Genomic DNA, 72,089 nt, shown 5'->3' with positions numbered 1-72,089 from the left:
TATTATAATTTTCATATGAATACAACTGAGGAGCTCATCTGGTCCATCGTTATTATACCCCACACCACATTTATATGAATTTTATATGTAATGTGGCATTCCCGCCATCTCTATGTCGATTTAGACCTGTTCTCTTGTCTGTCCATCTGCTGAAATAGATATCACAATAGTGAAGATAGAGCTTTGAAAATTTGCACATACATTGTTATTACTGTTAGAATGTTTGGTACAAAAAATATTGGTCTATGGCTTGGTATAGCCCCGCTTATAATTGTACCTCTCAATATTCGGTTTTTTGCAGCTTTTGGGTACGTTTTCAATCTAATCTACTGTAATAAGGTATTTTGGGGTCCTAGAAAATATTCTTATTAAAAATATTCAGTGCTGGTCCACTTTGAGTTCTAATAGTTTCAATATAAGCCCTAGTTTTGGTATATCTCCCATATAACGGTACCCCCCAGTAGTTTGGAGGTTTTGGGCAAGTGTTTCTATCTAATCAGCAGTACTTACTTACTTAGCTGGCTTACTTACAGAACGGTTGTTCCATAAGTCGAGTTTAAAAAAGATTTCCAAGCGCGTCGGTCTTGTGCGCAAGTCCACCAATTTGGAAGCCCACGTTCCAAGATGTTGTTTTCTACTTGGTCTTTCCATCTAATTCGTGGCCTTCCTTTTCTACGGGAACCATCAATAGGCTCGTTTTTATATGCGTTTTGAGCTGGGGCATTTTCATTCATCCGCACAACATGGCCTAGCCACCGTAGTCGCTGCAGCTCAATACGACTGACTATGTCGATGTCCGCGTATAAATTGTAAAGTTCGTGGTTCATTCGACGCAGATATTCACCGTAGACGCAGATCGGCCCGTAGATCTTTCGGAGTATTTTTCTCGCAAACACCCCAAGAGCTGCCTCATCTGCTTGCGCAAGTACCCATGCTTCTGATCCATATAATAGCACGGGTAGTATCAGCGTCTTGTAAAGTGTGAGTTTGGTCTGGCGGGAGATGGCATTGTTTCTAAAATGCTTACTTAGACCATAGTAGCATCTGTTGGCCATCACAATCCTTCTCCGAATTTCAAAGCTGATGTCATTCGTTATATTTATGTGGGTAACAAGGTATATAAAGTCTTTAACTACCTCGAAGCTGTAGTTCTCAAGTTCCGCAGTTGGCCCGGGAAAAAATCAAATCGACAAAATCAATCCATACACATGCGTTTCTGCAACCTATGCTAAATTTCATTTCATTCGTGCAGATTTAGAGTACAATGCGTACTTTGTCCCATGGTACGCAGACGACTTTAAATGTGCCCGAATGAAATTAAATTTATCATAGGTTGCAAAAGGACATGAATATGTTCCTTCATATTGTAAGGATACATATGTACAACATACCCCAAGTGGTGAAGGGTATCATATAGTCGGCCCAGTCCGACTTTACTATTTTCCTTACTGGTTAATATCGGGTTCTTTTATTTTTGGGTATGTTGAATTTCGGGGACGAACTTAATCACATATTTACATGTTTTTACTGTCTTTTGCTAGCTAATACAAGTGCCTGTGATAATCTGTTCCTCAGTGGGGACTAGGATATATAAATATGTGTGTATTTATGTTAAAACGTATGTACGCAGCTAATCACGCACTATAATAAATACAATGTAAAAAAACAAATACGTTTTGCATAACTTAATTTTAAATGTATATTTACCTAACCAATTATGAAGTGGTGATAGTCGCGATAGGGTAATAACATTATACCCATCACGATTGTGGTTATACGCTAGTGGTAAATTTACAAATAAAAAATGTTAGGCAGGTAGTAAAGTCGGACGGGCCCGACTATCTATGGGTATATTCAACAGATGTAATCTAACAGGCTTTGCATTTTTGAAGAACTATTGACACGAAATTAGTTGAACAAAAATATGTGTCCTTTACAGAAATGTGACCCGAATTAGATCAATCCATAAACATGTCATTCTGCAACCTAAACTAAATTTTTCATTTGGACATATATAGAGTCGTTTGTTTAGAATAGGTCAAAATTATATAAATCGATTTATAGGAAATTTCAATTGGATATCCGTTCATTATTTGAAGCCAAACTAACACGAAGTCAGTTTAAAGTATATTTGGGCTATATCTGCAGATCTAAAAATCGTAATTACGTCAAATTGTGTCTCAATCGGCCGTATTATTGGGTTTTGCTGCACTATTTACTTAAAATCGGACGAAAATATATATGGGAGCTATATCTAAATCTAAACCGATTTCAACAAAACTAGACACACGTTAGGCTATTCGAACTTCGGTACGTTATGCAACATTTTGTGGCAATCGGACTAACTTTGGATCTTTGGTGCACCATTTAGTTACGTATGAATCTATATATGCGAGCTACATCTAAATCTGAACTGATATCAACAAAACTGGACACGCGAACATCTTATACCCTCCACCCTTCCATTAAAGAATCCTTTAAGAAAATTATCTATAAACCTATCTTTTGTGTGTATTTTCCGAGCTATTGTCGTATGTTACAAGCTATCCATAAAACCTAAATGTAAAAGGGTAACCCTGTAATAGTAAATAAAATATAATTATATTTAATCACATATTAAATAAAAACAATAAATAAATCGAGACTCAGGATAGATACCGCATAAATTTATCACAATTGCTCAGTACTTGTTGATATTTCGCAAATACCAGAAGTGCCATCGGAATAAAACGCAATGTTAGTAACGGAAGTCAATCATTGGTCAACAGTTATTAATATTATATGTAAGTAGAAAATAAAATAAGTTTCTGGTGTTAGCAAAACAGAGAATGTAATATTTACTATGGTTATATAATAAAAAACCTGTGAGCGGAGCAGTATAGTCGGACGGGGCCGACCATACGATACCCTACACAACTAACACGGAACTCCATTTTTCTGAGGATGTTTATTCCGAACCTGGGCAATATTTCGTGATATTTCCCCCCTCTTGCCCGATTAGAGGTAAACAGCACCTCTTCCTCACACTGACATATTTTCCGAATATTACGAGTATTCAGTACAGCTATTGTCCAGATTCCCTTCACCGTTGGTTGTGTTGTGATGTTCGGCTTTCATTTGTGGTCTATAGATCGACTCGAAAATAACACAAAAAATTAAGTTTTCGGCCCACTTCATTTCAAAATTATTATCTGGTCATTACCGAAAATTAAAGGCGTTGTCTTCGACCATACCTGAAACCTCATGGAACATTTCAAAGCGACCAGCGCTATAGTTCCGCTCTCAAGAGTGATAATGGGTTACTAAATAATATACGAATACAGAGATAACTGTAAATATTTATGTGTAACTCTCACATCCGAGCACACACAACAATATAATTGGTGTCAATTTAAAGGTCAACGATTCCTCTTGTATATATTATCAACTTCTGGGGTCTATGTCCTCCACTCAAAAATATATACGCCATAGAATACAAATATTGTAATTTTTCAAACAAAAGTCGGGGTCCATTTGACCCGCTAAATATTGACCAAGCTTTTTCAAAACAGGCATGATTATTCTTTAGCCCGATTCCGTTCTCCATGCAAAATTTCGCCATGTTCGGGCCATAATTGCGGCCCCTGGAGAGACCAGAAAAACGGACAAAAATTAAGTATTTGGTCCATTTCACCCTCTAAAAATTAACCAATCCTTACCAAAAACAATAGGGGTCTTCATTGGCCAGAACCCATCCTTCATGCAAAACTTCGTGAAGATTGGACCATAACTGTGGCCTGTATCGCGTTTATAAATTATAATGGACAGGCAGACGGACGGACGGACACACATGTCTAGATCGACTCAGCTAGTCGAGATATGACGATCGGTATACTTAATGGTGGGTCTAGGACCAATATTTCGCGGCGTTACAAACTTTTGGTGCTGCACAAAGCTATAATATCCTGACATCATAGTTGTGTAGGGTATAAAAATCTCAATCTCTCATTCTTAATAGAACCAAGGGTGGGTATATGGTTCACAATTTCACGACGTTAGTCATCTGCTAAATTTCTATTAAATCACACAAACATTTTGACTTCGTAAAATCGTACGAAACTATATATGGGAGCTATATCTAAATCTGAAATATATTTTATCCAATTTCTATTGGGTCCGCCCACTAACAGCTACATAAATAAACTATACCATGTTTCACATTTCCATCCGAATTTGTAATGTGACCATTAACTAGTAACTTTGTTTTTATCTCTTCATAGTGCATACATATTTTTCGGACTTAACTACCACCTGTATATTAAGGCATAAAGATTTCGACCTGCATTTGCCATATGTGTTAAATTTTAATGCCAATCTCTTTATAAATCCATGGAATCTTAAAGAATCCTTTTCTAAGGATATATACAATTTCACGGAACAAGATGATCAATATAGAGCTGATGGTATTTATTATGATGACTGGGTAAAGAAATATGTGGCAGCTATAGCTCATACAAATTGTGAGGTAAGTTATATCCTTAAATATTAAATATTATATACCCTTCACCAATATGGGTATATTTAAAAGATATATCCTAACAGAAGGGTCATTGACGTGAAATTGGATGAACTAAAATATGTGACCTTTATCTAAATGTGAATCGACATAGATCATAAACTAATTTAGACTAATTTATGCACGTTTTGTTCCTAATGGACATATTTTGGGTCCTTATTAAAATCGGACGAACCTATATGGGAGCTATATCTAAATATCGACGCAGCAACGTACAAAATGAAAAATTCGCGGTTGTAAACATAAATTTACAGTGGAAAAATTCAATTCGGGGGGGGGGGGCGGTCCACCCGAGCTCCCCCCCTGCGTACGTCCCTGTATCGACGGATTTCAAAGAAACTTGACACACGCTTGGTTAAACTATTTTAAGTACCTTGTGCACAATTTTGTGTCAAACGGCCCACCATTTATTTCAAATCGGAAGAAAATAAATATGGGGTAAAATATATATAATCCGAACTGATTTCAGCAAATCTTGATACATGTTATGTTACACAAACTTTAGTACGTTGTGCAAATTGTGCGGCAATCTGCCTAACTTTGTTTCTTAAAATTGGACAAATTTCAGGAAACTTTACACACATCATTCTAGCCTCAAGTCAGTACGCTAAGTCAAATTTCGTGGAAATCGAAAGATATATAGGGACTTTGGTACACCATTTACTCGAAATCGGACAAAAAATATATATGGGAGCTATATCTAAATCTGAACCGAAAATTTTGCACACATCATTCTGGACTAAATTCAGCACGCTATGCCAAATTTCGTGCAAGTAGGAAGATATATAGGGACTTTGGTGCAACATTTACATTAAATCGGACGAAAATATATATGGGAGCGATATCGAAATCTGAACCGATTTTCAAGAAATTTTACACATATCATTCTAGACTCAATTCAGTACGCTATGCCAAATTTCGTGCAAGTCGGAAGATATATAGGGACGTTGAAGATATTAGGGACGTTGGTACACCATTTACATAAAATCGGACGAAAATATATATATATATATATATATATGGGAGCTATATCTAAATTGGAACCTATTTTCACGAAATTTTACACACATCATTCTAGACTCAATTCAGTACGCTATGCCAAATTTCGTGCAAGTCGGAAGATATATAGGGACTTTGGTACGCCATTTACTTCAAATCGGACGAAAATATACATAGGAGCTATATCTAAATCGAAACCCGATTTTCAAGAAATTTTACACTCATCATTCTAGACTCAAGACAGTACGCTGTTCCACATTTCGTGGAAATTGAAAGAAATATAGGGATTTTGGTGAAGCATTTACATTAAATCGGTTGAACATATATATGGGAGCTTTATCTAAATCTGAACCGATTTTCAACAAATTTTACATACATCAATCTAGACTCAATTCAGTACGATATGCCAAATTTCGTGCAAGTCGGAAGATATATAGGGATTTTCGTACACCATTTTCATGAAATAGGACGAAAATATATATGGGAGCTATATCTAAATCTGAAGCGATTTGCAAGAAATTTTACACATATCATTCTGGACTTAATTCAGCACACTATGCCAAATTTCGTGCAAGTCGGAAGATATATAGGGACTTTGGTACACCATTTACATGAAATCGGACGAATATATATATATATATATATATATATATGGGAGCATTATTTATATCGAAACCGATTTTCACGAAATTTTACACAAATCATTCTAGACTCAAGGCAGTACGCTATGCCAAATTTCGTGGAAATCGAATGGTATATAGGGACTTTGGTGAACCATTTACATTAAATCGGTCGAACATATATATGGGAGCTATATCTAAATCTGAACCGATTTTCAAAAAATTTTACACACATCATTCTAGACTCAATTCAGTACGATGTGCCAAATTTCGTGCAAGTTGGAAGATATATAGGAACTTTGGTACACCATTTACATAAAATCGGACGAAAATATATATGGGAGCTATATCTAAATCTGAACCGATTTTCAGGAAATTTTACACACATCATTCTAGACTCAAGACAATACGCTATGCCAAATTTCGTGGAAATTGAAAGATATATAGGGACCTTGGTACACCGTTTACTTGAAATCGGACGAAAATATATATGGGAGCTATATCGAAATCTGAACCGATTTTCAAGAAATTTTACACATATCATTTTAGACTCAATTCAGCACGCTATGCCAAATTTCGTGCAAGTCGGAAGATACATAGGGACTTTGGTACACCATTTACATGAAATCGGACGAAGATATATATATGGGAGCTATTTCTTGAAAATCGGAACCGATTTTCAAGAAATTTTACACACATTATTCTAGACTCAAGACAATACGCTATGCCAAATTAAATCGGTCGAACATATACACGGGAGCTATATCTAAATCTGAACCGATTTTCAAAAAATTTTACACACATCATTCTAGACTCAATTCAGTACGATATGCAAATTTCGTGCAAGTCAGTACGCTATGCCAAATTTCGTGGAAATCGAAAGATATATAGGGACTTTAGTGCAACATTTACATTAAATCGGTCGAAAAGTATATCGAAATCTGAACCGATTTTCAAGAAATTTTACACATATTTTTCTAGACTCAATTCAGTACGCTATGCCAAATTTCGTGCAAGTCGGAAGATATATAGGGAATTTGGTACACCATTTACTTGAAATCGGACGAAAATATATATGGGAGCTATATCTAAATCTGAACCGATTTTCGAAAAATTTTACACACATCATTCTAGACTCAATTCAGTACGATATGCGAAATTTCGCAAATCGAAAGATATTTAGGGACTTTGGCATACCATTTACCTAAAATCGGGCGAAACTACTTATGGGGGCTATATCTAAATCTTAACCGATTTGCACGAAACTTATCACATGTCATTCTAGACTTAATTCACTACGCTATGCCAAAATTGGAGCAAATCGAATGATTTTCAGGCACTTTGGTGCACCATTTACCTAAAATCGGGCGAAACTATATATGGGAGCTATATCTAAATCTTAACCGATTTGCAAGAAATTTTACACACATCATTCCAGACTCAATCCAGTACGGAATGCCAAATTTCGTGCAAATCGAAGGACATATAGGGACTTTGCTACACCATTTACATTAAATCGGGTGAAACTATATATGGGAGCTATATCTAAATCTGAACCGATTTTCTCCAATTTCAATAGGGTTCGTCCTTGGGCCAAATAAGTGATCTGTGCCAAATTTCATCCAAGTCGGATCATAAATGCGACCTGTACTTTGCTAACAAATATACATGGACAGACAGACGGACGGGCGGACATGCATAGATCGACATTTGTGCCTATATCGGACGAAAATATATATGGGAGCTATATCAAAATCTGAACCGATTGGTGCCTATATCGGACATTGTTGCCTTTATCGGACGAAAATATATATGGGAGCTATATCAAAATCTGAACCGATTTTTCCCACTTTCTATAGGGTTCTTCCTTGGGCCAAATATGCCAAATTTCATCCAATTCGGATCATAAATGCGACTTTGTTTACAATTTAACATGGACAGACAGACGGACGGACGGACATGTATAAATCGACTTAGAAAGTAATTCTATGCATATACTCAAAAGGAACCATGTGTCTGTCTCGTTTCTTTTTGCCTGTTACAAACATATGCACAAAGACACAATACCCTGTGCCACAGTGTGTTGAAGTGTATAAAAAAAACTGATTTTCCGGAGATATTATCAACCTCAATTAAAACGAATTTTAGTAAACAGGGTCGTGGTCGTAACTCACTCATAGTCTTTAAAAAATATATCATCTCTTTATATCTTATTCAATTTCAATCATTCAGGGCTTTGTCGTTTTTCAAGATGATATCCCACGATTTACGGCAACATATCGTAAGGCCAGTGTATATTCTATTTGGAGATCAGAGAATCCAAAATTTCTATTTGCCTACACAAAAGAAACTCAAACCGAAGAATATTTTCAGGATTTTTTATTGAAAAGTAAGTACCAGCACTCACTAATCTATACGAAAATCATATCAAACAAATTTAACTTTCAGATGCCCCCAATATTGTTGTTATTGAATCGGAATATCGAAATTCCTCGCAATTTTATATAAAAGTAAATAAATTTGTTGGTTCTTTGTTCAAAAATCCCCATGAACTATTGGAAATTAGCAAGTTTGATGCTCTAACAAGGACCTTTGAACCAAATGTAAGTTTATATCCCCGAAATAAATTACAAAATCTACATGGACGTGAAGTAATTGTTGGTGCATTCGATTATCGTCCGTTTATTGTCGTGGAATATAATCGTACACCGGAATATTATGATCATGCTGAGGATAATCCACGGCATTTGGCCCACATTGATGGTACAGAAATGCGTATTCTTCACACCTTCTGTGAACTATATAATTGTAGTGTTCAGATGGATACAAGTAAGTTGAACAATATTTTTGACAGTCCCTACCATAATTGGGTCATACCGCTTGCTAAAACTCAGAATCAATGTAAAATTCTTAATGTGAAAATTTTTGGTGAAGGGTATAAATAGCCTCGAAATGATTGTTGTTTTTATTACTTGTTTATTTTTCACAGCCGAAAAAGAGGAATGGGGATTTGTATATCCGAACTATACAGCGGATGGACAGCTTGGTAGGCTTATAGATGGAAAAATACATATGGCCATGGGTGCCATGTTTTTATGGTAGGTAATATAACCAGTAAGGAAAATTGATTTTAGTACGTATTGTTTCTATCAGCCATATATTCGGTCTCTTGTTATATAGGGGAGACTGGGGCACCTTCGGCACTTTTTTTTTAGAGCTCTATATCTCAGTACATATTCAACATATATAAAAACTATATGGCTGATTATTGTCCTCTGACACTTAATTATGAAAAATAGTACCAAAAAGATATATAAAAATAGTATTAGTTAAAAAATTTTACAGTTTTGTAAAAAAAGTCAAATTCGCCGAATGTGCCCCAACCCGGGGTAGCTTCGGCATTTGATGGGGCACATTCGGCACCATAGTCATAGCCGGGTAATTGTCATCGCTATCAGTCTGGTTGAAATTCTGATTATCTAAAGGCTCTATTTGGTTTTGATACGCCACACAATGTTTGAATTATAGGGCTTTATTTTCTAGCGGCGGACGTTTACATCTCAAGGTCGCACACACCATCAGAAATAGGGGTTTTCTATCGCATTTTCGTCAATATAAGCACGTTTGATCTTTTATATGCAATTTCGAGCCATATTAAAGGATTAGTTTTAAAGACAAACTCAAAAACATTTTAAGGAAATAATATTGCACAACCTGTATATGGCCGAATGTGCCCCAATTTAAAATGCCGAATGTGCCCCGAATGTACTTTTTATAGTTTTTTTCATTTTTTTCGATCAGTTTTGTAAAAATATTATATTTTTAAATATTTCTATAATAATACACATCGTAGTTAACCACTTTTTAATAATATTGTCTTAAAAATTTAAAAAGTTTTATACACGAAATACTTACGAAATGGAATTGAAATATTACAGAAACATCTATAAAAATACAAAAACCTATGTATCTAAATAAGCTTATTAGCTAGAAATTTCAAACTTTGTGTAAGTTATTTATTTCGATATTCGATACCTATGTATCGAAACTAGTGATGTACGGTGAGAGCTTCATATCGAAAACGCGATTGCCGAAGGTGCCCCGATGCCGAAGGTGCCCCAGTCTCCCCTATATAGGGATTTTGGTGCACCATTTACATTAAATCGGACGAAAATATATATGGGAGCTATATTTCAATCTGAACCAATTTTAACGAAACTTGGCACACATCACTCCACCCTCAATTCAGTACGTTATGCCAAATTTCGTGCAAATCGAAAGATATATAGGAGATTTGGTGCACCATTTACATTAAATCGGGCGGAAATATATAATATGTTTTTATTTACTTTGCAATTGAAGCCAAATTACAAATTTGGAAATTCGTACCAGAACGGTACGAAAAGTACTAAAAAGTACTTAATGTGATACCATTTGTATTTGGCGAACCGGTGGAACTAGAACTCTGAAATTTGGTTTGGTGGTCGTTGATGGAGTGTAGGATACATATACCAAAGGGTTTTTGGAAATTCGAACTATAACTATCCGAAAAGTACTAAAAATGTACTAAATTTGGTACAATTCTGTAGCATGTGAACGGATAGCGTTAAAAACTTTAAATTTGGAGTGTGAATTAAGGTTGAGATGTAGGGTCCATTTAAGGAGATGGTTTTGAATGAAACGGCTGAAGCTAGAATCTTGACATTTTGGGTGAGTGCCACTCTTGGTCCAAAGGTGACAGATAAGGCTGGGTTTTTGGAAATTCGTACTAGAACCGTACGAAAAGTACTAAATATGGTATCATTTGTATTTGGCGAACCAGTAGAGCTAGAAATTTGGATTGAGGGTCACTGATGGAGTGTAGAATAGATGTAGCAAAGAATTTTTTGGACATTCGAACTATAAGTATCGGAAAAGTACAGAAATGTACTAAATTTTGTAGAATTTCGTAGCATGTGAATGGATTGAGCTAAAACCTTGAAATTTGGAATGCAAATTAAGGTTGAGAATTAGGGTCGATATGAGGAGAGTTTAGAAAGCGTGTACTCATGTGTACGAAAAGTACTATATGGTACTATATTTGGTACAAATTTGATTTGGAGGTACAAATCGAGCTGGAATCCTGGAATTTGAAATTAAAATTACCGTCGGAGTGTAGGATTGGGATATGAACGTAGTTTTGGAAATTAGTTACTTATGTGTACGAAAAGTACTAAATCGTACTATAATCGGTACAGTTTGGATTTGGGTGATCCTATAGAGCGGGAACAATGAAATTTGGAGTCAGGATCACTGTAGTGGTATGGAATTGGGGTCAGGATTCAGTTTACGAAAATACTTATGGGTACTAAATGGTACTAAATTTGGTACAATTTGAATTTTAGGTAAACCAATAGAGCTAGAATTTGAAAATTTGGAGCCAGGATCACTGTTGATGTGTAAGATTGAGATATGTAGGAAGTTTTAGAAATTTGTACTAATGTGAACTAAATTTGGTACAAATTTAATTGTGAGTGAAACGATACAGTTGGAATCCTGAAACTTGGATTTAGGATCACTATGTGTGTGTAGGTTTGTGGTAAGAAGGAGGTTTTAGAAATTAGTACTACTGTGCACTAAATTTGGTACAATTTAAATTGTGGGTGAACTGATAGAGTTGGAATCCTGAAACTTGGATTTAGGATCACTGTGGGGGTGTTGGTTTTGGTTAAGTTGGAAGTTTTTGAAATTCGTACTACTATTTACTAAATTTGGTACAATTTGTATTGTGAGTGAACCAATAGAGTTTGAATCCTGAAACATGGGTGGGGGTATGTAGGAAGTTTTGGAAATTTGAACTAATGTGTACCAAATTTGGTACAATTTGAATTGTGGGTGAACCGACAGAGTTGGAAATCTGAAACTTGATTTTAGGTTCACTGTGGGGTGAAGGTTTGGGTTAAGTAGGAAGTTTTGAAAATTCTTACTACTGCGTACTAAATATAATACAATTTGAATTGTGGGTGAACCGGTAGGGTTGAAATCCTGAAATTTGAAATTTTTGTGGCGGAGTATGCAGGAAGTTTTGTTGGATGATGGAGGTGGGTACTTATGGAAATGATATTGGTAAAATTTGGATCTGGGTGAACCTTTAGTGCTTGATTCTTGAAATTTGGTACTCAAATTAAACATATGGTCGATATTAATGTCTGGATTGTTTAGTTTTTCTGACATATTCTGTTTTCTGTGAAAATAAAATAATATGTTAATACATGCTTAAGTATTTCCCACATTCGCTAACGAAGTAGCGGGCATATGCTAGTTATAAATAAATGATGTTAACACTAATAAAACATTATAAATGTAATTCTGCAGATGCATTTTAAAAACTTCGTGACATCATGGCTACTCAAATTTTTATTTATATATTTTAATTAACTAAATTTTATTACAGGTATTCAGCATATAAATCTATCGATCAAACAACATTTTTGGGTAGATCTGGTGTAACATGTCTAGTTCCTGCGCCGACTCGTAAAACCCGATGGACGCTACCGATTACTCCATTTCAATACACCCTGTGGTTGGGTGTAATGTTCTGCTTGTGCTGGGAAACGTTGGCATTGTTTGTGGCAAGAATGTTTGAAGAGCGCATTGTGGCACATCGGGAAAACCTCTCAAAATGGTCTAGTATACAATTTGCGTATACAACCACACTGAAATTATTTATATCGCAGAGTTCCAGATATAAGGTAATCTCACATACGGTAAGGACCATTCTCTTCGCCTGTTATATGATTGATATTATTGTGACGAGTATTTATGCCGGAGGACTATCGGCCATATTAACATTAGCGGAGTAAGTGGAAGGGTATACAAAATAACAATTACATATTCCATTATTGCAATTTTTTCCCAGTCTTGATGAAGCAGCCGATTCTGTGGAACGTTTATACAGCCACAATCTTACATGGACCGGAACTTCGTATGCTTGGCTTACCTCAATAGCCGATGAAGGAGAAAATAATGTACGATCACAATATTACAATATAAAATATAACATAACCTATATAAATTCAATAAATTCCTTACAGCCTTTATTTCGCCGCCTCCTGGACAATTTCCGTATAAGCAACATGGATGAAATGCGCCGTAAAGCCAAAACAGAAAATATGGGTTTTGTCCTGGAACGCATGGCTTTTGGTCATTTCGGTAATAGTCATTTTATAACACCCGAAGCTCTGCAACATCTTAAGCTAATGGTTGATGATATCTATTACTCGTATACTGTGGCCATGGTACCACGTATGTGGCCTCATCTACCCAAATATAATGATTTCATTTTGGCCTGGCATTCATCGGGTCTTTCGAAATATTGGGAATGGAAAATTGTCGCCCAATATATGAAAGGCAGTGACCAGGATCAGGTACAGGCTTCAATGTACAGTTCAGCGGATACGGGAGCAGTTCCGTTGGATATTGATAATTTTGCTGGTTTAATCGTTATATGGATTGTGGGTATATTGTTGAGTATTGTGGCATTTATTGGGGAATGGCTATGCTATTGGTTGAATAAGAAGTACATGAAAGCATAAGGACATGTTAAAGGTTACTCTTGAAATTTTGAAGTTGATTCGATATAAACATATTTTTGCCAAATTATTACACGTTGACCCCTATGCTTTACACCAGAAAATATAAAGAAGTTTTATATAAAGGTGTTCCTCACAATGCATATGTTATAGTTTATAGAGGTAGAAATCCTTAAAGAAAATATCACATAAATTTTATTTCTTGGAAAATATAATAAAACATAAGTCCTTAGTGCACCTTTTTGAAAAATAATTGTTTTATTTCCCACCCTATTTTTGATACATATTCTTTTGTGGTCGCATTTTCCACCGAAGTAGCTATAATTTGGTATTACGGTGGAGGCTGCCTTAAATATATGAAAAACCAGTAAGGAAAGTAGTAAAGTCGGACTGGGCCGACTATATGATACCCTTCACCACTATATGTATATATGTATCGTAACAGTTACATGTCATGTCAACCTATGCTAAATTTAATTTCAATCAGATTTAAGGAAATCGATTTATAGCAAACATGATATACGCAATTCAGTATACCGCACTATAATCTCAATCAGACACCCGTTCGAAATATATATGGTACGTTGTGCAAAATTTCGTGTCAATCGGACAAACATTAGGAGTTTGGTGCACCATTTACCTAAAATCGGACTAAAATATATATGTGGGACCTATACCTAAATTCTAACCGATATTCTCGAAACTTAACACACCTCATTCTAGAATCAATTTAACACGCTATGCCAACTATGGTGGAAATCGAAAGATATATAGGGAGTTTGGTGCAACATTTACATTAAATCGGACGAAAGTATATGTGAGCTATATTAAAATCTGACCCGATTTTCTCTAAACTTTACACACATCATTCTAGGCTTAATTCAGTACTCTATGCCAAATTTCGTGCAAATCGAGATATATATAGGGACTTTGGTGCACCATTTACATAAAATCTGCAAAACTATATATGGGAGCTATATCTAAATCTGACCCGATTTTCTCGACACTTAACACACATCATTCTAGGTTTAATTCAGTACTCTATGACAAATTTCGTACAAATCGATATATATATATATATACATATATGGGAAATCACAAAATTCTTTTAAAATTCCATTAAAAAAATTTTGAAAAATTTTTTTGCGAGCACATTTATGATTTTTGGTACATAGGTTAAGAAAAATATGCTGATCCGAAATCTGTTCGCGTTCACCAATTCGGATGCTGCGCACAAAAGTTATAGCGGTTTTAAATCTTGTATTTCAAATATAAATTAAATGGATTCCTATTCGTTGTAATTCGCAAATTTCTTCACAAATGCTTAAACACCATTGTTTTCTTTGCATACTAGTCAAATCACACTGAAATACGGTTTAATAGTCGCGGAAAACAAATAGAAACATGAAGATATCGGAAAATAAAATAAATTAATTTTTGAATTAAAACAAATTTTTTTTTAATTTTCGATTTTTTTAGTATGGTTAAGAGGATACGGTTTTGCCTTAATCTTCTAAAATATAAGACGCTTTCTTCTGCAAATTCTTTTAGATGATTGTTAAATATCGGTAGATTCATCTGATAGGAGTTTCGACGTCATTAATGGCTTAATATATTGCACTTACAATACCTAAAAATGATCAATATTGAAAAGCTTGCAATTCGCGAATTAGTTGAAATCAGTTCATGCGCATGCGATTTTCGTATAAACCGAATCAATATCTTTCAATAATTATTAATTTTTCGATGTTTAATTTAGCGGTCAAAGTGTGCCACTCGATGCACTTTCCTATGCAAAAACCCTAAAAATGGCTAAAAATCACGCAACGTGCATACGATTTTTATGCGCATCCGATTTCAGTAATCTCTTATGAAAATACACAAAAGGACACCTATTTTAAAAGGATCGGTTAAAAACCGCGGATGTGCCTCCACAATCAATTTTTGATAAAATACGCATATTATTCGCGTATCGATGTAATTTTGACCTATTTCCACACAGATTCGCGAATTTGACAATACAAGCATAAATGCATGTAAAATGATTCGAAGAAAACCGCGATTATTTACGCGAATTTGTCAAAATAAGTTTTTGCAGTTTTTCCCACATTCAAGGTACCTATATCCGCCGTTTTATTGGACGGAATTGAACATGGATGGGCTCATTAGATCCGGCACGTAAGAAAACTAAAATCACGCGGGGTTCCACGGAATTTGAATAGACCTTCTTAAATTAGGACTCAAAAAATATGTTTTTTATAAAAATTTACGCACCAAATTTCCGTCTTAGGAACCCAATTGCAAAGAAGCAACAGTGAGCACATTCATGAGATATACACTAAACGAAGCAGAATCACGAGTTCTACAATCCTATAATTAGTTTATTCTATTATCTGGATGCGCATCCTAATTATAAGAAAAATTCAAAAAACACGGAAAATCCGGCTTCAAAATGTCAGCATCCATTTTGGGTGGATCCAGTGATTATATCGAAAAATCATACATTAGAACCATATTGTCCATGGGGTATTCTGCAACTTAGTCACTGATCACATGTGCGTGCGTTGTGTAGTTTAGCCACAAATCGGGAACGAACACAAAAAAACTCGTTGGCTTCAACACATTTTCACCCATTTTTTTACATTACCACCATCACAGCTTCCACCCAACTTATTATTTATTACCAATATTTTAAGATTTTGACAAGAACACTTCATTTTATAGAATTGAATTTAAATTATATGCAATATGTTCATATTTCGCGAGTTATAACCTTACAAACCTCAGCTTCAAGGAATTTAAAAGATTTTTGTAATTTCCCATATATAGGGGCTTTGGTACTCCATTTACATTACCATCATTACCACCATTTACCGATTTTCACGAAACTAAGCACACATTGTTCTGGACCTAATTCAGTAGTCTGTATTAAATTTCGTGCAAATCGAGAGATATATAGGGACCTTGGTGCCTATATCGGACGAAAATATATATATGGGAGCTATATCTAAATCTGAACCTATTTTCACCAATTTCAATAGGGTTCGTCCTTGGGCCAAATAAGTGACTTGTGCCAAATTTCATCTAAATCTGCTATAAACATATACACAAAGGCAATACCCTGTACGACAGTGTGGTGGAGGGTATAAAAAGAGGACTACCAGTAAAATGGAGCGAATATTAATAATATAATATAAATACCATATACGACTACAAAAAACCAAATTACAAATATTTTGCTATAAAAACGCGTTCAAGAACCCGAAAATACCGAAAATTGAGGGGTAGCCTTATATAGGGGCTACCCGAAAAAATGGACCTATATTTATAAATAATAGTGGAGAGATTTACTACCTAATAAGAACTCGACGTACTAAATTACAGTCAATTCGGTCGAAAAATACGATCAGAACCCCCAAAATACCAAAAATTTGGGGGTACCGTTATATGGGGACTACCAGAAAAACTGGACCTATATTTATAATATTTAGTGGAGTAATTTGGTACCCAATAATAACCCAATGTACAAAGTTTCAGAGAATTCAGTTATAAAACGAGCCCAAGAACCCCAAAATACCGAAAATCGGGGGGTACCCTTATATGGGAGCTATGCCTAAACGTGGAACGATTTTCTCCAATTTCAATAGGGTTCGTCCTTGGACCAATTAAGTGACCTGTGCCAAATTTCATCCAAATCGGATCATAAATGCGACCTGCACTTTGTTAACAAAAATACATGGACGGACGGACAGACGGAGGAGTTTACAGACGGAGGAGTTTCTAAATTAAATCAGGTCAGGAAAGCTCTAAGGTCGAACAAGAGATGCTCACATGTACAATATCCTGTATATAAAACAGGCATTGCCTCTTTGGAGGACCATTGAAATGTAATCGAACGAAATTAAATATATGATCTGCAAATTAAATTAACCCCGTACATAATAGTATATAGCTTTTTCAGAACAATGAACAATTGCATGTCAATCGGGCAGACTTGGGTTAGTTGGTATACAATTTGTATGAAATCAAACAGAATCGTGTATGGGAGCTATATGTAAGTCTGGGCCTATTTGAGCAGCCGTGGTATACACCATCTGGCTTGTTGCAACACAGTGTGCTGTTTAAAACTTTGCTTGATCAGAGAATCGCTTATTATATGGTGCACAATTCTAGGTCAATTTGGTACGTTGCGCACAAATTCGTCACAATCGGACAGACTTAATTTTTTTGGTACTATTTAGGATAAAAATATTTATGGAAGCTATATTTATATCTGAACCTATTTCAACAAAACTTCACAGACATCATGCTGAACTTAGTTCAGTACGCTGTGGAAAAATATGTCTGAATTGGACAAATCTTTAGAGTTTTGTGTACAATTTATAAAAAATCGAACGAAAATATATATGGGAGCTATATCTAAATCTGTACTGATTTAAGCAAAACTTCGCATACGACAATCTGTACTTAATTAAGTACATTGTGCAAAAATTTGTCTTAATGGCGACTTGGGTGAACTACTGTGGAATCGGAAACCCCTATATGGGAGTAATATCTATATCTGTTCGTTCTTGGGGCAAATGAGTATGATAATAAATGCGACCTGTGCATAAATCGACTCAGAAAGTGATTATATGCCTATTGTCAAGAAAGTGATGTGTGTTAAATTTCGTGTACATTGGTTCAGATTTAGATATAGATCCCATATATATTTTCGTCCGATTTAATGTAAATGGTGCACCCAACTCCCTACATATCTTTCGATTTGCACGAAATTTGGCAGAGCATAATGAATTAGGTCTAGTATCCTGAAATCGGTTCGGATTTAGATAAAGCTTCTTTATCTGACCAAATGAAAAATTTAGTATCGGTTGCAGAAAGACATTTTACTGGTCCTTTAAAAATGCAACGTCTGTTAGGATTCATATGTTGAATATACCCAAAGTGGTGACCATAGTTCTACATAGCGTGTTGACAAATAATTTGATTGCTTAATTTTTTAAAAAAGTTGACCTTATTTTCGGTCCCCATTATTAAGATTTTCCTTTTTTCTTGCAGAATCGTAATCAGCGTCCCATAATCCTTACATGTGATATTTGCTCTTTTAAAAAATCCTCTGCTCTAATTATGGCCAAAAATGGAATATCTGATCCATAGTGTATGGGTCTATGTCGTTTCCTTTTGATTGTTACCGGCATATGCACGTAGACATAATAACCTGTAACACAGTGTGGTGAAGGGTATGCAAATTAAATTTTAGTTTTCTATTTAATTCGAACCTACACTGAATGCAGAATGTAAAAAATCTCAACAAATCTTGAAGATATAGCCGATTTAACGTGTAAGCATAAAATGACGGCAAAAGTCCTTCTCAAACTTTAAACGCGTTTTTCTCGAAACAATATTTTTACAAATAACGGGCACAATAACTCAAAAACTATAATAAAATCCGTTCAAAATTTTAACACTTTAGTCGGTACGTATATAGTTATCACATGTTGAAAGATAAATGCAATCGGTGAAGATCTTATATTCTAATTCACGTTCGCAATCGAAAACCAGTAAGGAAAGTTGAAAAGTCGGACAGGGCCGACTATATGATACCCTTCACCACTTTGAATACATATACGAGATGTTAATATCTACAATATCCTGTAGATAGAATAGACATAGAATCTTTGGAGGACCATTGAGATGGAACCAGGCGAAATTAAATGTGCTATCTAGATAGATATATGGACCAATTGAAACCAGTAAGGAAAGTAGTAAAGTCGGACGGGGCCGACTATATGATACCCTTCACCACTTTGAGTATATTCAACAGATGAATCCTAACAGAAGTCACATTTTTAAAGGACCAGTAAAATGAAATTGGAACCATAAACACGTCATTCTGCAACCGATACTAAATTGTTCATTTGGTCAGATATAGAAGCTATATCTAAATCTGAACCGATTTCAGGAAACTTAACACACATCATTCTAGACCTAATTTGTTACGCTGGGCCAAATTTCGTGCAAATCGAAAGATATATAGGGACTTTGGTGCACCATTTACATTAAATCTAACGAAAGTATATGTGGGAGCTATATATAAATCTGAACCGATTTTCAGGAAAACTACACACATCATTCTAGACCTAATTTGCTACGCTGTGCCAAATTTCGTACTTAAATCGACTCAAAAAGTGATTCTATGCATATTCTCAAAAGGAACCATGGGTCTATCTCGATTATTTTTGCATGTTACAAACATATGCACAAAAACATACTACCCTGTACCAGAAAATAGAAGTTGGTTTAAGAACCTCAAAACCTGGGGGCTACCAGAAAAAATTGACCAATATTTATAATTTATAGTGGAGAGATGTGCTACCTAATAAGAACTCGACGTACTAAATTACAGTCAATTTGGTCGAAAAATCCGATCAGAACCCCCAAAATACCAAACATTTTGGGGTACCGTTATATGGGGACTACCAGAAAACTGGACCTATATTTATAATTTTTAGTGGAGTAATTTGGTACCCAATAAGAACCCAATGTACAAAATTTCAGCGAATTCAGTTATAAAACGAGCCCAAAAACCCGAAAATACCGAAAATTGGGGGTGCCCTTATATGGGGGCTTTCCGAAAAAATGGACCTTTATTTATAATGTTTGGTAGGGAGATTTGCTACCCAATAAGAACACAAAGTACCAAATTTCAGCGAATTCGGTCGAAAAATGCGATCACAACCCCCAAAATACCGAAAATTGGGGGTAATCTTATATGGGGGCTATCCGAAAAAATGGACCTTTATTTATAATTTTTGGTAGGGAGATTTTCTACCCAATAAGAACTCAAAGTACCAAATTTCTGCGAATTCAGTTTAAAAACGCGCTCAAGAACCTCAAAATACCGAAAATTTGGGGGTACCCTTATATGGGGGCTATGCGAAAAAATGAACCGTTATTTATAATTTTTGCTAGGGAGATTTGCTACCCAATAAGAACACAAAGTACCAAATTTCAGCGAATTCGGTCGGAAAATGCGATCAAAACCCCCAAAATACCGAAAATTGGGGGTAATCTTATATGGGGGCTATCCGAAAAAATTGACCTTTATTTATAATTTTTGGTAGGGAGATTTGCTACCCAATAAGAACTCAATGTACCAAATTTCAGCGAATTCAGTTAAAAAACGCGCTCAAGAACCTCAAAATACCGAAAATTTTGGGGTACCCTTATATGGGAGCTATGCCTAAACGTGGACCGATTTTTTCCAATTTCAATAGGGTTCGTCCTTGGGCCAATTAAGTGACCTGTGCCAAATTTCATCCAAATCGGATCATAAATGCGACCTGTACTTTGTTAACAAAAATACATGGACAGAACGGACAGACGGACGGACGGACGGACAGACGGACATGCATAAATCGACTCAGAAAGTGATTCTATGCATATTCTCAAAAGGAACCATGGGTCTATCTCGATTATTTTTGCCTGTTACAAACATATGCACAAAGACATAATACCCTGTACCACAGTGTGGTGAAGGGTATAACCAGTAAGGAAAGTCGGACTGGGCCGACTATATGATACCCTTCATCACTTTGGGTATATTGTACATATCGACGCCTCCGAACCATAGTATGCTAAGTCGATTTAGCATGTTTTAAAGTTCTTTACGTTTTTAGATACTACGGTCCTTAATTTAAATTCACTGAAATTTTGGTAATCATCGGCCAATCCAAACCCAAGTTATGAGCAAAAATGTACTTAGCATGGCACGTACGATTAAGGAAATTTCCATACTTTGAAAGCTTCTACTGAAAAACTCACTTTTCAGACTTAGCATACTATGGTTCGGAGGCGTCGATACGTATCCTAACAATATCATGTCTATGTTCCCTTTTTATCCAACCTATCCTAACTTTAATTTCATTCGAGCAGATTTAGAGCCGTCTGTGTAATATGGGGAAAATTTATGGAAAACTATTGATAGCAAAATTGATACACGCTATTCGGTACGTACGCTTTCTAGACTTAATTCAGTACGCTATGCCAAATTTTGTGCAAATCGATATATATATATATATATATATATATATTGGAACCTTGGTGCACCATTTACATAAAATTTTACGATATGTCGAAATCTAAACCGATTTTCCCGAAACTCTCCACTCATCATTCTAAACTCAAGTCAGTACGCTATGCCACATTTCGTGCAAATCGAAGGATACAAAGGGACTTTGGTGCCCTATTTACCGAAAATCGGACGAATATATATGGGAACTATATCTAAATCTGAACCGATTTCCACAAAATTTGATACACTTCGTTTTATACATAATTCAGTATGCTGTCCCAACTTTCGTGGAAATCGAGGGATATATAGGGACGTTGGTGCATAATTTACATAAAATCGGACGAACATATATATGGGAGCTATATCGAATTCTCGACCGATTTTCCCGAAACTCGCCATTCATCATTCTAGAGCCAATTTAATAGCCAAATTTTGTGCAAATCGAAGCATATAAAGGGACCTTGGTGCACTATTTACCTAAAATCGGACGAACATATACATGGGAGCTATACCCAAATCTGAGCCGATTTTCAGGAAACCTAACACACATCATTCTACACCTATTTCATTACGCTGTGCCAAATTTCGTGCAAATTAAAGATATATAGGGACTTTGGTACACCATTTACCTTAAATCGGACGAAAATATATATGGGAACTATATCCAAATCTGAGCCGATTTTTACGAAACTTCACCCACATCATTCTAGACCTAATTCATTACGCTGTACCAAAATTTCGTGCAAATCGAAAGATATATAGGGACTTTGGTACACCATTTACCTTAAATCGGAAATATACATATGAGCTATATCCAAATCTGAACCGATTTTCAGGAAACTTGACACACATAATTCTAGACCTAATTCATTAAGCTGTGCCCAATTTCGTACAAATCAAAAGATATATAAGGACTTTGGTACGCCATTTACCTTAAATCGGACGAAAATATATATGGGAGCTATATCCATATCTGAACCGATTTTCACGAAATTTAGCGCACGTCATTCTAGACTTAATTCAATACGCTATTCCAAAGTTCGTGCACATCAAATGATTTTTAGGGAATTTGGTACACCATTTACCTAAAATCGGGCGAAACTATATATGATAGCTATATCTAAATCTGAACCGATTTCCACGAAACTTAGCACACATCATTCTAGACCTAATTCAGTAGGCTATACCAAATTTCGTGCAAATCGAACGATATATAGGAACTTTGGTGCATCATGTACCTTAAATCGGGCGAAACTATATATGGGAGCTATATCTAAATCTGAACCGATTTTCACGAAACTTAGCACACGTCATTCTAGACTTAATTCAATACGCTATTCCAAAGTTCGTGCACATCAAATGATTTTTAGGGAATTTGGTACACCATTTACCTAAAATCGGGCGAAACTATATATGATAGCTATATCTAAATCTGAACCGATTTCCACGAAACTTAGCACACATCATTCTAGACCTAATTCAGTAGGCTATACCAAATTTCGTGCAAATCGAACGATATATAGGAACTTTGGTGCATCATGTACCTTAAATCGGGGGAAACTATATATGGGAGCTATATCTAAATCTGAACCGATTTCCACGAAACTTAGCACACGTCATTCTAGACTTAATTCAATACGCTATTCCAAAGTTCGTGCAAATCAAATGATTTTTAGGGACCTACAATCGGGCGAAACTATATATGAGAGCTATATCTAAATCTGAACCGATTTCCACGAAACTTAGCACACATCATTCTAGACCTAATTCAGTAGGCTATACCAAATTTCGTGCAAATCGAAAGATATATAGGAACTTTGGTGCATCATGTACCTTAAATCGGGCGAAACTATATAAGGGAGCTATATCTAAATCTGAACCGATTTTCACGAAATTTAGCGCACGTCATTCTAGACTTAATTCAATACGCTATTCCAAAGTTCGTGCAAATCAAATGATTTTTAGGGACTTTGGTACACCATTCACCTTAAATCGGACGAAAATATGTATGAGAGCTATATCCAAATCTGAACCGATTTTCAGGAAAATTAACCCACATCATTCTAGACCAAATTCAGTAGGCTGTACCAAATTTCGTGCAAATCGAAAGATATATAGGAACTTTGGTGCATCATGTACCTTAAATTTAGCACACGTCATTCTAGACTTAACTCAATACGCTATTCCAATGTTCATACAAATCAAATGATTTTTAGGGACTTTCGTACACCATTTACCTAAAATCGGGCGAAACTATATATGGGAGCTATATCTTAATCTGAACCGATTTCCACGAAACTTAGCACACGTCATTGCAGACCTAATTCAGTAGGCTATACCAAATTTCGTGCAAATCGAAAGTGATATAGGAACTTTGGTGCATCATGTACCTTAACGATTTTCACGAAACTTAGCACACGTCATTCTAGACTTAATTCAATACGCTATTGCAAATTTCGTGCAAATCGAATGATATATAGGTGCTTTGGTGCACCATTTACATAAAAACGATCGAAAATATATATGGGAGCTATATCTAAATCTGAACCGATTTTCAAGAAATTGTACACACATTGTTCTAGACTTAATTTAGTACACTACGCCGAATTTCGTGCAAATCGAAAGCTATTTAGATACTTAGGTGGACGATTTACCTTAAATCGGATGAAAATATATATGGGAGCTATTCCTAAATCTGAACCGATTTCCCAATTTCAATAGGGTTCGTCCTTGGGCCGAATGAATGAGCTGTGCCAAATTTCATCCAATTCGAATAATAAATGCGACCTGTACTTTGTTTACAATTTAACATGGACATAAATCGACGTAGAAAGTGGTTCTATGCATATTCTCAAAAGGAACCATGTGTCTATCTCGTTTCGTTTTACCTGTTACAAACATATGCACAAAGACATAATACCCTGTACCACAGTGTGGTGAAGGGTATAAAAAAACATCAATAAAAGTATGTCAATTAATTTTCTTATGCATTAATAGCCTGTTAACGATAAGTTATTTATTTGTGACAGAAAGCAAATCTGATTCGAGTGACTACAATTCGTCCGCTTAGTTACAAAGTTACAAGACTTCAATGTAATTTGCGTAAACATTAATATCATTAACTCAAGTTTCGGGTTAACCACCTTATAACGGTATCCTCAATATTCCGCATTTTGGTGTGGATGTAATTTTATCAATCTATATTCAGCCTCCCTATGAAAAATTATTATTATTGACTCAAATTTCGTGGTAGACCATATATTACGGTAAACCCCAATATTCGGAATTTTGGGGATGTTTTGCATGGGTACTTGTTGTAATTTAGTATTTCATTTTCGCACTGGAAGACCCCTAATTCAGATTCGTGGAATTGAAAATCTCCCTATTGAAATTTATCTTTACGGCTTTAATTTTCCAGGTCCCATATAGTATACTTATATTTCAAACTACGAGAAACGGCCACTGCCTTTTGTATTAGATTTTTATACCCTCCACCATAGTATGGAGAGTATATAAATTTTGTCATTCCGTTTGTAACTCATCGAAATATTAATTTCCGACCCTATAAAGTATATATATTCTTGATCAGGGTAAAATTCTAAGACGATCTAGCCATGTCCGTTCGTATGTCCGTCCGTCAGTCTGTGGTAATCACGCTATCTTCTGAAGGAATTGAGATAGGGTGCTGAAATTTGGCATAGGGTTGTCTTTTGTCTGCAGGCAGGTCAAGTTCCAAGATGGGATATATCGGTCCACGTTTAAGCATAGCTCCCATAAACGTACCCCTCAATTTTCGGTATTTTGGGGTTCTTGAGCGCGTTTTTGAACCGAATTCATTGAAATTTAGTACATTAGGTTCCTGTTGGGTACTAAATGTCTACACAAAAAATTATAAATATAGGACCACTTTTGCTGGTAGCCCCCATATAACGGTACCTCCTAATTTTCAGTTTTTTTGGGGGGTTTTGATCATATTTTTCCACCGAATTGTCTGTAATTTAGTATTTTGAGTTCTTAAAAGGTTCCAAATATCTCCACAAAAAATTATGAGCATAGGTCCATTTTTTCGGGTAGCACCCATATAAGGGTACCCCCAATTTTCGGTATTTTGGGGTTCTTGAGGGCGTTTTTCAACCGAATTCGCTGAAATTTGGTACATTGGGTTCTTAATGGGTACCAAATATCTCCACTAAAAATTATAAATATAAGTCCATTTTTTCTGGTAGCTCCCATATAATGGTACCCCCAAATTTCGGTATTTTGAGGTTCTTGAGCGCGTTTTTCAACCGAATTCACTGAAATTTGGCCATAGCCGTATATGGTAACAAATCTCGCAACCATAAATAATACCCCTTTTAGGGGTAGTCCCCAAAAGGGGTATTAATAATCAACCCCTTTTAGGGGTAGTCCCCATATAACCCCATTTTCTATATTAAAATAATTATCTGATTTTTTCACGTTTTGGGTTTGGTTCTAACACTCTGCTGTAATCATTTCACCTGTGAAGGATATCGAGATAAAAAAACTAGAACGTATGGTTCGATAATGAACCATATGTGAACTATAGCCCGCATTTTGTCTTAGCCGTAGCCCCTGTGATACCAGAAGGCATGAACCGATATTCTCCAAATTCGGACTTGAACTAAGTTTGGAAGAAGTAATACGACGAGATGAAATCAAATTTTTCTGAAACGGATTTGGTCCAAAGAAACATGGGGTCTAGACCCAATATTTCGATGAGGCACATTTTCACCGTGTGAAAGTGTATACACACTAATTAGCCATAAAGCTGAGGGTATAATTTTCTATTAAAAATTATTGTTTACATAATCGGTTTGTAAAAATGTCGGTATAGGACCATTTTTTGGTATGTTCCCTTTATTTTCATTTCAAGTGCCTGCCAGTATATCCATGATGGAGGGTATCCAAAGTTCGGCCCGGCTGAACTTAACGCTTTTTCACTTGTTATCAATAGTCCTACACAGAATAGGAGATAAAAGAGGTTTAATTATTTCAGATGTTCAAAACTAATTCAGGGCTACATTATATTAGTCGGTGGTCCTGACAACGGAGCATATCACATTTGTATATGGAAATTGTGACTCAAATATCACCTATTTCCATTTTCTACATGTACTATTTCGCCTGATTCATTTTTTTTGTCATATTTTTTATTAGATGTCAAAGTACCTTTAACTAGAAGCCACTTTCTAAAAATTGTCCCATTATACCCCAGGAGCATTTCCATATAATATAGTATATTTGTGGGAATTTCCTACTGTAATCTTCCATATTTAAATGGTCACAGATAACTATTTTCTTGTTTTGTAAATAAAAATTATTTAATTATATTATTAAAATAAAATAACATGAGTAAATTATATAGTCATATAAGCTCTATTATAGTCATCACTCTTCTTGGTAATTTCTTAGAATTCCGCAAAAGTGTGCCAGTACTGTGAGTAACTTTAAAAAAGCGAAACACCATGATAACTACGGAGAGTAGTTATTGGTCAAGTGTTATTAATTTCATTTGTAAGTTGGCTGATAAATCAATAATACACATTTACTAATAAATCTAAGTCGTAATATCTGGAATTATTTCTTTTAAAAAAGTGCATTCCTATTTTGCGGATTTGACTACAACTTGTATTTTGAGCCATAAAGATTTCGATATAACTTGGTCATCGTCAGTCGAAAATTTTAATGTATTTTTACAAATAAATCCCTGGACTTTGAACGGATCCTTTTCAAAGGATATATACAATTTTGAGGAACAAGATAAGCGATATAGTGAGGATGGTATCTATTATGATGATTGGACTAAAAAATATGTGGCAGCTATAGCACAGGCAAATTGTGAGGTTGGGATAAACTTTTTTTTATAATTTGGAAAAATATTCTGACTGTTCAACTTTAGGGTTTTGTGGCATTTCAAGATGACATACCCAGATTTGCGGAGACTTATCGCATGGCCAGTGTATATTCCATATGGCGTTCATATGGATCGAAATTTCTATTTATTTACACGAAGGAGAAATCAGAGGGAGGATTATTTTCAAGATTTGTTATTTAAAAGTAAGTATACCCTAAAAATATTTCCTCAGACTTCTATTAATTGTAAAAACTCCCTTTAGATGCCGTCAACATTTTAGTCATTGAATCGGATTATAAAAATTCCTCACAGTTCAACATAAAAACAAATAAATTTGTTGGTTCGTTTTTCGAAAAACCCCACGAATTACTGCAGATGACCCAATTCGATGCTTTGACCGGAAGATTTGAACCGAATGTGGATTTATCTTTGAAAAATAAATTACAAAATTTACAAGGACGTGAAATTATTGTAGGGGCCTTCGATTATCGCCCCTTTATGGTTGTAGATTTTCATAGCGTACCCGAAAACTATGATCATGCCGAGGATAATCTACGACATTTGGTCCATATTGATGGTACAGAAATGCGTATTGTTCATACATTTTGTGAACTATACAATTGTAGTGTTCAGGTGGATACATGTAAGTTGAGATCCGCTAATTTGTATACTCTTCACCACACTGTGGTACAGGGTATTATGTCTTTGTGCATATGTTTGTAACAGGCAAAAATAATCGAGATATACCCATGGTTCCTTTTTAGAATATACATAGAATCACTTTCTAAGTCGATTTATGCATGTCCGTCCGTCTGTACGTCCGTCTGTCTGTCCATGTTAAATTGTAAACAAAGTACAGGTCGCATTTATAATCCGAATTGGATGAAATTTGGCATAGGTCACTTATTCGGCCCAAGGACGAACCCTATTGAAATTGGGAAAAACCGGTTCAGATTTAGATATAGCTCCCATATATATATTTAATGGAATGATCTCTGCCAAGTTTCGGAAAAATCGGTCCAGATTTAGATATAGCTCCCATATATAGTTTCGTCCGATTTCATGTAAATGGTGCACCAAAGTCCCTATATATCTTTCGATTTGCACGAAATTTGGTACAGCCTAATCACTTAGGTCTAGAACGACGTCTGCCAAGTTTCATGAAAATCGGTCCTGATTTAGATATATCTCCCATATATAGTTTCGTCCGAATGGTGCCCTAAAGTCCCTATATATTTTTCGATTTGCACGAAATTTGGTACAGCCTAATTATTTAGGTTTAGAATGATGTCTGCCAAGTTTCGTGAAAATCGGTCCAGATTTAGATAGATATAGCCCTTTTTATTATAGATTGATTTTTAGTAATTGACGCACCATATATACTTTCGCCCGATTTCAAGTAAATTCCTCCTCATGTTAGTCAGATTAACATCAAAGTTTGCACATCGTACAAAATTCAGCATAAAATTATATAGTTGCGTTTTCTAGAATTACACACATAGCCCAACGGATGACCTATTTACATTTGTTTGAAGTCGATTTACATACTTTATGGATAGATCTAGGTAGATTCACATTTAGATAAATATCACATATTTTATTTCATCCAATTTCATGCTAATAGTCCTGTTTAATATACCCATAGTGGTGAAGGGTATCATATAGTCGGCCCCGTCCGACTTTACTTCTTTCCTTACTGGTTTTATTTTCAAAAAATTCAGTGTTGATAAATTTATTTTATTTCCTCTGTTTTGAAAGCTGAAAAATCGGAATGGGGTATGGTATACCCAAACTATACAGCCGATGGTCTACTTGGTCTGATTGTTGAGGGAAAAACCCATATGGGCATGGGGGCATTTTTTCAATGGTAAGTTATAATCTTACCGGTCGTGGAAACAATTATGGATATCTGCCCATAGCAATAAGACATCCTTTTCTATTTCAGGTACATAGCCTACAGAAGCATCGAACAGACAACATTTCTGGGTAGATCTGGTGTAACATGTTTGGTGCCTGTACCGACTCGTGTCACAACATGGGCTTTGCCTATTAGCCCCTTTACCTATACCCTGTGGTTGGCGGTAGCATTTTGTTTATTTTTGGAAGCATTTGCATTATTTTTGGCTAGACTTTTCGAGGAGAGGCAAATTATGCAACTGGAAGACGGGACTATATGGTCGAGCATTGAATTTGGCTATACAACAACACTAAAGCTATTTATATCACAAGGTTCTGATTATGTGGTTAATTCACATACGGTCAGGATGGTACTCTTCGCCTGCTATATGATTGATATTATTGTGACGAGTATTTATGCCGGGGGTCTATCGGCCATATTGACATTGCCGGAGTAAGAAAATAGGAAACTAACAACAAAGAGATATATTTTATTTCAGGTCATTGTTTTATTTATAGCCTTGAAGAGGCTGCCGATTCTGTGGAACGTATGTATAGCCACAACCTGACATGGACGGCAACATCCTATGATTGGGTGGCCTCAATTGCCGATGAAGAAACTGGTGTCGTTGATGTTGGTTTCGAATATGGAAATTTAGAACTTAATTCCAAATAATATTAAGTATTTCCTTCCAGCCCCTGATGCAACGCCTTGTAAACAATTATATCATCAGCAGCCGTGAAGAAATGCGCCGCAAAGCTCAAACCGATAATATAGGTTTTGCTTTGGAACGTATGGCATTTGGACATTTTGGCAACGGTCACTTTATTACCCCCGAATCTTTAGATCGTCTGAAGCTCATGGTTGATGATATCTATTATGTATTTACCGTGGCCATGGTGCCACGTATGTGGGCCCATCTACCCAAATATAATGATTTAATATTGGCTCGGCATTCATCGGGTTTTTCGAAATATTGGGAATGGAAAATCGTCGCCGACTATATGAATGCCAATGAACAGAATCAAGTGCAGGCATCTATGTTTACACAATTGGATGTGGGACCCGTCAAATTGGATATGAAAAATTTTGCGGGGCTTATTGTACCATGGATTATAGGGATAATTATAAGTATAATGGCTTTTATTGGGGAATGGATTCATTATTGGTGGTGTAAGAGAAGACTAGGTGGTGGTGTAATTCACGCCGATGAATTGATATAATTTTCAATAACTTAAATATATAGAAGAACTGTGTTTTTGCACATTAGAAGTAGAGAAGTTATTTCAATAATTTTTAATTCGTCGATAAAATACAATAATAAATTACGGATATTGCACGATTAAAATAAATACATTTATTAATATAACATATTTTTAATATAAAACTAACATAAGGGAGAAGGAGCCAAAATATTGGAATCTGCCAGAATATGTTATTTGGGTGGCGTAAGGGATGATAGATAACAAGCAGTGGCTCTGGTTGGCTTTAACATGGTGAAGTCCAGGTTTATCTTGAATTAAAAATTCTCAATTGTGGACACTGACTGAGTTCACCTTATGAAATATAAAGAAGTGAAAAAAGCGTTAAGTTCGGACGGGTCGAACTTTGGATACCCTCCGCCATAGGTATACTGAAAGTTACTTAAAATGAAAATATAGGGAACATGGCAAAAAGTGGACCTATACCGACAGTTCTACAAACCGAATAACAATCATGTACACCAAATTAAAATTTCAACGATTTTTAATCGATATTTTTCATAAAATCTGAAAACCCCAAAACGTGGACCGATATTGATTACGAGAGTGAATCATGTGTATAAAATCCTCAAACTACTGAGGGGGACCAAAATTGATTACATAGCTAGGAATTAGCTATCATTATATGAGGGACTATGCCTAATTAATGACCGAAATAGCTCGATTTCGAACCCAATATTTTAGTTTCGTATCTCAATTCTTTCCTTCAGGAGGTATCATTGCATGGGGAAGATGCCTAAATGCTGGCCGATACATTTCATTATCCTACGGTTCGAGTTTTTTTTTTCATTTTTATCACGATATCCTTAGATGGCGGAATGATTACAACATAGTGATTACAACAGACAGACGGACATTCTAAAATCGTCATAAAATTTTACTCTGATCAAGAATATATATACTTTATAGGGTCGGGAATGATTATTTCCGAAAAACAAAACTAATATACCCTCCATACTATGGTGGAGGGTATAAAAAAATGGGTTGAGGCGTCGGGTTAGTTGCCCACACTCGGAAAAAAATTAATACTATGAAAGAGCACGAAAACGAAAAAACCCTTATGTTGACGACCCCCGCAAACGTATAAAGCACCACGATCTGCCAATCTGCACTTGGAATGTGCGCACGTTGTACAGAACAGTTTTGCCTTGGCGGATGTACTCACGGGGTACAAAGCCGATATTATTGCCTTACAGGAAATGCGATGAAAAGGGACTGGCGTAAGTAAATCAGATGATTACGCCCTGGTATATGGCTGCCATGAAACGAGACATGAATTTGGTTGCGAATTTATGGTTAACAGGAGAATAAAAGACCTTGTCTCCAGATTCACTTCAGTAGATGAGCGAATTGCTATAATCCGTATAAAAGCGAAGTTCTTCTACATCAGTCTCATTTGAGCCGACGTCCCGACCGAAGATAAATATGAACAGACCAAAGACATTTTTTACGTCCGTCTAGAAACTGCATATGACCGCTACCCTGGTTATGCCATTAAAGTTCTGCTAGGAAATGTTAATGCAAAAATATCTTTGGCCCCACCGTCGGAAAATTCAGCCTCCATGAAGAAACATCGGACAAGGACATGAGGTTGATTGACTTCGCGGCAGAAAAAAACATGGTAGTTAGCAGCACCAGATTCAAGCATCTCGATATACACAAGGCCACCTGGATTTCTTCTGATCAAGCAACGAGAAATCAAATTGATCATGTTGTGATAGACGGAAGGCATTCATCCAGTGTATTAGACGTTCGATCGATACGAGGAGCGAATGTCGATTCGAACCACTACCTTGTAGCAGCCAAGGTTCGCACTCGTCTTAATGTAGCAGCAAAGGTTCGTCGAAAAGCTGCAAACACAACAGATAGCAGAGGCCTACTCCGCTCAACTTACCCACTTGCTTGACGAAAGCACTCCTTGCCCAATAATAATATAGAAGCCGACTATATGATACCCTTTACCACTTTGGCTATATTCAAGAGATGCATCCTAACAGACCTCGCATTTTTGAAGCACCATTGACATGAAAGTGACTACTATACTACGCTCGGTTCACATATAGACACATATATATGAACCTAGCACTGTTGAAGATATAATCTCCAGTTCATCCCCAATTATTAGTTCATTATTTTGTGCACCCTTTAATTCTTTGGTGCACAATTTACTAAAAATCGGACGAACATATATACGGGACCTATATCTAAATCAGAACCGATTTCAATAAAACTTAGAAAACTTTACGCTATCATAACTTCAGTTAGTTGTGCAAAATTATAAACGATAACTTATTTGTGATAGAAAGCGAATCTGATTCGAGTGATTACCATTCGTCCGAAAAGACTTTCAGATTTAGATATTGCTCCCATTTATAGTTACGTCTGATTTAAGGTAAATGGTGTACAAAAGTCCCTATATATCTTTCCATTTGCATGAAATTTGGTATAGCCTACTGAATTAGGTCTAGAATGATGTATGCTAAGTTTCGTGAAAATCGGTTCAGATTTAGATATAGCTCCCATATATAGTTCCGGATGATTTCAGGTCAATGGTGCACCCAAGTCCCTGAAAATGATTTGATTTGCACGAAATTTGGCATAGCGTATTGAATTAAGTCTAGAATGACTTGTGCTAAGTTTCGTGAAAATCGGTTCAGATTTAGATATAGCTCCCATATATAGTATCGCCCGATTTTATGTAAATGGTTTACCAAAGTCCCTATATATCTTTCGATTTGCACGAAATTTGATATAGTCTATTGAATTAGGTCTAGAATGATGTATGCTAAGTTTCCTGAAAATCGGTTCAGATTTACATATAGGTCCCATATATAGTTGCGGCCGATTTTAGGTAAATGGTGCACCAAAATCCCTGAAAATGATTTGATTTGCACGAATTTTAGCATAGCGTATTGAATTAGGTCTATAATTACTTGTGCCAATTTTCGGTTCAGATTTAGATATAGCTCCCATATATAGTATCGCCCGATTTTAGGTAAATGGTGTACCAAAGTCTCTATATATCTTTCGATTTGCACGAAATTTGGTATAGCCCACTGAATCAGGTCTAGAATGATGTGTGCTAAGTTTCGTGAAAATCGGTTGAGATTTAGATATAGTTTCCATATATAGTTTCGCCCGATTTTAGGTAAATGGTGCACCAAAGTCCCTGCAAATCTTTTGATGGGCAAGAATTTTGGCATACCGTGCTAAATTAAGTCTAGAATGATGTGATGGTTTTAAGTAAATTGTGCACTAAAGATCCATAGCTAGGCCGATTGACACAACGTACTGAAGTTTATATAAATTAAAATCTGGCAGGTTTGCTTGAAATCGGTTCAGATATAGATATAACTTAGCTTCGATATATAATTTCGACTTATTTATGTTGATTGTACACCAAATTATCAATGATCAAAACTTATTCAAGACTACATTATATTAGTCGGTGGTTCTGACAACGGAGCTATCACATTTGTATATGGAAATTGTGACTCAAATATCACTTATTTCCATTTTCTACATATACTATTTCGCTCGATTAATTTTTTTTTTTTTTTTTTTGTCATATTTTTCATTAGATGTCAGAGTACTTTTAACTAGAAGCCACTTTCTAAAATTTGCCCCATTGTACCCCAGGAGCATTTCCATATAATATAGTATATTTCTTCATTGATTGATTATCTAGTGAGAATTAAATGCTCACAGATAACTATTTTCTTGTTTTGTAAATAAAAATTATTTAATTACATTATTAAAATAAAATGACATGAGTAAATTATATAGCTCTATTATAGTCATCACTCTTCTTAGTAATTTCTCTGAATTCCGCAATAATTTGCCAGTACTGTGAGTAACTTTTAAATAGTGAAACATCATGATAACTACGGAGAGTAGTTATTGGCATAGTGTTGTTAATTTAATTTGTAAGTTGGGCGAAAAATCAATAATACCCATTTATTGTTAAATCTTAATAAATTTTGCTGGAACTAAAATTCTTATTTAAGTGCATTCCTATTTTGCGGATTTGACTACAACTTGTATTTTGAGCCATTAAGATTTCGATATAACTTGGCCATCGTCAGTCGAAAATTTTAATGTATTTTTACAAATAAATCCCTGGACCTTAAATGAATCCTTTTCAAAGGATATATACAATTTTGAGGAACAAGATAAGCAATATAGTGAGGATGGTATATATTATGATGATTGGACTAAAAAATATGTGGCAGCTATAGCACAGGCAAATTGTGAGGTTGGGATAAACTTATTTTTTATAATTTGGAAAAATATTCTGACTGTTAAACTTTAGGGTTTTGTGGCATTTCAAGATGACATACCCAGATTTGCTGAAATTTATCGTATGGCCAGTGTATATTCCATATGGCGTTCATATGAATCGAAATTTTTATTTATCTACACGAAGGAGAATCAGAGGGAGGATTATTTTCAAGATTTGTTATTTAAAAGTAGGTATATCCTAAAAATACTTCCTCCGACTTCTATAAATTGCAAAAAACTCCCTTTAGATGCCGTCAACATTTTAGTCATTGAATCGGATTATAAAAATTCCTCGCAATTCAATATAAAAACAAATAAATTTGTTGGCTCCTTTTTCGATAAACCCCACGAATTACTGCAGATGACCCAATTCGATGCTTTGACCGGAAGATTTGAACCGAATGTGGATTTATCTTTGAAAAATAAATTACAAAATTTACAAGGACGTGAAATTATTGTAGGGGCCTTCGATTATCGGCCCTTTATGGTGGTAGATTTTCATAGCGTACCCGAAAACTATGATCATGCCGAGGACAATCCACGACATTTGGTCCATATTGATGGTACTGAAATGCGTATTGTTCATACATTTTGTGAGCTATATAATTGTAGTGTTCAGGTGGATACATGTAGGTTGAGACCCGCTAAATTATTAATTTTCAAAAAATTCAGTGTTGATAATTTAATTTATTTCTTATTTTTTGAAAGCCGAAAAATCTGAATGGGGTATGGTATATCCCAACTATACAGCCGATGGTCTGCTTGGTCTGATTGTTGAGGGAAAAACACATATGGCCATGGGGGCTTTTTTTCAATGGTAAGTTATAATCTTACAGGTCGGGGAAACAATTATGGATATCGGCCCATAGCAATAAGTCATCCTATTCAATTTCAGGTACATAGCCTACAGAAGCATCGAACAGACAACATTTCTGGGTAGATCTGGTATAACATGTTTGGTGCCTGCACCGACTCGTGTCACAACATGGGCTTTGCCTATTAGCCCATTTACATATACCCTGTGGTTGGCTGTAGCAGTTTGTTTATTTGTGGAAGCATTGGCATTATTTTTGGCCAGACTTTTCGAGGAGCGGGAAATTATGCAACTAGAAGACGGAACTATATGGTCGAGCATTGAATTTGGCTATACAACAACACTAAAGCTATTTATATCACAAGGTTCAGATTATGTGGTTGATTCACATACGGTCAGGATGGTATTATTCGCCTGCTATATGATTGATATTATTGTGACGAGTATTTATGCAGGGGGTCTATCGGCCATATTGACATTACCGGAGTAAGAAGCGAGGTAACACCAACGAGAGAAAGGGATTTTATTTCGTGTCTTTGTTATATTTACAGCCTTGAGGAGGCAGCCGATTCTGTGGAACGTATGTATAGTCACAACCTGACATGGACGGCAACATCCTATGATTGGGTGGCATCCATTGCCGATGAAGAAACTGGTGTCGTTGATGTTAGATTTAAATGTGCAATTTTTGAATTTAATTTCAAATAATAAAACTTCTTTCCTTTCAGCCCCTGATGCAAGGCCTTGTAAACAATTACATCATTAGCAGCCGGGAGGAAATGCGCCGCAAGGCTCAAACGGATAATATAGGTTTTGCTTTGGAACGTATGGCTTTTGGACATTTTGGTAATGGCCATTTTATTACACCCGAATCTTTGGACCGTCTGAAGCTAATGGTTGATGATATCTATTATGTATTCACTGTGGCCATGGTGCCACGTATGTGGGCCCATCTACCCAAATATAATGATTTAATATTGGCTTGGCATTCATCGGGATTTTCAAAATACTGGGAATGGAAAATCGTCGCTGACTATATGAATGCCAATGAACAGAATCAAGTGCAGGCATCTATGTTTACACAATTGGATGTGGGACCCGTCAAATTGGATATGAACAATTTTGCCGGTCTAATTGTACCATGGATTATAGGTATAATTATAAGTATAATGGCTTTTATTGGGGAATGGATTCATTATTGGTGGTGTAAGAGAAGCCAAGGTGGTGGTGGTGGTGTAATACACACCGAAGAATTGATATAATTAACAAGATTTTAAATATATATTAGCACAATATTTTTTTGAAAACTAGAAAAAACACGCCTTCAAAAAAAATACATGCTGAAATTCTATAAATAAAATACGGAACTTGCACGATAAATAATGTAATTTTAAAGATCTCTCTTTAGCATTTTAACAGACAAAAAACTGTTGAAGAGCGTTTGTACTTTGGATGGTCATATATGAATACTTCCAGGGTCCAGGCACTATAATTTTGCTTCGGTACCAAAGAAATCTGTATATCTTGGGGAGAGGACGAGGACTAGCTCTGCCACTACTGCCTTTAAGAGGTACAGATTGATCTGCATATCCTAAAGACACTGCTGCTGTTGATTAATTTTGTACGAATGGAAGGCAGGCTCGGATTTACTCCAATCCGTACACAAGAACGTCTGTTCTCCTCCTCTATTCCTCTGACAGACGACTGGTGTGAAGACTGGTGTACTATTTAAGTAATTTTGTACGAATAGAAGGCATGCACGGATTTGCTCCAATCCGACACGAGAACATCTCCTCCTCCTCCTCTTTCCTCCGAGAGACGACCGCCACCTATGTGAAGACTGGGGTACTATTTCTCGAACAACCACTATTTTTCTGCCAATTCTAAAAGATCAGATAGGAACCACACAGACAACGTGCATGGAATTTCGACATCCGGTACACTTGCCTTCTCAAATGTAGTTCAAGGTCACTCTCTGCCTTAAGAAAGAGGCCAAGAGACTCATTATTCCCACAATTGACATCACTGCAGTTGATGCACCAACCTTTAGCAAAATGGTCTTTTAAAACTGACTGATACGCACAGTGGGCGAAAAGGCTTATCTAGCGGCGTTTAATTAATAGCGCTTATGGATTTTGTTTTTTATTTTTTGTAATATTTTTATACCCTTCACCACACTGTGGTACAGGGTATTATGTCATTGTGCATATGTTTGTAACAGACAAAAGGAAACGAGATAGACACATGGTTCCTTTTGAGAATATGCATAGAATCACTTTTTAAGTCGATTTATGCATGTCCGTCCGTCTGTCCGTCTGTTGGTGTTAAATTGTAAACAAAGTACAGGTCGCATTTATAATCCGAATTGGATGAAATTTGGCACAGGTCACCTATTCGGCCCAAGGACGAACCCTATTGAAATTGGAAGAAACCGGTTCAGATTTAGATATAGCTCCCATATATATATATTTAACCGATTTAATGTAAACGGTCCCTATATATTTTTCGATTTCCACGAAATTTGGTACAGCCTAATCATTTAGGTCTAGAATGATGCCTGCCAAGTTTCGTAAAAATCGGTCCAGATTTAGATATAGCTCCCATATATAGTTTCGTCCGATTTCATGTAAATGGTGCCCCAAAGTCCCTATATATCTTTTGAGTTGCACGAAATTTGGCATAACGTACTGAATAAAGCCTAGAGTGATGTCTGCCAAGTTTCGAGAAAATCGGTCCAGATTTAGATATAGCTCCCATATATAGTTTCGTCCGATTTCATGTAAATGGTGCCCCAAATTCCCTATATATCTTTCGATTTGCACGAAATTTGGCATAACGTACTGAATTGAGCCTAGAATGATGTCTACCAACTTTCGAGAAAATCGGTACAGATTTAGATATAGCTCCCATATATAGTTTCGTACGATTTCATGTAAATGGTGCACCACAGTCCCTATATATCCTTCGATTTGCACGAAAATTGGCATAACGTACTTAATTGAGCCTAGAATGATGTCTGCCAAGTTTCATGAAAATCGGTCCTGATTTAGATATATCTCCTATATATAGTTTCGTCCGATTTCATGTAAATGGTGCCCCAAAGTCTCTATATATCTTTCGATGTGCACGAAATTTGGTACAGCCTAATCATTTAGGTTTAGAATGATGTCTGCCAAGTTTCGTGAAAATCGGTCCAGAATTAGATAGATATAGCCCTTTTTATTATAGATTGATTTTTAGTAATTGACGCACCATATATATTTTCGCCCGATTTCAAGTAAATTGGGTATCAAACTCCTCATGTTAGTCAGATTGACATCAAAGTTTGCACATCGTACAAAATTCGGCTTAAAATTTATAGTTGCGTTTTCTAGAAGTACACACATAGCCCAACGGATGGCCTATTTATATTTGTTTGAAGTCGATTTACATACTTTATGGATAGATCTAGGTAGATTCACATTTAGATAAATATCACATATTTTATTTCATCCAACTTCATGCTAATAGTCCTTTTCTTTCTTACGACTTTACTTCTTTCTTAATGGTTTTATTTTCAACAAATTCAGTGTTGATAAATTTATTGTATTTCCTCTGTTTTGAAAGCTGAAAAATCTGAATGGGGTATGGTATACCCAAACTATACAGCCGATGGTCTACTTGGTCTGATTGTTGAGGGAAAAACCCATATGGGCATGGGGGCATTTTTTCAATGGTAAGTTATAATCTTACCGGTCGGGGAAACAATTATGGATATAGGCCCATAACAATAAGTCATAATTTTCTATTTCAGGTACATAGCCTACAGAAGCATCGAACAGACAACATTTCTGGGTAGATCTGGTGTAACATGTTTGGTGCCTGTACCGACTCGTGTCACAACATGGGCTTTGCCTATTAGCCCATTTACCTATACCCTGTGGTTGGCGGTAGCATTTTGTTTATTTTTGGAAGCATTGGCATTATTTTTGGCCAGACTTTTCGAGGAGCGGCAAATTATGCAACTAGAAGACGAGACTATATGGTCGAGTATTGAATTTGGCTATACAACAACACTCAAGCTATTTATATCACAAGGTTCGGATTATGTGGTTGATTCACATACGGTCAGGATGGTACTGTTCGCCTGCTATATGATTGATATTATTGTGACAAGTATTTATGCAGGGGGTCTATCGGCCATATTGACATTGCCGGAGTAAGAAAATAGGAAACTAACAACAAAGAGATAGATTTTATTTCAGGTCATTGTTATATTTACAGCCTTGAGGAGGCTGCCGATTCTGTGGAACGTATGTATAGTCACAACCTGACATGGACGGCAACATCCTATGATTGGGTGGCCTCAATTGCCGATGAAGAAACTGGAGTCGTTGATGTTGGTTTCGAATATGGAAATTTAGAATTTAATTCCAAATAGTATTAAGTATTTCCTTCCAGCCCCTGATGCAACGCCTTGTAAACAATTATATCATCAGCAGCCGTGAAGAAATGCGCCGCAAGGCTCAAACGGAAAATATAGGTTTTGCTGTGGAACGTATGACATTTGGACATTTTGGGAACGGCCACTTTATTACCCCTGAATCTTTGGATCGTTTGAAGCTAATGGTTGATGACATGTTTTATGTATTTACCGTGGCCATGGTGCCACGTATGTGGGCCCATCTACCCAAATATAATGATTTAATATTAGCCTGGCATTCGTCGGGTTTTTCGAAATATTGGGAATGGAAAATCCTCGCCGACTATATGAATGCCAATGAACAGAATCAAGTGCAGGCATCTATGTTTACACAATTGGATGTGGGACCCGTCAAACTGGATATGAACAATTTTGCCGGCCTAATTGTACCATGGATTATAGGTATAATTATCAGTATAATGGCTTTTATTGGGGAATGGATTTATTATTGGTGGTGTAAGAAAGATTAGGTGCGGCTGTAATACACACCGAAAAATTGATATAATTATCACGATTTTAAATATATATTAGCACTATATTTTTGCAGACTAGAAAAAAACACGCCTTTAAAAAATACATGCCGAAATACTATTAATAAAATACGGAACTTGCACGATATGTACCAGAGAAATCTGTATATCTTGGGGAGAGGGCGAGGATTAGCTCTGCCGCTACTGCCTTAAAGTTGTACAGATTGATCTGCATGTCCTACAGATACTGCTGCATTTGAGTAATTCTGTACGAATGGAAGGCAGACAGGGATTTACTCCAATCCGTACACGAGAACATCTCTTCTCCTCTTCTATTCTTCTGAGAGAGAGCTACCCGTGCGAAGACTGGGGTACTGTTTCTCGAACATCCTCTGATCAGTTCCAAAAGAAGAAGTAGGAACCACACAGAGATAATTAAAACGCAGTGGATTTCGACAACCGGCACACTTGACCTATAACTACCCTCCCAAATTTGACTCAAGATCATTCTCTACCTTAAGAAAGTGGTCGGAAGACTCTTTATTCCCACACCCTGCATACCTGCAACCGTTGATGGGTCTTTAGCAAAATGGCATTTAGATACTACCCGAGTTGCAACCAATGACTGATACGTCGGTTTGGATTAGTTTTGCCAATGATGCCCTCTCTTTAATCATCTGAGACCATTTCTAGTGTTGGTGTGGGCTTTGGAGGTCCTTGTGAGTCTTTGAAGGCCAATCAATCCAGTAAATGTTTTTCATAAGAGGTTGCATTAAAGACACAATGTTGAACAATCGGTTTGTAGCAGGCCGCTGTTCCTCTGTAAATCTCATTCTAAGACACAGAAGGTTCAACAGTTTGCATCGATGATGGATTCTTTGCGGCAGGCTGTCGATTCTTTAACCTGTGGAGTTTTGGTCTTTTGAAAATCACGTACATCAAGCACATCTTTTGAGGATCGCGTACATTTTCTCGCCCTTTAGGTGTTTTCTAATTAGAATTCTGGGGAGAAATTAATGACCGTAGTGTCAGCATCGTCATCTTTGTCCGTCATCGAGTTATATCGTTTCATATGCCAACTGAGATTCTTCTCTAACATAGGCGAAATCAACGAGATTTATCCATACGGTTTAGGAGTGATTCGCCTTGTCTAGTAATGTAATTCTACCCAGCTTCTCGCCGAAGAGGCTGAGATTGTATTTTTACATTAATAGAAGAGTTCATGTCACAGTTTTGCATCAGTGTATTTGCTCTTGTGTTATTTGAGAATGCAGGTTCCAAGGCAACCACCACTAATTCAGACGTAAATTTAGATTAAGTTAGCTTCCTCACCATTGGAAGGTCTTGGTAATTAAGTCTAATATTATTTGGGGCAACATTGCACATTCCTTCTCCTGACCACATACCCTTAAGCACTGAAAGGCAATAAGTTGCAAAGTAAGAAAAGAGGAACACATTTGGGGCGCCAATAATCGCCTCTGCTATCCAAGAACCATTGGAATTAGCCATTTCCTCCTATATTCGCTTTTTAGACCCACTGACTCTACACAACAGATATCGGAAGCTTACTCCGTTCAACTTACCCACGACGAAATCACTCCTTGTCCCGATAATATAGAAGCACAATGGCAAAGAATTGCCCACTCCCTACAAAAATGCAGCAAAAGCAACACTTGGGTACCAAAAATCGCCATCAAGAAACCAATTGTAAGATCAGGAGTGTCGGAATGCTACTGATGTGAAAAACTGCAGACAGTAGCTACTGATGTGAAAAACTGCAGACAGTAGCAACACGTAATCCGATGGAGAATTATCGGGAGAAAAGGAGAGACGATATGTGCCAACTATAGAGGACTAAGTATCCTTCCCATCTCATATAAAGTGTTATCAAGCGTGACGTGTGAACGACTGAAGCCAATAGTCAACGACATTATTGGACCACAGCAATGTGACTTCAGACTTGGCTAATCCACCATTGACCAGATTTTCACTCTACGCCAAATCATGGAAAAAACCCACGAAAAACACATCGAAACATTCCACCTATTCGTCGAGTATAAAGCCCTATCTGTTCAGTGGTGCTTAAAGCCATGTCTGCGCTCGGCATTTCTGCAAAATTAATACGGCTATGCAGGATAACTTTAACTGGCACAAGTTCAGCAGTTAGAGTCGGAAAGGACCTCTCGGAGCACGGTAACAGCCACCTTTGTACAAATGGAGAAGGAGTCTGCCAAAGTGGGACTGCAGTAAACGCCGGGAGGACAAAACTGATGACATCAACGCGCAAGACGTCCAGTAGGCTCGTCCCAACTGTGGAACTTGAAAACTACAGCTTCGAGGTAGTGAATGTTGTTATATATAAACATAACTAATAACATCAACTTTGAAATCCGGAGGAGGTGTTGACCAACAGATGCTACTGTGGTCTGAGTAAGCAACTCAAAAGCCAGGGCACCTGTCGTCAGACCAAACTCGCACTCTACAAGACGCTTATATTACCCGTGCTGTTATATGGATCTGAAGCATGGGTACTTGCGGAAGTAGATCAGACAGCTCTTGATTTGTTTGAAAGAAAAATTCTCCGACGGTGAATACCGTTGTCGAATGAACCATGAGCTATACCTTATATTCTCGAACATCAACAGACTGATCGAGCTGCAGCAACTACGTTGGCTATGTCATGTTGTGAGAATAGATGAGGATTCCCCCACTCAAAAGGCGTATATAAGTGAGCCAAGTGATGGTTCACGCAGAAGGGAAAGGCCACAAATCCGATGGGAAGATCAAGTAGACCGGCACGGTTGAAAATCTTTTTTAATATCGGGTTATGGAACAACCGGTCTGTGACAAGCCAGCTAAGTAAGAACGTGATGGGCCCTTAAAAGAAAGTGATCGTTGCCTTTTATTTATACAGGGTATTACAGGGTATTATGCCTTTGTGCATATGTTTGTAACAGGCAAAAGGAAACGAGATAGACACATGGTTCCTTTTGCGAATATGCATAGAATCACTTTTTAAGTCGATTTATGCATGTCCGTCTCGGTTCATATTTAGATATAGCTCTAATATATATATTTTCGTCCGATTTTAGGTAAATAGTGCACCAAAGTCCCTATATATCCTTCGATTTGCACGAAATTTGGCATAGGGTACTAAATTAAGCCTAGAACGATGTGTGTTAAATTTCGTGAAAATCGGTTCAGATTTAGATATAGCTCCCATATATATATTCGTCCGATTTTAGGTAAATAGTGCACCAAAGTCCCTATATATCCTTCGATTTGCACGAAATTTAGCATAACGTACTGAATTGAGCCTAGAATGATGTCTGCCAAGTTTCATGAAAATCGGTCCTGATTTAGATATAGCTCCCATATATAGTTTCGTCCGATTTCATGTAAATGGTGCACCAATGTCGCTATATATCCTTCGATTTGCACGAAATTTGGCACAACGTATTGAATTGAGCCTAGAGTGATGTCTGCCAAGTTTCGAGAAAATCGGTCAAGATTTAGATATAGCTCCCATATATAGTTTCGTCCGATTTCATGTAAGTGGTGCACCAAAGTCCCTATATATCTTTCGATTTGCACGAAATTTGTCATAACGTACTGAATTGAGCCTAGAGTGATGTCTGCCTTGTTTCGCGAAAATCTGTCCAGATTTAGATATAGCTACCTTTTATGATAGATTGATTTTAAGTAATTGACGCACCAAAGAACCAATAGGAACAAAACGTTCTAAAATTAGTATAACCTAACCTGTGTCAAGTTTGTTTGAAATCGCTTAATATTTGGATAGAGCTTCCATATATATATATATATATATATATATATTTTTCGCCGCATTTCAAGTAAATTGGGCATCAAACTCCTCATGTTAGTCAGATTGACATCAGCGCACAACGTACAAAATTGAGCATAGAATTACGTAGTTGCGTTTTCTAGAAGTACAGACATAGCCCAACGGATGACCTATTTATATTTGTTTGAAGTCGATTTACATACTTTATGGATAGATCTAGGTAGATTCACATTTAGATAAATATCACATATTTTATTTCATCCAATTTCATGTTAATAGTCCTGTTTAAAATACCCATAGTGGTGAAGGGTATCATATAGTCGGCCCCGTCCGACTTTACTACTTTCCTTGCTGGTTTTTAAGCTCGGCTTATGGAACAACCGTTCTGTCACAAGCCAGCTAAGTAAGACCGTGATGGCGCTTAAAAGAAAGTGATTTTAACCGAACCGTTTTAAAGAACCGTCGTTGCCTTTTATTTATCCAATCACAATAAAGAACCGTGGTGAGCCTTTATCCAAAGAAATGTGGTTTTAACCGAACCGAAATAAAAAACCGTCGTAGGTTCCTTATTTTAAAGTGTTTTTTTTTACCGAATCGAATCTTTATTCAAAGACAAGTGCTTTTAACTGCAATAAAGAGTCGTCATGAGCCTTTATTGAAAAGTGTTTTAATCTTGAAGAGCTGTCGATGCCTATATCAAAACAGTGTGAAAGATCGTAAGGTTACGGGTCCGTACAGGCCAAAACCTGAACCAGGTCGTCCCAAGAAGCAATATCTTTATTCTGCTTCAAAATCTTCAATAATACTGCATCTTAGTTGTTTTTGGTCAAAGTCAAAGTATTCTACACCAAATTTCACTATTAGTTACAATACACAAGATTTTGTGCACTTTTTTGCAACGTGTATTGTTTTGATTATCCGCACGTGTTTAGCATAGACTGTTGTAAGAATATATATTTAAATACAATTTGTTTGTTCTTTAAATAAATAATACGATTTATAATAAATGTTTTACTAAAATATATCATGTATGCAAATAATTTAACATATTATACTATTATTGGCAACATTTTAAACTCTGCTATTTTAAAATTCCCTTTTATAGCCACCATAAGAAGTAGAACTTGCCAAGAGTACGGTATGATAGTCACGGAAAGCAATCATTGGTCAACCATAATTAATGTTATATGTGAGTAGCAAATAAATCAATAAAATATTGATTTTATATATGTAGTTTAATATTGCAATTATAAATTATATTCCAGAATTTAATTAGTACTAAATTAATTAATATAAAAATATTTAAAAATAATTATTAAAAATAATCTGTATTATTGAAAATATATTTTTTTATTTCAAGTGCAATCATATTTTTCGAATCTAACAACAACATGTATATTGAGACATAAGGATTATGATTTGGCCTCACCATCTACAGGTGTAAATTTTAATGCGTATTTGCATATCAATCCAGGGACTTTGGAAGAATCTTTCGACACGGATATTTACAATTATACGCAGCAGGATGACGATTTTAATCGAAATGGAATTTTTTACGATAATTGGACAAGAAAATTTGTGGCAGCTATTAAGCAAACACATTGTGAGGTTAGTATATATAGCAAAATAAGGTTCGTGTATATGTAAAATAGTAAATATGTTATAAATCTTTTTATACCCTCCACCATGGAATGGAGGGTATATTAGTTTTGATTTTCCGTTTGAAATAATCATTCCCGATCCTATACTTTATTTATTCTTAATCAGCGTAAAATTCTATGACGATTTAAGCATGTCCGTCTGTCAGTCTGTCTGACGTTGTCAATCTAGCGTCTAAACATAATATAAGGGTATTTTGAGGTTCTTGAGCGCGTTTTTCAACGGAATTCGCTTAAATATATTACGTTGAGTTCTTACTAGGTAGCAAATCTCTCCACTAAAAATTATAAATATGGGTCAATTTTTTCGGATTTTGTGGTTTTGACCGCATTTTTCGACCGAATTCGCTGAAATTTAATACTTTAAGTTCTTATTGGTATTTTTTACGGATAGCCCCCATATAAGGGTACCCCTAATTTCCGGTATTTTGGAGTTCTTAGGCTCGTTTTACAACTGAATTCGCTGGGTTCTGATTTGGTACCAAATTACTCCACTAAAAATTATAAATATAGGTCCACTATTTCTGGTAGTCCTCATATAACGGTACCCCCAAATGTTCGGTATTTTGGGAGTTCTGATCGCATTTTTCAACCGAATTGGCAGTAATTTTGTACTTCGAATTCTTATTGGGTAGCAAATCTCTCCACTTAAAATTATAAGTATAGGTCCATTTTTTCAGGTAGCTCCCATATAAGGGTACCCCAATTTTCGGTGTTTTGGAGTTCTTGAAAGCATTTTTCAAGCAAATACTTTGTAATTTGGTTTTTTGTAGGCGCATATGGTAACAAACCCCCCCTCTCAAAAATTATTAATGTTCGCCCCCTTTTAAGGGTAGTCCCCATATTACCCCCTTTTTTATACCCTTCACCACATTGTTGTCTTTGTGCATATGTTTGTAACAGACAAAAGGAATCGAAATAGACCCACGGTTCCTTTTGAGAATATACATAGAATCACTTTCTGAGTCGATTTATGCATGTCCGTCCGTCCGTCTGTTAATGTTAAATTGTAAACAAAGTACAGGTCGCATTTATGATCCGAATTTGATAAAATTTGGCACAGCTCATTTGCTTGGCCTAAGGACGAACCCTATTGAAATTGGGAAAAATCGGTTCAGATTTATATATAGCTCCCATATATATTTTCGTCCGATTTAAGGTAAATGGTGCACCAAAGTCCTTATATATCTTTCGTTTTGCACGAATTTCGGTAAAGGATACTGAATTAGGTCTAGAATGATGTTGCTAAGCTTCGTGAAAAGATCCATAGCTAGGCCGATTGACAAAACGTACTGAACGTAAATTAGTCTCTGGCAAGTAATATAAATTAGTCTCTGTTAGGATACATATGTAGAATATACCCAAATTGGTGAAGGGTATCATACAGTCGGCCCAGTCCGACTTTACTGCTTTCCTTTACTGGTCTCTATGTATATGTATATTTGTAAACAGCAAAATGAAACCAAAGGAAAGTAATCATGGGTCTCACATCCCTTTAAGGATATTCATAGAATCCCTTTCTGAGTCGATTTAGGTATGTCCGTCTGTCCATATAAATGATCCGAATGAAATGAAATTTGCCCAGCTCAGTTATTTGGACGACCCCAATTGAAATATCGATATAAATGTAGCTGCCGTATATAGATTGTTCCGATGCAACAATCGTTCTCTCATGTCACAATGTTTATTCGATTGAGCGAAAATATTGCACCCGTACAGATTGAAAGTTTTATGGAAATCGGCCTAGATATAGTTCCAATATATTTTCGCCTGATTTTATGATATGGTGCACCAAAGACCTAACGCCTGTCCGATTGAGACAAAATTTGGCACAGCATACCGAAATGTTTGTTCAGTTTAATAGAATTGGTTTCGTTCAATTTAATGTAGAGCCTGTGAGTTATTCATAGATACGCTGAAGGGCCAGAGATGCTTAGAGTACGTGGGTACCTACCTTGCGGTCTTACCCCACGGTGCTGTAAACACCAGTTAATACAAAGCGTCAACCAACGCCCCCACACCGAAATGCAGGTACCAATCGATCACACGTATTTGGACGCGATCACCTCCTTGGATGAGGAGTGGAGCCCATCTAAAATTCCTGCCTTTCTATGAGTCAGGCATCCGTTTATAATGCAACTCAACACCGAGCCACAGCTCTATCCGCGATTTGGGTATACCTCCACCTCCAGCACGATGCTCCCCGAAGGGCCAACACCAACAGCCAGGCTAGATCCGCAGACCTAGGGGCCCTGACGTGAGTCTTTTTTAGCCGATTTCATCTAAGAAATATTTGTCCTAGACCCAATTTTAAGAATACTGATCGCCATATCTCGACTAGCTGAGTCGATCTAGACATGTGTGTCAATCCGTCCGTATCGTGTAAACACAATACAGGTCATTGTTATGGAGCAATCGTCATGAAATGTGCAATGAAGCGAAAATGTATTTTTGAAGATTTCTTAGTCCCTCTAGAGGTAATTATTGTATGCAGAACGTCACTTATTTTACACGGGTCTGACCAAAGGCTTAGAACGGCTGTTTAGATGAAGATTTGTTAATATTCCTAAAGAGACCAATATTTTATTTTATGGCGTAAGTATTCACATCGGGACAAGAAGATTTGGAAAATATGCCAGGGTTAGAAAGTGGAGCTTTTGTCTCTAATCGGTCAAGAGGGTGCAAACATAACCAAATGTTAGTCGGACTCAGAATATAGAACCCCATAAAGTTAAATTATCATATTGTCGGCCCCGTCCGACTTTTGCTTCGCTCACTGGTTTTCATCTAAATTGTTCGAAATGGATTCTTCGTTTGACACGAAATCTTCCATAACGTACCAATTATTCTGATCAATAATGTAGAATCTACGAGATTTTCGGTGAATTCTTCGAGGTGTTGCCGTATCATTTAATCATTGTTTCCATATCCTCGTCTCTCTCTTTCTCTCTCTCCCTGCAGGGTTTTGTGGCCTTTCAAGATGACATTCCAAAATTTGCCCGAACTTATCGAAAGGCTAGTGTCTATTCCATATGGAGACCAATACAATCGAAATTTTTATTTGTCTACACAAAGGAGCAACAACGTGAGGACTACTTTCAGGATTTGTTATTTAAAAGTGATTTCTCACATGGAAAAATATCAAACAAATATTCAAAGTCCATTTCTTTCAGATGCCGCAAACATTTTAATCATTGAATCGGAATATAAAAATTCCACTCAATTCAATATAAAAACAAATAAATTTGTTGGTTCTTTGTTTGAAAATCCTCAAGAATTACAGCAAATAACTCAATTCGATGCTCTAACTGGGAAATTTGAACCAAAAGTAGATTTAATTCTTCGCAATAAATTACAAAATTTACAGGGACGTGAAATTATTGTCGGTGCTTTTGATTATCGTCCATTTATGGTGGTGGATTTTCATCGTTTACCTCAATACTATGATAGGGCTGAGGATAATCCACGGCATTTGGCCCATGTTGATGGTACCGAAATGCATATAGTTCATACATTTTGTGCTCTATATAATTGTAGTGTTCAGGTGGATACATGTAAGTAGCAAGGATTTTTTTTATTTTAATGATATTTTATAATGGAATCTTTTTTGAAGCCGAGAAAGAAGAATGGGGTATGGTGTTCCCCAACTATACAGCCAATGGCTTAATGGGAATGATTATCGATGACAAAACTCATATGGGCATGGGAGCTATGTATTTGTGGTAAGTTATATTTTTATACCCTACATGATACAGGCCACATTTATAGACCAATATACACGAACATTTTCATGTAGGATGGGTTCTGGCCAATGAAGACCCCTATTGTTTTTGGTAAAGATCGCTTAATATTTAGGGGATGAAATGTACCAAAAACCTTATTTTTGTCCGATTTTCTGGTCGCTCCATAGGCTGCAATTATGGCCCAAACATCGCCAATTTTTACATGGGGAAGGGGGTCGGGCCAAAGAATAAGCATACCTGTTTTGATAAGAATTGGTCAATATTTAGCGGGTCAAATGTACCCTTACTTTTGTGTGAAAAATGGCAAGATCTACAGCGTATATATTTACCCTTGAAGGACATAGACCCGTGAAGTTGATTGTTTTTTTCAAGAGGAGTCGGTGGCCTTTAAATTGATACCAATTATATGATCGCACTTAAATATTTACGGGTGCTTACGTGCTGAGATATTATTTAGTAACCCATTCCCACACTAGAGGGCGGAAATATAGCGGTGATCGCTTTGAAAATATGCATGAGATTCCAGATATGGTCAAGCACAACGCATATAATTTCCGTGATGATCAGATAATAGTTTTGGGATGTAGTGGACCGAAAACTCTGGACAAGAACAGCCCTCGTCCACTGAATATTACAAATATTTGTCAAGAGGGTGCAAATATCGCGAAATATTGCCCAAGCTCTGAATAAAGAACCATAGAAAGTTAGATTTTCGTGGAAGTTGTGTAGGGTATCATATGGTCGGCCCCGTCCGACTATACTGCTCCGCTCACTGGTTATTACATACTATTTATAAATGTCAACGCATAGATGATTTCTCTCAAAATATCGGAATGTTAAAATGAATATTTCCCTTTCCTGCCTACTGCACTCTCATTTCAGGGACTTGGCCTACAAATCCTTGGATCAAACCATATTCCTTGGACGTTCGGGTATAACATGTCTAGTTCCGGCTCCAACACGGATTACCAGTTGGAATTTACCAATATCACCATTTCAATATACACTGTGGCTGGGTGTATTCCTGTGCTTGTTTTGGGAGATGTTGGCTTTATTTTTGACCCGGCTGTTCGAAGAACGTGTGGTGGAAAAAAAGAAAATCTCCGCCATATGGTCGAGTATTGAATTTGGTTATGTTACTACATTGAAATTATTTATATCACAGGGGTCCGATTATGTGGTAAATTCGCATACTGTTAGGACCATTCTATTTGCCTGCTATATGATTGATATTATTGTGACGAGTATTTATGCGGGTGGATTATCGGCCATATTGACGTTGCCAGCGTAAGTATAGATATAAGAAAGTTTTCGAAATTTTTATATGAGTATCTGAGTATTTTTTCAGTCTTGAGGAGGTAGCCGATTCTGTTGAACGTCTATATCGCCACAATATAACCTGGACAGCCACATCATACGATTGGATTGTCTCCATAACGGTTAATGAAAGCGAGGAATCCGATGTGAGTGGACCGAAATTAGAAAAGTTAATAAAACCCTAATAACAACTTTCCTAATAGCCCATCTATAGCAGCCTCTTGGCCAATTATCGCGTCAACAGCATGTCTGAAATGCGCCGTAAGGCCAAAACTGAAAATATGGGTTTCGTTTTGGAACGTATGGCATTTGGTCATTTTGGTAATGGTGATTTTATAACCCCCGAAGCTCTACAGCGCTTGAAGTTAATGGTCGATGATATCTATTATCAATTCACTGTGGGTATGGTACCGCGCATGTGGGCCCATTTACCCAAATATAATGATTTAATATTGGCCTGGCATTCATCGGGTCTTTCACAATATTGGGAATGGAAAATTGTTGCCGACTACATGAATGCCAATGAACAGAATCAGGTACAGGCATCGATGTACACTCAAGTGGACGCGGGTCCCGTCAAATTGGATATGAAAAATTTTGCCGGTTTAATTTTACCATGGTTTATTGGTATATTTATAAGTTGTGTGGTTTTTATTGGTGAGTTGATATACTATCGATGGGAGAAGAGAAGGGAGAATTGAATTATAATTCTAAGGGAATGAAATACCAGAAAATTTTTTTAAAAAATAAACAATTGTAATAGGATGTTGCTACCGAAAAGGTTCGTGTGGGAATGTTTTGTAGTGTCACTGATTTTAGTAGAATTTGAAATATATTATATTCAAATATGTAAAAGTAGTTGAATAAACATAAAAATAAATACTTAGCGGAACTGTCTATTGATTAACTTAGGAATCCCACTCATTATGATTGTATTGCAAAATATTGTATTCCTTTTGTTGTCCGAGCAAAAACCATCCAAAACATAGTTTATAACCGCTTCAGCAATAATAATTGATTCTCTCTTGTTATACCCTCCATCATAATGTAGACTGTATATTAAATATATATCAAAATTATCATTTCCTTTGCAACACCTCAAAATATTCACCGGAGACACCATATATTCTTGATGAGAGTGGTATGTCGACCCCGGTTCAGCTCACTACTAAAAATGATGGTATTGATAATGCGATATATCGGTCCATGTTTTGGTATAATTATATAAATGCTCATTAACTAGAAAATAGACATTATTATTGGGCCACATTTAAGGGTAGCCCCCATATAACGATTCTCCCAGGGGGAGGGGACAGAGGATTTTTATTATTTTGATTCTTATTGGGTAACAAATCCTTCTACAACAAATTAGCAATTTTGTTACTTATTTTTATTAAAAGATTCGATTTGCTATTAAATCTTCAATTCGTATTGTCTCATCTCCAGCATATCTCATTATTTCGTTTTCTTATCAAACTCTTCAGGAGAAAATTTTTATTGTATTCCAATCAGTACTTTTTTTAATGCAACAACTCTTTGTATACGAATTATCACATGCGAACAATTTCACAAAGTTTGTTATAATTTATTTATTATTAATTAGCAACGGCTTATGTTTTCAACATCGAAAGTGTAATAACAATAAACCAGTAAGGAAAGTAGTAAAGTCGGACGGGGCCGACTATATGATACCCTTCACCACTATGGGTATGTTAAACAGGACTATTAACATTAAATTGAATGAAATAAAATATGTGATATTTATCTAAATGTGAATCTACCTAGATCTATCCATAAAGTATGTAAATCGATTTCAAACAAATGTAAATAGGTCTGGGGCTATGTCTGTACTTCTAGAAAACGCAACTGCGTAATTCTATGCTCAATTTTGTACGTTGTGCAAAATTTGATGTCAATCTGACTAACATGAGGAGTTTGATGCCCAATTTACTGGAAATCGGGCGAAAATATATATGGAAGCTCTATCCAAATATTAAGCGATTTCAAACAAACTTGTCACAGGTTAAGTTATACTAATTTCAGAACGTTTTGTTCCTATCAGTCTATTAGTTCCTTGGTGCGTCAATTACTTAAAATCAATCTATAATAAAAGGGAGTTATATCTAAATCTGAACCGATTTTCTCGAAACTTGGCAGACTTCACTCTAGGCTCAATTCACTTTGGTGCACCATTTACATGAAATCGGACGAAACTATATATGGGAGCTATATCTAAATCTTGACCGATTTTGGCAGACATCATTCTAGACTCAGTTCAGCACGTTATGCCAAATTTCGTGCAAATCGAAGGATATATAGGAACTTTGGTGCAACATTTGCATGAAATCGGACGAAACTATATATGGGACCTGTACTTTGTTTACAATTTAACACCAACAGACGGACGGACATGCTCAAACCGACTCAGGGTGTGATTCTATGTATATTCTCAAAAGCAACCATGTGTCTATCTCGTTTCCTTTTGCATGTTACAAACATATGCAAAAAAACATAATACCCTGTACCACAGTGTGGTGAAGGGCATAAACAATCGCACGGGTCGACATTTTTTAACCCTTCACCTTTCAAAATACAACAAAATCATATTAACGATACCCAACGGTACCACAAATTATAAAGATTTGACAAACCATCAAATTGGAGCCAAATCAGATGAGAAACGTGCCCAAAATACCGAATAATGTGGGATACCGTATTATGGCGTCTAACCTGATCAATGCTAATCATTTTTGGCAGAGAAATTAACTTCAGCATTGGGATTTGTACTCCATTTACATAAAATCAGACGAAAATATATATGGGAGCTATATCTAAATCTGTATCGATTTTCACGAAACTTAGCACACATCATTCTAAACTTAATTCAGTAAGCTGTGTCAAATTTTGTGCAAATCGGATAATATATAGGAACTTTGGTGCACTATTTACCCAAAATCTGACGAAAATATATATGGGACCTATATCAAAATCTGAACCGATTTTTCCCAATTTCAATAGGGTTCGTCCTTGGGCCAAATAAGAGACCTATGCCAAATTTCATCCAGTTCGGATCATAATTGCAACCTGTAGTTTGTCTACAATTTAACATGGACAGACAGACGGAGGATGGACGGACATGCACAACTTAAGAAGTGATTCTATACATATATTCTCAAAAGCAACCATGTGTCTATCTCGTTTCCTTTTGCCTGTTACAAACATATGCACAAAGACATAATACCCTGAAGCGTATAAAAACTTAAATAAAAGAAAATAATTTTAATCAAAAGTGGCCCTCCCTTATTTCGAATAAGTTAGAAAAGTCTATCGATTGACCCCCATTCATCGATAATTACTAAAGACTCAGTGGTTCTTCACATTGTCTACATAGACTATATAATTCTACAGCACATCGTTATATGTGCCAATAATATATAAAAGTATGTATGATTCTATTGTAAAACATTGTATTTAATTTATGGAGAACTCTCCCAAACATGGTTTTTAATCGCTTCAGGGTGATACACAATAATTGATATTCTCTTGTAATACCCTCCAACACTTCGACACGTCCTTATAAGATTCTTGGCAACTCTGATCCTCCAGATCGTCTATATAGTCGATGGTCCTTCACATTTCTTCCGCATGCCATAAAATACACATTGACCCTTTCTTTGATGACTCTCCAGATAATCAAACAAACGTCTCTGAAAATAGCGTAGGGAGTTAATTATAACCCAATTTTTATACCCTACACAACTATGTTGTCAGGGTATTATAGCTTTGTGCAGCCCCAAAAGTTTGTAACGCTGGGAAATATTGGTCCTAGACCCACCTTTAAGTATACCGATCGTCATATCTCGACTAGATGAGTCGATCTAGACATGTGTGTCCGTCCGTCCGTCTGTCCATTATAATTTGTAAACACGATACAGGCCACAGTTATGGACCAATCTTCACGAAATTTTGCATGTAGGATGCAAATCTTTTTTGGAAAGATCGGTTAATGTTTAGGGGATGAAATGGACCAAATACTAAATTTTTGTCGGTTTTTCTGGTCGCTCCAGAGGCCGCAATAAAGGCCCGAACATTGTGAAATTTTCCATGGAGAAGGGGATCAGGCCAAAGAATAAGCATGCCTGTTTTCATAAAGATCGGTCAATATTTAGCGGGTCAAATGGACCCTGACATTTGTGTGAAATACGACAAAATTTGTATTCTATAGCATATATATTTACCCCTGAAGGACATGGACCCGAGAAGTTTATATTATATCCAAGAGGAGTGGTTGACCTTTAAATTAATACCAATTATATTGTTGTATGTGTTCGGATGTGGGAGTTACACCTAAATATTTACAGGTATCTCCGTATTCGTATATTATTTAGTAACCCATTATCACTCTAGAGAGCGGAACTATAGCGCTGATCGCTTTGAAATGTTCCATGAGGTTCCAGTTATGGTCAGGGACAAAGCCTATATTTTTCGGAGATGATCAGATAATAATTTTGGAATGAAGTGGACCGAAAACTTAATTTTTTGTGTTATTTTCGAGTCGATCTATAGACCACAAATGAAAGCCGAACATCACAACTCAACCCACGGTGAAGGGAATCTGGACAATAGCTGTACTGAATTCTCGTAATATTCGGAAAATATGTCAGTGTGAGGATGAGGTGCTATTTACCTTTAATCGGGCAAGAGGGTGCAAATATCACGAAATATTGTCCAGGCTCGGAATATACATCCGCAAAAATTTGAGTTCCTTGGTAGTTGTGTAGGGTATCGTATGGTCGGCCCCGTCCGACTATACTGCTCCGCTCACTGGTTTAATATATATAAGTATATTCCCAACCATTTCTAGTTCCCAGATCGACTAAACATGCACAGGCAAACCATGGTTGTCAGTAGGCAAATTCCTGCTGGTGTTGTTCTTCTCTTTTTGTTTTTCTTTAGACAACCTGCTAGTATTCCATACTCTTGACTGCTATAGGAAGTGATTTTGGCCTACTACATTTTTCCCACTGGTCTCCTAACGAAAGGTATCCTACAAGAATGCATTCTGGTATTCTTTGGAAAGGCTTCTTTGGAAAGAACTTCTACAGAAAAACTTAACGTTCCGTTTGGATCCTTTAGAAAATATTTTTTAGTCCTCTTAAGGAAGATCTTCTGATCTACTACGGGAAGTAATTCCGGGTTTCTTTAGAAACCCCTTTTAGAAAAAAAGATCTTTTCGTCTTCTATAGGAACCTTTTCTGATCTTCGTAGATAGGACTTCAGGTTTCTTGAATAAAGAACATTCTTTCTTCGGAACAAGATGAAACTTCTGGTCCTCGGAAGGAAGACCTACATATGTTCTTCCATTCTTATTGGAACACCTTTGTCGTGCTTCTAAAAGAGTTCCAGTCTTCTAAAACTGTGCCTGCTGATCTTTTAGAAAAACTTCTTCATAGATTCTATAAAATGTTTGCTAGTCTGCTAAATAAATTTCTTCTCGTTTTCTTTAGAAAGGCCACCGGATTTATTAGCAAAACCTTTCGAGTAAGGCGTTCTGGTCATTCCATAAGGAAATTTGAAGTTCTGTTCCGAATGACCTGCTGGTCCTCGGAATTTCTTCTGTTCTTCCATTTGAATAAGTGGATATCCTATTATTTCATAGGAAGTTATTCTGACGTGCCATCCTTTTAAAGGAATACCTTTGGTGTTCTCTAGGAAGAACTTCTGATCTTCTGTATGAAGACCATATGGTCTTCTATTTGTAGACCGTATAGTCTTCTTGGTCTACGTTATGACGAACATTCAAGTCTTCTATATGGAGGCCACATGATTTTCGGTTATTTTGAATTCGTAATACCAATGGAAGGTGAGGGTACAAAAAATTCTTCCTAACCGAACTATTTATTTTTGTTGCACCAAATTAACGACGATTTCTTGATTCTTGAATTATTTCTTGACAATAATTGTGTTGTTAATAATTACATCGAACATTTGTTAATAACAATCATGTTCAATGATTTATATTTCAAGTACCATCTTTGAAGTAGGCATTCATTTAATAAATGGATGAAGAGAAATCATAAAAGAAGAATTAAACGTTCATCATGCAATCAAGGACATGACCAGGTCTAAGATTAATACAATTTTATGGTGCTACAAAAAATATTTATACACTACCCTTAAAAGTTAAATACATGAAAGATGTAACCTATATTTTTGCCTAGTAATGAACTCAAAGTTCCGATACAGGCGTATGGACTTGTAGGGGTTCTAAATCTACAGAGTAGCTTTAGAACTGAAATTATTTGTTGCACAAAGACGAACAACAATAAATATGAATATTAGACAACACAACAAGTATACAGGCGATACTTACGTGTTGCTAATTAGGAACTGGTGGTGGTTGGTAAAATAAAACACTTGTTTCATTTAAAGACTCTGGCGGTCTGAATTAATGTTTTATTCCTTTTAAAAACAATTCTTAATGTTTTAGCGGCAAAGTTATTTAGCTTTCTTCTTCTTCTTTCTTAGCGATTGGTATTCTCTGATGACGATAGGTAATAGTTGAGGTACCGATAAGTAGACTTATCGATGACATAATCGATGGAACCTCAACATGCCGGGCCCCTTGCACGGGTGCAACAATATAGCAATTTCCATTCTTGGACCCTTGTCATCCATTCTCAATTTCAAACACTCTGCAAAGAATACGAGTGCAACAATATAGCAATTTCCATTCTTGGACCCTTGTCATCCATTCTCAATTTCAAACTCTCTGCAAAGAATACTTGAACGAAGAAAATTCGCCATACTCCATATGACATTAGTAAAATTGACTTTCATTTATTTGAATTATTTCTTTTTTGTTGTTTCATTTTTTATTTAATTTTCGTTTAGTCACCTCTAGTGACAAACGACCACCTCTAGTGGAAATTAAAACCAAATTATATTGAAGGGATCTGTTATGTTAATTTTGATCAGCTTCGTTGCCACCTCAAGTGGACTTCATCATTAATCAGATTTCATTCTTCGAGGGATCTATGTTATTAAACTTGATCACCTCTTTAGCCACCTCCAGTGGTTATACATATTGTTTTACTATAATCTTAAATTCATATCTTCCACCTCAAGTGGAAAATTTCTTTTTAGTGAAATGAAGAAATACAATTTCATCAAACATTTTCAAATGATTATCTTTTATCATATTGTTGTCACCTCAAGTGACTTTTGACTTAAAAGCGCACAACAAGCTTTTCCAAGCGGTTGATTTGCCATTACCAGACCACCAGTAAATGTGTCTGCGACACAAGGTTCGTTAAAAATACAATTTGCATCAACATTTCTTTCGATTCTCACAATATATCCACTCTACACATACTACAAACATGTTTCCAAGTACCAATTCCGACGAAAGGACTTGTATTTCACATCTCACATTTGCTCATTTAATTTATTATATTATTGCTGGTGTGGCACTTTAATGTATTCTGATTTTTGCTTGTCTCTGCCTAGAAATCTCTTATATTTTGTTGTAGGACCATAAATGTACCATTCAAATATTGAATTTTGAGCTATCATACTTCCAAAGATATTTGTTTTAGTTCCATTCAATATTATGGATTCGATTTTAGGAATCCAGGATCTGCAAGTTTTAAATCACGAATTTCATTTCGATCAAAAATTGGTATAGATTCAGTGGGATTTTTGCTTGTTAGGCTCTGTATTACTAAAGCATTTACATTTATCATATTATTTGTATTTCCACACAAAGTGATTTTGCACGTTTCCTTAGTGTGTGCAACTACTGACCCACTAAGTCCGCTAATGTCGAAATTAGCCTTACTTGTTTCAACGCCAATTCGGTTTACCATTTTGCTTGTTATAAATGATCTTTTAGATCCTGTATCTAATAAAGCTCTCGCTGTGAAAGTTTTTTCATTGCACTTGACTTTTACAAGCGCTGTTGGTAACAAAACATCATCTTCACTAATTGTCAAATTAGATTCTACCCTTGATTTTTGTACTGAAGAATTGGATGTACTGGGCATGTCATCTGTCGTGACATGCGACATTGTTAGTATATTTGCTCCCGACGGAGGACTTTGTAACCCAATTCTTGCTGAGTCCGTACTTGTAGGTAACTGATATGTATTTTCAATATGTAGCTTAGTGTGGTGTTTTTTCTTACAGTATAAACATCTAAGCGCACTGAAACATTCTCTTGAGTTATGCCCAACAATTATTACACAAGATATTTTCCCGAGCAAATTCATTTCTCTGATTCACTGTCATATTGTTAAATCTCGGACAATTTTTGAGAATGTGGTTTTTATCACACATAACACATCTATTTATGTATGTAGTTTGTGCATTTTGATGCACAGTAGATGACTTTTGCGTTCTAATGGCACCAATTCGCTCTAGAACTTGGTGTCTCTTTCTTAAAAAGTCTTCCATTTTTTACCATTTTGGGAGGTCTGAATGGGATTCGAGCGATTGTTCCCATAATGTTAATGTCTCAACCGGAAGTTTAGTTGAGCACAAATAAATTAAAATTGGGTCCCATTGGTCTACTTTTACATTATGAGCTTTTAAAATAGCTAGACAGTCGCTCACTGTTGATTGTATTCTTTTGATTTCTTCACTATTTTCTACCTTTGCTGTCGAAAGGTTAAAAAGAATATTTAACTGGTTGTCCACTAAAACTCTTAAATTTTCATATCGAATCTTCAAAGCTTCCCATGCCAAGGAAAAGTTTTGATCCGATAAGGGGTAACGATCTAAAATTCTGCCAGCCTCACCCTTAGTTTTGTTACGCAAATGGAAAAGTTTTTGAGCTGGGGTGAGTCTGGGATGGTTACCGTAAATGACCGTAAACATATCTCTGAATGTAGGCCATTCTTCATAACTTCCATAGAAGTCTTGAGTGTCGCAAGGTGGAACTTCAATACAAATATCCGACATATTAAATGCGGTATTTGGGGGATACTGACCTGAATTGTGAAATAGTGAAGGGTCTGTTAAATCGCCTCTAACGTCATCTGCATTTTTAATATATCTATTTTTTAAAATTTCTAACAAATTGGCCTTTGTCGTTTGATAATTGTCTCTGGCGGACTCAAACATATCTCTGGCTGTCAATTTGCAATCTTCATCACTTTCTGTAAAGTATACACTTTCAAATGCACTGCGTACATTGTGCCATTCTTCATTCATTGATTCTAATTTAATTCGTATTAAACAATCTGATAGCTCATTTTCAGGAGTGTTATCTATTTTAATGCAAATTTGCAGAAGGTTTTCGGCCTCGTATTCAAATTTAGCATACATTTTTGAAGCCATTTTGTAATATTTATTTATTTTAATTCGAAATTTAATTGCTTAGTTTTTATATGTTTATTATATTATTTAATATTTTTTAAATTGGTTTATTATTTATGAATTTTATTAGTTTTGAATATACGAAACACTTCAACTTTCAATTTATTTTAAAAAATAAAAAAAATTAAGTTATATAAATTTGTAATATGTTTACTGTGTATATTTATATATTCTCAATAAATGTTTATTTTTTAAACTTTAAGAGAAAACTTTATATTATGAATTTATGAAAATTAATTTGTTTTATATGATTTTTTTAATTATTTTTACTTTTTAATTATTTGTTCTTTTAATTTTATTATTTTTTGTTTATTTTATTTATTATAATATTATTTTTATAATGGTATTCAAAGTGTGTACTATACTTTGTACGATACGTTATAAATCTTACGTTACGTCGCACTAACTACGCAACTTGTAAGGCCACACCAGCTGATCGATGGTCTGTGTAACAAGCAATGACAGTTGACAGATCGATCATACACAACAATGAAACATATGACAAATGTTCGTTTTGTGTTTGTTGTAAATAATAAACAAAACAAATGTAACAAAGCAAATGTGACAAACAAATCTAACAAAACAAACGTAACAAAAACTGATGCAGCAAAGTGAGAGTGGATTTTATTTATAAATGATGTTAATGTATGTGTAGATTTCAATGTGTTGAACAAATATACATATATAAATATTCTCAGTGGTTATTGGACTTGTTGTATGTAGCTACAAAAACAAAACACAAAGCCGCCAATTTCACAATATAAAGTGAATTGTTTTGGATTTTTTTTTTTTTTGAGATTTTGTTTGGCAAATCTGCCGATTCTTTTTAGAAAGGCTTCGAAGGACCATGTACAAGTTCCGATACAGGCGTATGGACTTGTAGGGGTTCTAAATCTACAGAGTAGCTTTAGAACCGAAATTATTTGTTGCACAAAGACGAACAACAATAAATATGAATATTAGACAACACAACAAGTATACAGGCGATACTTACTTGTTGCTAATTAGGAACTGGTGGTGGTTGGTAAAATAAAACACTTGTTTCATTTAAAGACTCTGGCGGTCTGAATTAATGTTTTATTCCTTTTAAAAACAATTCTTGCTTTTGCGGCAAAGTTATTTAGCTTTCTTCCTCTTCTTTCTTAGCGATTGGTATTCTCTGATGACGATAGGTAATAGTTGGGGTACCGATAAGTAGACTTATCGATGACATAATCGATGGAACCTCAACATCGCTGGACATTTTTTTTTCAAAGTTTAACCGCACTATAGAGCCGTATTTATTTTTTGAAAGAATGTATTTTTTTTTGGTTTTTAAAGGTTTTATGTCAATTGCGTCCTTTTGGCTTGATATTTTCTGAAACAAAAGTACGTAACTACAACACAATTGTAGTACAACAAAATGAATAATATTTATCCGATTGAGATTAAAATTTGTACAGCGTACCAAATTGAGTCCGGAGTGACGTGTGTTAAGTTTTGTTGAAATAGGTTCAGATTTACACTAGCTCCCACGCATATTTTTAGACTTTCAGATTTTGTCTAAATGGTGCATTAAATCCCCTATATTTCTTTCGATTTGCAGGAAATTTTGCATAACGTACTGAATTAAGTGTAGAGTGATGTGTGTGGTGTTTCTTGAAAATCGGTACAAATTTCGCTGTAGCTCCCACATACAGTTTAAACCGATTTTATGTTAATGTTGCACTAAAGACATTACATATTTCTCCGATTGGGATAGAACTTTGCACAGGGTACTTTTCCACCCAGTGGGAAACAAAAATATCTAATTATAGCTGATTATTTAAAAAAATTAACTAAAGCCTTGAATTTGGGCTACCGCTATATGGGGGCTACCGTAAAAAAATGGCCGATATGTTTCATTTTCAATGTCAAACATCCTAGAAGTAATATTAATATAAGTTCAGAATTTCTATCTTCGATATTGCGAGCTTTAGTTTTTTACAGGCGTGTTGTTACGTTTGTTTGCAGTAATTAAAGCATAATATTGTAGTTACGTCCGTTTGAATTTCTTTAATAAGATCGGTTCTTTTGACTTTAGATGTCTAAATTTTGTGTGAACATGTAGTTTGATTAGACGAACAATAATCAAACAAAAAGTAAATTTCGAATTGTTCTGTTGTTACGTCCGTTTGCATTTATGATGACGATATGAAAGATAAGGATCAGGCTAATGCAGAGCCTTTTACAAAGCACTGTTGGTCACAAGCGAACAGCATGCTTAGTACCACACGTAGTCTAGCTGTTCTTTATTAATTTCTGTGTTTACTACACGATAAATTTTTTAATAAGCTTGACAAGTTTCCCTGAATATAACGCTTTGTTCAGCCTAAGTACACACGACATAACTGAGTTAAGTTATAAAACAATCAGGTCTCGGAAACTATATACACGTCAGCATAAATTACCAAATTTAGAATTTATTCAGAATAGAATAATACAAACTCTTAATTATAACTATTCTGATGTGTTGAGAATATTGACTCATTCTGGATTCAGAAACGCTACATCCTTCAGCTATCTCCTCAGTTTCAGAACCAAATAGAACCGTGCCAAGTCTTACTAACTTGATTAGAACGTAAAGTTCTTACCGACTATCAGACTGTTATGATTGTCGGTCAAATACAGGGAACTATATTGAATAATTTATGCGAGAATGTCATTCACCGATCAATAACCCGCAATATCAAATTACAACAACTTATGTTGCAAAATACCATACAGTAATGTCATAAAAATCGTTGACGTCCTAAATAACTTTTTTACATGAACTTTTGAATTCAACCTTATTTCTTGTTAATGTTATAAAATCGTATTTATGAAGTGCAACAATTATTTTACACCAACTGTACATAGTCTTCAATTGTACAAATCATAATGGATGGCTTATTTTTGTCGTTGGTGACGTTGCTATCTTTTCAGGCAAATAAACGAAAACTTTGGTGTTTTGAAATTTAATTTAAACAACGACATCCAAGGAAAAATGACCACGTCATAATATTGTTATTGTCTGCTGCAGAAGTTTTCATCCTTTACATATTCTAGCCTTAGAACATAAACGACAACAAATGTGGAACGTATTCCCATATGGTCGTACATAAACATAAAACAATATATAGCCTAAAATACAGTAAAACAATAAGCAAAACACCAATAAAATCAACAGGGACAGTATTAAACAATGCACTCTGGCTTTACTTATTTTTTTACCCTTCACCACACTGGGGTACAGGGTATTATGTCTTTGTGCAAATGTTTGTAACAGGCAAAAGGAAACGAGATAGACACATGGTGCCTTTTGAGAATATGCATAGAATCACTTTCTGAGTCGATTTACGCATGTCCGTCCATCCGTCCGTCCCTCTGTCCAAGGACGAACCCTATTGAAATTGGGAAAAAATCGGTTCAGATTTAGATATAGCTCCCATATATATTTTCGTCCGATTTAAAGTAAATGGTGCTCAAAGGTCCCTACATATCTTTCGAAATTTGGTATAGCCTACTAAATTGGGTCAAGAATGATGTGTGCTAAGTTTCAGGAAAAACGGTTCAGATTTAGATTGTTAGATAGTTTCGCTCGATTTTAGGTAATTGGTACACCAATGTCGCTATATATCATTCGATTTGCATGAATTTTGACATAGCGTATATATATATATATATATATATGTTGGTCCGATGTAAATTAATCTCTGGTAAGTTTCCTTGAATTCGGTTCAGGTATAGATATAGCATACCTTCCATATATAATTTCGACCTATTCATGGTAGATTTACACCATGTAATCACTGGATGTCTGATTGAGATTAAATTTTAAACCGAGCAACATACCAAATAGCGTGTGTCAAGTTTGCTTTAAATCAATTTACAAAATTTACCATAGGTTGCAGAATGACATGTGTAGGTATTGAGTTAGTCGGTTTAGATATAGATAAATTGCACATATTTAAGTTCGTTCAATTCCATGTCAATGTTCCTTCAAAATGGCGACGTCTGTTAGGATAGAATATACCCCGAGTGATGAACGGTATCATATAGTCGGCCCAGTCCGAATTAACTGCTTCCCTTACTGTTTTTGTTTTCAGTTTGTGAAAACATGTTTACTTTGGAAAAAAATTTATTTGGCTTAAAAAAACACCGAAGTGAATAGTGTGGGAATAGTGTGGGTTTTAATTATAAATCGTTTGATCATCTAGAAGATACGTAAAAAGTCGGAGACGGGGATATGATAAATTTAGATACATCTTTAATTTGTATTCGCTGATCCTATTACTGCTTTTCAATGGATACTTCTACTTTGGTAGAAGTATGCACTGCGTTCTGTGCATTATGTTAATGTCAATTTTTTTCAAACCAAAAGCTTTGGGATTTTGTTCTAATAATCACAATCCCTCATCCTTCAATATATTCCTAGATCAGTGCAACATTGTTGCTGACAGCAACATTTTTAGCGGGGAAAAATTGGAACAATTTGCGTAGAATTTTTGAATCTAATCTTTATTTAACGCAACGGGTAAAGTGAATACTGGCAAATGCTCTGTTAATGTCGCTGCTCTAATATGGACTTGGAATTATAGCGAATTATTAATACCATAACACGCGTTATTTATAATCTACATAGTGACAATCACTTGTCGGAATATGTTACTCGCTTTCTTGGATGTTCTTTTGAAAGATTTTTTCACTGTATATATTACCGTGGACACATAAGGAAGTTATTTTCTTTCTCACACTCCTCCAGAAACCCCAATATTTTGATATCTCGAATTTGGAATAATTGCGCGATGTTGGAATGCACTGCCACTTGAGTTACGGGTTTTTTTGCTCATAGCAATAATGCTATACGTTTAAAAATTCTAAGTCAGTTACACATTCCATCGTAAAAATTGCCATATTATGGATTTACTTTTTTGGCCTTTGGTAGGGGCAGCAAAGTGCCACGGGTCCAGCCACGGACGTACGCAAGTGGCGGTCCGGGCAGCGGTAAATGTACGTCTGTAACAGCAGTAAATTTACGTCACAGTAAATTTACGTCTGTAACAGCGATTTTTTCATTTTGAACGTTACAAAACTATCTTAAATATTTAATTTGTATAGTTGTTCTTTGAAACTATAAGATGGCAGTTGAAATTGCTTCAAGTTTTTCTTGTATGCCCTTGTAAATTTAAACAGAAAATTTTAAGTGATTATTTATACTCTTTCGAGTTGTGCTTAATGATCTAAGTTTTGCAATGAAAAGGAATGCCAGGAGAATAACCCCTTGGTTAAGCGGCTCATCAGGCATATTGGGCTATGTGGCTTTACAAAGGCCAACATGCCTGATGAGCCCCTTAACTTAGATCATTAAGCTTGACTCGAAAGAGTATAAATAATATTTTATTTATTAAAAAAAACTCAACCATTTCAGTATGGTACTTTACATGAACGAACAACGCTTTCGCACCATAATCCTTAAATATATTTTCCTAAACATGAACCTGAATGGCACCCTCAATTCTTATACGAAATTCGTTTTATTCCTGATAATAATTAATTTCTAAGAGACTAGCCATGTCATTCTGTCTGATATAATCACTCTATATCTATAACACCAATACAATTTAGATACGAAGCTAAATTTTTTTATTCAAGTGAATTTTGTCTTCTATCAGGTGATGTTCGGCAAAATCGGTCCCCGTTTACGTATAGCATCGAAATAAAATTGGATGAAAACTAAATAAATTTAAATTTTAGCTTATCATTAGATACAATTTCTCTCTAGTTGTAATAGTTTAGCCGCTATTTCTGACCTTTGTGGCTATATAAAGCCAATTTGCTTTTCAGATGAATAAATGCTTTAACACAAAACCCATATTTAAAATCGCGATCTATTTGTGTATTTTTGATGCTGCCACAATTAGTGGTTATGACTTTATAATAATGACAGTGTCGAAAGATTTTGTGATTCCCGTATATAGATTTCCTGATTCCCCACCGAAGAGGTGGAGCTGATATCAGCCATTTATGCGAACAATTAATTTCAATCAAAGCCTATAAATTTTCATTTGAAGGATAATTTTCTACCCAAAAAGAACCTAAAATACCAAATTACTTCTGATTAAATTGAAAAACGTGCTCATAAACGGCAAAATACCAAATATTAAGTGTACCGTTACCATTTTGGATAAGGATATTTTTTGCTCAATGGCAATTCTTAATATCAAATTAGATCCAATTATCTTGAAAAAACTTACCCAAAAGCTTCAAAATACCGAATATGGTGCTAAAATTTCAAATCTATGATAATATAACAGTTCATGCTTTTAACTAAAATCAAAACTGCATCACTTATCCCTCCACAGATTTGGCCCCACTGACTTTTTATACCCTTCACCCCACTGTGGTACAGGGTATTATGTCTTCGTGCATATGAATAGAATCATAGAATATATGCATAGAATCACTTTCTAAGTCGATTTATGCATGTCCGTCTGTCCGCCCGTCCGTCCATGTATTTTTGTTAACAAAGTACAGGTCGCATTTGTGATCCGATTTGGATGAAATTTGGCACAGTTCACTTATTTGGCCCAAGGACGAACCCTATTGAAATTAGGAAAAATCGGTTCAGATTTAGTTATAGCTCCCATATATATTTTCGTCCGATTTTATGTTAATCGTGCACCAAAGTCCCTATATATCTTTCGATTTGCACGAAATTTGACATAGCATTCTGAATTAAGCCTAGGACGATGTGTGTTAAATTTCCTGAAAATCGGTTCAGATTTAGATATAGCTACCATATATATTTTCGTCCGATTTTAGGTAAATAGTGCACCAAAGTCCCTATATATCCTTCGATTTGCACGAAGTTCGGCATTGCGTACTGAATTAAGTCTAGAAAGATGTGTGTTAAATTTCGTAAAAATCGGTTCAGTTTAGATATAGCTTCCATAAATAATTTCCGACGATTTTAGGTAAATAGTGTACCAAAGCCCCTATATATCCTCAGATATGCACGAAATTTAGCATAGCGTACTGAATTAAGTCTAGAATTTTGTGTTTTAAATTTCGTGAAAATCGGTTCAGGCTTAGATATAGGTCCCATATATATTTTCGCCCGATTTTATGTAAATGATGCACCAAAATCCCTATATATCCTTCCATTTGCACGAAATTTGGATTTATAAGTAATTTATACTGAAATAAGTGTAACCTAACATGTGACACGTTTCGATGAAGTCGGTTTAAATTTCGATATTTTGCTTTAAATTTATTTACATAATTTTGTCCTATTGTAAGAAGCAACTCTATATCTGACCAAAATTTAGTATAGGTAGCAGAATGACATGTTTATGGTCCTTCAAAAATTCGACGTCTGTTAGGATTCCATTTGTTGAATATACCCAAAGTGGTGAAGGGTATCATATAGTCGGCCCCGTCCAACTTTACTACTTTCCTTACTGGTTTCTCCTCTTAAATGTGGAGCCACAACTGAAGGAAAGCGTTTGACTATGACTTATGAGATAAATGAAATAATCTAAACAGGAGCTGTTTTAGATTTGAGAATAGGAAAAAACGCGTTCATAAGTTTATGATATATATGAAGATTGCTTTAAAGGAGATAAAATAGTCATTGGCAAATAACTTTGCATGTTTCGTTCGATTTTGCAGTTTCATACTATATACCAAAAATACTAATAACCACAAATAGATATTAATGTAGTTTAACATTATAATGGATATTTCCATGTTGGTAGTTTCTCCTTGAACTTTAACCAATATCACACATTTTCTTAAATATCGTCCTTCAATTTATTTTGATGTCATTTTATATTACACTAGCAAAGCACCCGCTACTTCGTATGCGGAAAGGGAATAAAAAAATATTTCATATGGAAATCATGAATACCGTATAATTAGTTGTACTATAGTTCTGAATTCCACCTCTATTCCTACATTTAATATCAAGTTTATTACCATTAAGTACTCTTCATACACATAAGCACTATTTTCCGAAATCCACACTTTAGCAAAAACGTACAGGTTCCACATGTAATTCCATTTAGAACTTTTCGAACACATAATTATACATTTTCAAGACTACCTCTATACCGTCACCTCCTCTAAATTTAGTACCAAAAACACTTTGGTCTTTCTTTCTAACTCTATGTCAATGACCAACATTCTAAATTTTAGGTTTCCAGATCTCTCCGTTACCCAAATTCAAATTATTCCAAATTTAGTGAATTTTATTCCACCATAGTCCAAATTGTTCCAAATTTAGTGATTTTCGTACTCATAAGTACAAATTTCCAAATGTACCTCAATCCTTCTTTCAAATAGTCCAAATTTAAGAATTTCAGCTCTGTGTGAAACCATTCCGCACTTTTCGTACCCATATATGTAATGTCCGTTTTCACCAAGAAAATATATTATTACAGATTTTACTATCAGGCTAGAATTTATAACAAATTTCACACAACCATATCAACAACAAAGATTAAAAGCACTCAAATATTATTTTACACTATATCAACAATACCCTTATATGTTTTGCCAAAATCCTAAATATGAACGCTGGTAAAGAATGTTTATATATATATATATTTCACTATATTTACCAAACATGGTGCGAGGTTCATATCCATTTTTGCTGGTCAAATGTTTTTCCAGAATGCAGTACAAATTTTTCTCTTCATCGCACATTAATTTTTATAATTTAAATTCACATTATTATCTCTTAATTTTTTTTTAGATTTTATAGAAATTTACTATACAACGCACATTGCTGAAATCCGCTTATCACAATGTTATGCATGGCAAATAGCAAATATAAAAATTGACAGTTAATAATTTTTGTTATTTTTTATTTTGGTACGATATTCTTTGGCTGTGGTGACTTCAATATCTTTGAGAATACAAATGGTTTGTTACACAACTAACCAGATTCACATTTGTTTGACAAACATATTGTATGCATAAAAAAACATTTTTTTTATATTTTAATAAAATATTAACCATATCCATATTTCTCTATAAAAAATGCGAACTTAGACATTTTATAGATCAAATTTTGTATCCATTATCTTTATCAATGATAAAAAAAATATCAAAATCATATGTGTGTACCTCGCACTAAAATTCCAAAGTTACTACTTGTAGATGCAGCATTGTGTCATGAGGCTAAATATGGCAACATATATAGTAATTCTATGTTTTAGAGAAGTGTCAAATATAGGTATCATGTTGCAAAAATCTATTAAGAACTTCCTTTTATTATCAGATCTCGAAGTACGAACATCAAATTAGTTCATCAAAAAAATCAGTTTATATTTCAATCATCCTCTATTGTTCGATGAATTCAAATAATTGTGAATAAGAACAAAAACCTAATATTATTAAATTTTTTAAAAAATTATTGATAATCTGAAAAGGTGAGATTAAGATGAAATATTTTATCAATAGTGTGTAACATGCATATTCTTTTTAAAGATAAAATACCACAATAATACCGAAGACCAAAAGTGCCAAAACAATAGTGTGTCCATTGAAAATAGATTCCACATCATCAGTATCATAACATCAGTATATAACTGAAACTAAAAGCTGTTTCTTGTACCTTTGAACCTTATCTACGCCTTGTTCGATATTTTTGGCCTTAATCACGTACTTGGACGAAAGCATTGTGGCAAACTTTTATTAAACACCTATATGGTTTCTTTTTCAAAAAGGGATAGTGAATGCGCGATTGGCAGTCATAGCCATGGAACTCTGGTGATCAGCGCATCACCAAAAAAGTTTCCCTATCATTGCAAAAAACAATTTATATTCGATGAATCACCATATGACTCCACCAAATCATCAGAAAAGGCGTATTTATACATAATCATCATAATATCTAAGATTAAGTGGTCGCCTGATTCCTTGTGATGATGCTTGGCATATGACCACCAAATCTCAACTATCTGCATCACCAGTGTACATCGATATATGTATCTGCTAATTTGCTAATATTTTTGTTACAATCAAAAAAAGATATTTTAAACTCAATTGGAAATTTGCCATATTTGGATAGGAGAGTTCCAATCGATTAGAGTAAGAGAAAGTCTTTCCAATTCCCTTAACATTTTTTTTTTGCAGCAGCAACCATCAAAACCGAAATGCAGGAGGCCTTCTACAAGTCGAGTAATTGGTGGTAAGTTGAACATCAGCTGTTTTTTTTTATTTTTGTATACTTTCTCTTACGTTCAATTGGTTTGCCTCACATGTAATGAGAATTGATAAAGTAGATCAGTTACATACTCTTCACTAGCTCTCACCAGGGAGGTGAATATAAATTTGAGAGGACAGCTAGTCAAATGTCACTCAATCTCTTTATTACTTCTCATTACTTGTTGTGATACAAAAGAAAACAAAAAAAAAAAAAAAAAAAACAGTCATACGTATTAACATACCTACAAACAATGTAAATATGTAATTTCATTCACTCTTTTTTTCATTCTTATTTTTTGTTTTGTTTTGTATCTACGCTAACAAAAAATTTACGCTTGAAAGCGAGAAACACTTTAATGAATTTAACCCATTAAGGGCAATTTTTTTTTTTTGTCTCATAATGAAATATTCGTATAATGAAATATTCGTATAATGAAATATATAATTATTAGTTATTTTAGTTATCTATTTTTTCTATTCATTAAGCAAAATGTCTCTTTCTTTGAATAAAATGAATTGTAGCAGTCAAAAGATGACTTGGTAAAAGATTCCTTTATGTTTTCCTGCCTGATGAAGTGAAGAAGTTGATGTAAGTATTTTTGGGGTCCTGATGATAATTTTAAACGCTTTCAGGACATCGGACGGTGAGGGTTATGAAGCGGATTCTCACAACAACAACTGTGAGGATAACTTTTGGAAGGATATAGATGTTTTGTTTAGATTTACATAATATGGCTAATGTAGGGGATTTTGTTTATGCGTTAGTCATTCTGGCCCAGTTAGATTACCAATAGTATTTCCAGATAAATAAAAATAGGGAGTCTATAATAATTAAATGTGATGAATAATGGTTTATGCGGAAAAGGACCGAACCTCCCCAACCGACTGACTGCTAGCATAGCAAAGGCTCCCGCAGTCCTTCATCTCCATAAACTCATCGGTGTTTTCAATAAGCTTTTCAAACTATACACCTCATCCTTGTGGACATTACATTAATTTGGCGCCCAACGTGGGGCCGAAGAGATGATCACATCATTTTGGCCCTAATTTGTTTTTTTTTTTTTTTTTGAAGTTAAAGTATTTTAGATTTCATGTA

General features: G+C 35.5%; 4 protein-coding genes across 4 annotated transcripts; all 4 read left to right on the top strand.

Moving 5' to 3' along the window:
- Positions 1-8,406: 8,406 nt before the first annotated feature.
- Positions 8,407-13,748, top strand: LOC133336155 (uncharacterized; the record flags this gene model as incomplete). The annotated part of the gene is made up of 6 exons (XM_061544452.1): positions 8,407-8,563; positions 8,623-9,003; positions 9,164-9,272; positions 12,608-13,012; positions 13,073-13,181; positions 13,248-13,748. Coding segments are annotated over 6 exons (1,662 nt in total), but the record flags the coding sequence as incomplete, so codon positions are not given.
- Positions 13,749-27,305: 13,557 nt separating this feature from the next.
- LOC133336154 (uncharacterized) lies at positions 27,306-30,814 on the top strand. The gene is made up of 6 exons (XM_061544451.1): positions 27,306-27,354; positions 27,957-28,337; positions 29,453-29,561; positions 29,640-30,044; positions 30,110-30,224; positions 30,287-30,814. Exons 1-6 carry the CDS (start codon positions 27,306-27,308, stop codon positions 30,812-30,814), a joined length of 1,587 nt encoding a protein of 528 aa, XP_061400435.1.
- A 4,752-nt stretch (positions 30,815-35,566) lies between these two features.
- Positions 35,567-40,880, top strand: LOC133336153 (uncharacterized). Its single transcript, XM_061544450.1, has 9 exons — positions 35,567-35,763; positions 35,843-35,951; positions 36,030-36,434; positions 36,500-36,614; positions 36,677-37,100; positions 39,555-39,663; positions 39,742-40,146; positions 40,212-40,326; positions 40,389-40,880. Exons 1-9 carry the CDS (start codon positions 35,619-35,621, stop codon positions 40,878-40,880), a joined length of 2,319 nt encoding a protein of 772 aa, XP_061400434.1. The 5' UTR covers positions 35,567-35,618.
- A 4,945-nt stretch (positions 40,881-45,825) lies between these two features.
- Positions 45,826-52,104, top strand: LOC133336152 (uncharacterized). The gene is made up of 8 exons (XM_061544449.1): positions 45,826-45,874; positions 46,046-46,293; positions 49,305-49,461; positions 49,517-49,897; positions 49,957-50,065; positions 50,969-51,373; positions 51,435-51,549; positions 51,607-52,104. The coding sequence occupies exons 1-8, from the start codon at positions 45,826-45,828 to the stop codon at positions 52,102-52,104; spliced, it is 1,962 nt and encodes a 653-aa protein (XP_061400433.1).
- The last annotated feature ends 19,985 nt before the right edge of the window (positions 52,105-72,089 follow it).

The sequence above is a fragment of the Musca vetustissima genome, unplaced genomic scaffold (genome assembly GCF_032173495.1).
Source record: "Musca vetustissima isolate MV318-11 ecotype Yass unplaced genomic scaffold, APGP_CSIRO_Mvet_v1 utg24113, whole genome shotgun sequence".
Classification (NCBI taxonomy): domain Eukaryota; kingdom Metazoa; phylum Arthropoda; class Insecta; order Diptera; family Muscidae; genus Musca; species Musca vetustissima.
This window is presented reverse-complemented; position numbering and strand designations above follow the sequence as displayed.

Bases quoted from the DNA above. Each gene is read 5' to 3' on its own strand.
- LOC133336154 (XM_061544451.1), top strand. From the start codon at position 27,306: ATGATAACTACGGAGAGTAGTTATTGGTCAAGTGTTATTAATTTCATT. The intron at 28,338-29,452 runs GTAAGTTGAGAT...CTGTTTTGAAAG, and splicing joins TAGTGTTCAGGTGGATACAT to CTGAAAAATCGGAATGGGGT. The intron at 30,225-30,286 runs GTTGGTTTCGAA...ATTTCCTTCCAG, and splicing joins AAGAAACTGGTGTCGTTGAT to CCCCTGATGCAACGCCTTGT.
- LOC133336153 (XM_061544450.1), top strand. From the start codon at position 35,619: ATGGTGGTAGATTTTCATAGCGTACCCGAAAACTATGATCATGCCGAG. The intron at 35,952-36,029 runs GTAAGTTATAAT...ATTCAATTTCAG, and splicing joins ATGGGGGCTTTTTTTCAATG to GTACATAGCCTACAGAAGCA. The intron at 40,147-40,211 runs GTAAGAAAATAG...TTATATTTACAG, and splicing joins GCCATATTGACATTGCCGGA to CCTTGAGGAGGCTGCCGATT.
- LOC133336152 (XM_061544449.1), top strand. From the start codon at position 45,826: ATGATAGTCACGGAAAGCAATCATTGGTCAACCATAATTAATGTTATA. The intron at 46,294-49,304 runs GTTAGTATATAT...CTCTCCCTGCAG, and splicing joins TTAAGCAAACACATTGTGAG to GGTTTTGTGGCCTTTCAAGA. The intron at 50,066-50,968 runs GTAAGTTATATT...CTCTCATTTCAG, and splicing joins ATGGGAGCTATGTATTTGTG to GGACTTGGCCTACAAATCCT.